The 72,089-nt window shown below is 38.0% G+C and overlaps 1 protein-coding gene across 1 annotated transcript; it reads left to right on the top strand.

Moving 5' to 3' along the window:
• Positions 1 to 40,119: 40,119 nt before the first annotated feature.
• Positions 40,120 to 65,484, top strand: LOC138378798 (zinc finger protein 682-like). The gene is made up of 5 exons (XM_069464144.1): positions 40,120 to 40,365; positions 44,182 to 44,241; positions 45,500 to 45,626; positions 63,944 to 65,164; positions 65,420 to 65,484. The coding sequence occupies exons 1-5, from the start codon at positions 40,120 to 40,122 to the stop codon at positions 65,482 to 65,484; spliced, it is 1,719 nt and encodes a 572-aa protein (XP_069320245.1).
• Positions 65,485 to 72,089: the final 6,605 nt, after the last annotated feature.

The raw sequence follows: 72,089 nt of genomic DNA, 5'->3' as shown, positions 1-72,089 counted from the left end.
GTTTCTTTTTCCCCTTCAGGTATCTCCAGGGCAGCTTATTAGAAAGGACAGCTCATGCTCAATGGTGTGTCTAGAAAAGAACATAGTCAACCAGCCTAACCGTAGAACAACAGTAAAATAGTGAGTACAACTAGGCTGCCAAGGGCAGAGTGACAGACCCCCTTATACTAAAAGGATCCCAGACATCCTCAGTCATTCCAGCCATTTGGTGCTGCTTTTTCAGGGATCAGTTTGAGAAATTGATATCAATTATATGTTAATTTTAAGGGCCTAAGTATGAATTTTCAATTTCTGTTTTAATCTTAGACTGTGTAGAGGAAGGGAAAGCCAGTTACCAAATAAGCAATTCCAGAAAAAAAGTGTAGCTCTTTATGTGTTGCATTTACCTTAAGATAATGTTGAGCATAATGAAAAGGAGAGGTGTTTTTTATTGCAAGTTTCTGAAGAAAAAAAATAGTTCTTTATGAGTTATAGGCCTGAAGTAATGCATACTACTTTGGAAACTATTCTTGGAAGAAGGGACAGCTTGTCTTATATTGGCAGCCAAATGTATCTGCATTGAAATATACCTAATCAAGCATGAGCACCTTTGAGGTGCACAATCACAGATATACTTTCAAAACACCCTAAGATGAACCATTCAAGTTTATTGAAAAGGCATTAACAACAAAAATAAGCCCCATTGGATTGTCCTTTGAACATTATTAACACGTTGGATTACAAGTGTTGATTTTCAGAACACAGTTTGGAAAATGCTACTTTAGAGTACCAATGTCCTTATCTCCAGTTTTACAGTTAAAAAATATAACTAGCTTATAAACTTAATTTTCTTTCTAATGTACTAGTTTTTTGCTAATTAAATTATCTGTAACTTCTACATTTAAATAAAAATTAGGCCGGGCGCGATGGCTCATGCCTGTAATCCTAGCACTCTGGGATCCCAAGGCGGGTGGATCGCTCGAGGTCAGGAGTTCGAGTCCAGCCTGAGCAAGAGCGAGACCCCGTCTCTACTAAAAATGGAAAGAAATGATCTGGCCAACTAAAAATATATATAGAAAAAATTAGATGGGCATGGTGGCACATGCCTGTAGTCCCAGCTCCTCGGGAGGCTGAGGCAGTAGGATTGCTTAAACCCAGGAGTTTGAGGTTGCTGTGAGCTAGGCTGAAGCTACAGCACTTACTCTAGCCCAGGCAACAGAGCAAGACTCTGTCTCAAAAAAAAAAAAAAAAAAAAAAGAGTTTCCTGAAGAGAGCAGATACTTGGCTTATATTTTTTTATCCATTGGGCCAGTCTATGTCTCTTGAGTGGGGAATTCAATCCATTCACATTTAATGAGAGAACTGATAAGTGAGAGAGATTGCTGTTCCTCATGTTGGGTTGAATTTCATTGATCTGTTTTCTCTCTTGAGCCATTATGTTAACTGGGTTTTTATCTTTATCTCTTGATTAGTTTTACATTCGTGGGTCCTTCTTGTGCTGGACCATGTGTAACTCTGTTTTGAGTACTTCTTGGAGAACTGGTCAAAAAAATTGCAAGTTTACACTCATAATAATGTCACTTTTCTCTTTCACTTATAACAATAGTCATGATCAAATTGTGTTTCAGATAAAACTGGACCCTGACTCTGCCCAAAGTCGTGGGTTCTGGTATCTTATTAAGTAATCACTAAATGCTTTTGTTCAGACAAGGCCCTAAATCTATAGGCAAAAAAACCACTGTACTTTGGCTAGAGTCCCAGCGTTTTTTGAATTCAGATGATTCTGATGTTTCCATATGTAATACAAAAGTAGTTTCAAAGATTAACCTTGCTCAAACAAGTACATTTTATGCTTTTTCCCCCCTAAATTAGTCTAATTTTTATGAGTCTCCCTTTGCATGTACAGTAAGTTTTAATTTGCTGTCATTAGGTTTTAGAAATGATCATATGACATATTCACTGTTGGTGAAAGAAAGGTTTCTTGAGAAAATTAGCAGGGAAAATTGGCTTTTAGGAAAGATTTTGAAAAACGTGTGAGGGGGTAGTATTGCTTGTTCTCAGCGGGAGAGGTGAGACATTAGAATCACTTATGCAACATTTTTCAAAATACATATCTGCAAATATGCATTTTCCCACCTGCACCTTCCCTCCATGTCTAGGCATTCACAAGCCCTTTAGAAAAATGGGGAAGAATGTGAGGCAGAATTACAGGAACAAAAGCATCCCAGGTGATTCTGATCCCAACCCTAAAGCAATCATTCCCAAGCTTTGCTGTACATTGGAATCACCTGGGAACTTTAAAATAATTCTGATGCCCAAGTCACATCCAATGCCAACTAAGTCAGAATGCCTCAAGTTGAAAGTCAGGCTGTTTTTAAAGTTCTTCAGATAATTTCTGTGTGCAGTAAAGGAGGGACAATGCTGCTTACTTTGCATGTAGGAGGATGCACTGTTTCTATCGGTGGGACTTTGGGCAGGTCAGTTTTAAGCCTTGGTTTCCTTACCTGTAAAATGAGTTGAGTTAAATGTCCTGTGAGGTTGGGTGGTCCTTTCCATCTTATAACTTCAGATTCTGTGATTTTGAAATCAATTTGGAGGCAAAACAGCTGGAAGCATTATATTAATAAAAGTGTTTATCTTATATGCTAATAATGTTACAGGCATTTTTAAAAATGCTAATAGTATATAGACCTACTTTTAAAAATCTGATTTGCCTTCCCTGAATTATTTTGAACCTCATTTTAGACATTGGGGACAAATGGAAACATATAACTTACCAAAGAGAACCCTTTGTTTTCTAACACACAACATCTGTGGATAACAGAAATTCAGTAACAGAGTGAGTTGTCTCTGTTCATTAATATTTCATTTAAAATATTTGGGAAATAGCTACCCTTAATATTATACTGTGCAGTATTATGCTGCACTGTTAACACTGCTTGTTTTGGGATAGCTGTATCTGTCATTGATTTTGCACTTATATTTTCGCACTTATATTTACTAACAAATTTTTCAATATTTATTGCAAAAGTGACATTAAATGATTTTATTTGGTATAAAGCTCTTTCATTATTTACCTTTAGAGCTAAAATGGAAAACAGGAAGGTAAGTGATAGTGAACTAAATCAACTGAAATTTAAAGCCTAACAGAGTAAACAAAATTGCTATATGACTTAAATTTAAGCATGTGTACAAATAGATATAACTTTCACAGGATGAAAGATTCTATGGGTAGAAGAGCAAATGACATGGAAAATAAGTAATAATTAATATATTACAATAATCAACAGAAACCTGTCTTCTAACAGCATATTGCCTAGCATGTTGGCTCTCCTATTTTTGCTAAAAGCCAAAGAATTAAAACAAAGGGGAAAGTGCCCACACAGTACTGTTCTAAAGTAGAGAAATGCAGAGCCCCTGGGAACATTCCCCCTGCCACCTTTTAAAAATTGTCTTCAGACATAACAAATGATAAAATCTGTTGTTAAAAATATTTTTTTCCTCCACAGTGTGACTTTAGTAATATATTACCACATAAATAACAGGTGAACTTTTTTAACCTGTCTTGTTTTTCCAGCTAATTACTTTGCATGATATCAAGTTTAGTAGTAGGTCATAACTATAGACATAGGCTGTCGTGTGCTTACTAGAGTACTGAAGCAAACCATTTGCAGCTTTTTTTGGTCCTTAAGATTCTTTTAGCACTTAAATTATTGAGGATCACAAAGAGTATTTTTTCATGTCAATTATATTGGCATTTACTGTATCAGAAATTAAAATTGAGAATTCAAAAAATATGCTTAGCTTAGTTTTCTCAACCTTGGGATCCTTGATATTTTGAGCTAGATAATTCTTTGTTGTGGAATGTGTCCTGTGCATTGTAGAATGTTTAGAGGCACCACTAGGGGCCAGCAGTAACTTCCCCCAAGTTGTGACAACAAAAAATGTCCCCTGGGTTACAAAATCACCCATGACTGACAACCACATTGTTAACATAAATAATATTTTTCACAAAAATAACTTTTCTTCAGCAACAAAAAAGTTAGTAAAAAGTGTGTTTTATTTACATTTTTGCAAATCTCTAGTGTCTGGCTTACTAGAAGACAGCTGGATTCTCATTCCTGTCTTTGCAATTTGTTTTGAAGAGACAATAAGATGATGACCTAGCCTCATGCAAATATATAGTTGGGAAAAAGGTGTATTTTTAAAGCTTTCAGATAATTGTGTGGTTCCTTAATACTACAACAAAACTCCACATGTCTTAGTTCCTTAGTTACAATGGAGTTTTACATATCAATGCATTTGTGACATTAATACTCATTAATCTATATTGCACAATAAATGAATATTTTCCTCTCACTTGGAGGAAAGATTTTCTTTTGTTATTATCAGCACCAATCTTATAAAAACATTAATGTTCTGACTCGGGGGGGGATCGGGGTGGGCGGAGGGTATGGGGTATAACTACATCATGAGTGCAAAGCGCACTGTCTGGGGAATGGACATGCTTGAAGCTCTGACTCAGGGGGATGGGCGGTACATGGGCAACATATATAACCTGAACTTTTGTACCCCCATAATAAGCTGAAATAAAAAAAAACAAAACATTAAGTATTAAAAAGTAGTCAGGTTCACAGTAGATGGTATAAGTTATCCTTCAACTGTAATCTTAGTACTATTTTTTGCTTAAAAGTTTGAGTTTTATCATTGGCAACAAATACTTGTTATTTTCCTTGAAGTGAAAGTCTCACCTTGTTTATTTCTGAGACTAAAATTTGGTTGTACTTTCAAATAAAAATGGTGTTTTGTGAAAAATGTGGCTTGTTCAACTCAGAATTTAATCACAAGCACTTTTGCTTAACACAGCCATGCTGCAGCATGCAGGAGTGCTTTAAATGAACATTTCACTTATTCCGAATATTAAAAAGGTCAAGATTTAATAACACCATTAACTTTTACTAATTCATAAAGGACATTCTTAAATAAAGCAGGCTTTTTGTTTTCCCCTGCAAGGGGGAGTGAAGAATAGAATGACTAGTGTAAGTTGGTACCACTGCCTTGATTCATGCTGAGAAACCAACAGTTTTACCCATGTATACTTTTATACAGTCATTGCAAATGTCAGTGAATAAACAGGCAATGTCCTGTCATTCTTATAAGAACAGTTTTGACCTTATGGTTAGAGATGTGAAAATATATTTGGTACCTACTCCTGTGGCATCCAGCAAGGGTTTAGGAGAGGAGGCTTCTGCTGTGCACTTGAATAGAAACACCAGTGGGCACTGGATCAGACACAGACCTTTCCATGAAGCTGCAAGCCATTTGGGAATACTTAGCACCTGCTGGAGAGAAGCATGCGTGCTGCTTCCACATGCGGAGAGATAAGCGATGCAGGAGGGAGAGCTGGGTTGGGAGACAGGGAAGTTCATTGGAAACAGGGGAAGCTTGATGTGCCTATGAGATAGCAGAGGGGTCCTGTGTAGTCATCATTTAGATATATGAGACTGGAGCAGGAATCTGAGCTAGCGGTAAGGAAGGAAGAGTAAGAGTAGCTGTTCACATGTAGAGAAAGTCTATAGAATAAAAGTGGACAGAGTGTAGATCTGTAAGGACTATCATAATTTAAGGGACAAGTCCCCAGAGGGGCAGGTAGAATGTGAGGAGGAAAACTAGGAGACATAAGATAAAAGGCGACAAGATAAGAGAGGCTATGGTCATAATGCTAATGCTGCCAAGAAGTTGCTAAGTAATGGGATAGAGGAGACCACAGGCGGAACAAACTTCTTGCCTTTATGAGCTGACGATCTAGTGAGGAAGACATTAAGTATTTTTTTTTTAGGTATATAAATATCCCAGGTGGTGGGAAATACCAAGAAGACAAAGCAGGGAATAAGATACAGTGATTGGAGGTGCTCACTATTTTAGGTAGAATCATCAGAAAGAGCCTTTCCCGAGAGGCCACATTTGAATAGTGACCTGACCAAAGCAAGGAAGGTAAGGAGCTCTGGCATTACACCCAGTGGAAAGAGTGCCAAGACTGTCAGACAGGAATGTGTTCCATGTGTGTTCAAGGAACAAACAGCAAGGTGGCCAGTGGGGTCAGAGTGAGGAATCAGGGAAAGAAGGAGGAGAGGAGGTCACATGGGCAATGCTGTAGCTCAGTGGTCCCCAGACTTTTTGGCACCAGGGACCATTTTCATGGAAGACTATTTTTCCATGGACTGTGGGGGTGGGGGCATGATGGTATTGGGATGATTCAAATGCATTACATTTATTGTGTACTTTATTTCTATTATTATTACATTGTAATATATAATGAAATAATTATACAATTCACTATAGGTTGGGAAGCCCTGCCGTAGCTCACAGGGCCTTGTCGCTTTCAGGGCATGGGAAGAAGTTTGGTTTTTAATCCAGTTTGATGGGTAAATTTTGGTAGATCTTGAGCAGGGGAGTGAAGGGCCTTAATTTAAGAGGTTATGCTGACTGCTCAGGGGAGAGTAGACCATAGTTGGGAGTCAGAATGTAGGCAGAGAAGAGGGTTAGGAAGAAACTCTGGTGATAAAACTGAGCAGTGACAAATGGTGGCTCAGAATGAAAAGCGGACAGACTCCTGATGGAGGAATTGCTCACAGGTTGGAACAGGGTAACTCATGTAGGTATTTGCCCCAGCAACTAGTCAATGGCAATGCCCTTTCCATTATTAGGGCAGACTTGGGGAGTTGTGTGTTTGGAAAAAGAGCTCTGCTTTAGAAGTGTGAAGACACGAGGGACCTTGGCAAGATTAGTCTCAGGACAGTGACAGTGACAGGGGACAGATGGAGGGGGTTAAAAAGAGACAGGAGATGAGAAGCTGGAACCAGAGCATGATTCTGTGAGCAAATGAGCGGAAACATCTCGGGAGTTGTGGGGAATGGGATGGGAACAAAGGAGACACATTCATCTTGGGGAAAATCTCTGGCGGAGAGGGGGAAAGTCTTCAAAGAGAGGTAATTGTTGGAACAGTGATCTGCAGAAGTGGGATGGGATTGACTTCACTGATAGGAGAGTTAGCTTCAGGGAAAAAAATACATCTCTGGGCTGTTTTCAACATGATCATGATGAATGACCTTTTTCGTGTGTTGAATTCAGTTTGCTAATATTTTGTTGAGAATAATGCAACTATGTTTATCAGAGATATTGGCCTGTCATTGTTGTGTCTTTGTCTAATTTTGGTATGAGGTAATACTGGCCTCATAGGATGAGTTTGAATGTATTCTTCTTCCTTGATTTTTTGAAATAGTTACAATAGGATTGTATTAATTTTTAAAAATCTTTTGTAGAATACAGCAGTGAAGCCATCAGGTTCTGGGCTTTTCCTTGATGGAAGATTTTTTATTACTACTTCTACAAGTATATTAAATACTTGTTAAATAGACATTAAAATATATTAAATATATTATCATAAATACATGTATACTTTAATATATTAAATACATTTAATCAATATAAAACATAAATATATATTATTTATATTTTTATTGCACCCTTGAACAATCCAATCTTTTTGAATGTACCTGGAAATTTTACCAAAATTGAGCATATGATGAATGGCAGAGTAAGCCATAAAAAATTCTAAATAATTTAAATTGATTACAGTGTACTTTCTTTACCTAAATATAATTTACCTAGAAAATCAGTAACAAAAGTACTAGAAATGCCAGATTTCTTTGAACTTAAGCTAATTGTTTTAAATCTGTTAATATATTACAGACAATATCATAATTTAAATAAGAAAATATGTACATCAAGTAGTTCAAGAAACTCCAAGAGAATAAACAAATATTCATACCAACGCACATGATCATCAAATTGTTGAAAGTCAGAATTTTGAAAGCAGCTAGACAGAAGAGAATCATCCTATACAGGGGGAGGGGGAAGATGGCGGAGTGGCGGTGACTGCTTGGATCTGCGCTCCAGCGAGGAACCGTGGATCCGGACCTGCCACAACGCTAGAGGACCGCTCCCACACAGGAACAGCGGTGTGAATCCACGGAGAATCAGCGTGGGACAAACAGAGCAAGTGAGGTCTGAGGTGAACAGAAATTAAGATCGCGGAACTCTGCGGAAGGCGCGGAACAGACAGTAGCCAGCGGAGCGCAGGCGGCTGCGCCCGCCCCCAGGTGGGGCGGGGGCAGTCTTTGGGAAAGGCGGCTTGCGCTCCTCGCTGACCTCCACCCCCAATTGCTTGGAGACCCCCTCGCAAGCCAGAGCAGAATCTCCGAGCGAGACGTAGGGCATTGCAGACAGGAGGCTTTTTCGGGAGAATAGCTTGGAACCTGGGAAGTCTCGGCTGAGACAGTCCTTGGCGAGAAGGGACGGACCTGTGCCAGGGGGAGGGGCACGAACAATCCCTGATCAGCGAATTGCGCTGTACTTCTGCGCTACTTTTGTCGGTGGTTCTTCAGCCGGTGGCCCCCGGCGGCTTTGCCCGCCAAACCCCCCGGCAGCGGCGGTCCCTGATCTCTGCCTGCCGGGGAGCCGGCCCCCCTCCGACCCCGGAGCGCTGCGGGCGCCATCTTGAAAGCAAAGGCGGAACCGCTCGGGAGCCATAAGGTGCCCAGCAGCTCTCTCTTCCCGGCGCCCCCCGCTGGTCTCTGGGCCCACGCCATCTCCGCCGGCCGCACTCGGCGTGAAGGGGCAGAGCTGCGCTAAGACGTAAAATAAACATTGAGTTGCCGCTCCGGAACCAACGGAGCGGGCGTGAAGGGGCGGAGCTGCGCTAAGACGTAAAATAAACATTGAGTTGCCGCTCCGGAACCAACGGAGCGGGCGTCAAGGGGCGGAGCTGCGCTAAGACGTAAAATAAACATTGAGTTGCCGCTCCGGAACCAGCGGAGCAGGCGTGAGGGGGCGGAGCTGCGCTGAGACGTAGAATAAGCGTTGGGTTGCCGCTCCGGAACCATCGGAGCGGGCGTGAAGGGGCGGAGCTGCGCTAAGATGTAAAATAAACATTGAGTTGCCGCTCCGGAACCAACGGAGCGGGCGTGAAGGGGCGGAGCTGCGCTAAGACGTAAAATAAACATTGAGTTGCCGCTCCGGAACCGACGGAGCGGGCGTGAAGGGGCGGAGCTGCACTAAGACGTAAAATAAACATTGAGTTGCCGCTCCGGAAGGAACGGAGCAGGCGTGAAGGGGCGGAGCTGCGCTAAGGCGCAAAAACACAATCATTGAGCCGCTGAACTGTATACTTCAGAATTGTGTATCCCTTCGTTTAGCGATGTGCTGTGGTGCTGTGTAGCTCTGTTTTTGTTCCTTTGTGTTTGTGTTTTCGCTGTTTCTGGGTTAGGACACTTTGTGTTATTTGTTAGTATGGTTTTTGTTTTTTCTTTGTTTTGTTTTGTTTTATTTTGCTTCTTTTGTTTTTTTTTTTTGTTTTGTTTTGTTGTTTTGTTTTTCCTTTTCTCTTTCGTTTTTTTTTCTTTCTTTTTTTCCTTTTTTCGTCTTCTCTCCTCCTTTTCTTTTCTCTTTCTTTTTCTTCTCCTTCTGTTCTTTCTTTTCACTTCCTTTTTTTTTCCTTTCTTTTTTTCTTTTCTTTTCTTTTTTCTTTTTCCTTATTTCTTCTCTCTTTTTGCCTTCTAACTGGGAACCCACGGTGAGCTTGGGAACGGGCCAGGCCCCTGGCTCTGGTACATACCGGAACCTGAGTAGTCACTCCCAACGCCGGCGATCTGCGGGCGCGCAATAGCCATCTTGGGGCCCACAGCCAAGTCACTGCGGAGCAATACGGTGCCAAGAGGCTCCCTGGACGGCCCCCTCCCCTGGTCCACAGACCTTATATAGGGTCCCCACCCACGTCGAAACATTGACTACTTCTCCAGAAGCGAGAGTGTGGAGCCTGGTCCCTGGGGACATTGGGCCAAGGCAGACTTTTGCCTGTGGGAGTTGCGGCAAATGGGGCGCTGAGCGAGCGAGGGAACCATCCACTCCCCACAGCTAGTATCTTTCCTGCAGATAGAGACAGAAACCACCCCTATAGAGGAAGAACCAAAGGGAAACAAACAAACAAAGAGAATTTTGGTCCACTACTAGTGTGGACCCTGCCTGCCCTCTGAAAGACTACAACACAGTGTCCTAACTCACCAAAGCAGTCTTGGATCACTCCAATCCTCTAGGATTGGACCCATCAGAAGCAGTCCCCCAACTGAAATAGAAAAATTTCTAAACAATTCACAACAGTCTTCCCCTCTTGCCAAAGGAAGCAACATACCTAGACTGTTTCACAGCCTAAGAATAGAGCAAAAAGAGTCCTTTTAACCAGACTAAATCTATAAGTAAAGATCCAACGATAAATCTAGATGGGAAGGGCCCAGTGAAAAAACATGGAGAGCACAAAGAATCAAATGGAAAGCTCATCCCCAAAGAGAAATACCAGCTCCCAACCATTTGACACAAACCAGACTCAAAACACCAACATGTCACAGGAAGAATTCCAATTATGGATTATAAACAAGCTGAATAATATACAAGAATCAATGGATAAACAACACAAGGAAAACACACACACAAAAAATACAGGATTTGGAGGAAAAATTCACTAAAGAAATTGAAATATTGAAGAAAAACCAAACTGAACTCCTAGAAGTGAAGAATTCACTCAGAGAGCTACAAAACACTGTGGAAAGTCTCAAGAGCAGGGTAGATCAAACAGAGGAAAGAATCTCAGAAATTGAAGATAACTCCTTCCAACTAAATAAGTCAGTCACAGAGATAGATCAAAAAAGTAAGAGAAATGATCTGAGTCTTCAAGAAATGTGGGATTATGTGAAGAAACCTAACTTGAGAGTTATTGGCATTCTTGAGGGTGAAGAAGATAATAAGCAAGGGTTGGACAAGCTATTTGAAGACATAATCGAGGAAAATTTTCCAGGCCTTGCCAATACTCTAGACATACAGATCCAAGAAGCTCAAAGGACCCCTGGGAGATTCATAGCAAATAGGAAAACACCACGCCACGTAGTTCTCAGGCTGACCAAAATATCCACTAAAGAGTCCCTTCTCCGAGCTGTAAGGAGAAAGAAACAGGTAACTTACAAAGGAAAACCCATCAGAATTACGCCAGATTTCTCAGCTGAAACCTTACAAGCAAGAAGAGGTTGGGGCCCCATTTTCACGCTTCTGAAACAGAATAATGCCCAGCCTAGAATCTTGTACCCAGCTAAGCTAAGTTTTCTATACGAAGGAGAAATCAAGACATTCTCAGATAAACAAAGGTTGAGGGAATTCACCAAGACAAGACCAGCCCTGCAAGAAGTACTCAAAAGAGAGTTACACACGGACCAGCACAAGAAAGATCCACGAATGTAAAACTACTCAAGAGCTAAAGATCAAATTCCAGATACCACAATGGCCCAGGAGAGAAAACATCGCAATGAAGTTCTACGCAACAAGCTGAACAAAAAACCGTCTCACTTATCAGTTTTCTCAATAAATGTGAATGGCTTGAATTCCCCGCTCAAGAGACATAGACTGTCCCAGTGGATAAAAAAGCACAAGCCAAGTATCTGCTGTCTCCAAGAAACCCACCTAACGAGCAAAGATGCATTTAGACTGAAAGTAAAAGGATGGAAATCGGTATTTCAAGCAAACGGTAATGAAAAGAAAGCTGGTGTGGCAATCTTAATTTCCAATCACTTAGCTTTCAAACCAACAAAAATAATAAAAGACAAAAATGGCTACTACATACTGGTCAAGGGCACAATTCAACAAGAAGCCATGACTATACTCAATATATATGCACCCAACCTAGGTGCACCTAGATTCATAAAGCAAACCCTACTAGATCTGAACCAAATGATAGATAACAATACTGTAATAGCTGGAGACTTTAACACCCCACTGACAGTACAGGACAGATCCTCTAAACAGAAAATAAACAAAGACATAATGGACCTCAATAGAATGCTAGAACAAATGGGCATGGCTGACATCTATAGGACATTCTACCCAAACTCCACAGAATATACATTCTTCTCATCAGCTCACAGGACATTCTCTAAGATTGACCATGTCCTAGGACATAAATCATGTCTTCAAAAATTCAAAAAAATAGAAATTATACCATGCATCTTCTCAGATCACAGTGAATAAAAGTAACAATGATCACAAACAGAAACCCTCACTCTTACTCAAAGTCATGGAAGCTAAATAACCTTCTCCTGAATAATTATTCTATAAAAGAAGAAATCAAGATGGAAATCAAAAATTTCTTTGAATTAAATGACAATGGAGATACAACTTATCAAAATCTATGGGATGCAGCTAAAGCAGTCCTGAGAGGAAAATTCATATCCATAAATGCCTATATCAAAAAGACAGAAAACATGCAAATAGACAACCTAACGAATAGACTCAAAGAGCTGGAGAAAGAAGAACAGAACGATCCCAAACCTAGCAGAAGGCGAGAAATTACTAAGATCAAATCAGAACTAAATGAAAAGGACAACAAAGAAACTATAAGGGAAATTAATAAAACAAAAAGTTGGTTCTTTGAAAAGATAAACAAAATAGACACACCTCTGGCTAGACTAACTAAGAGCACAAAAGTAAAATCTCTAATAACCTCCATTAGGAACATGAAAGGAGAAATCACAACCGATGCTACAGAGATACAAGATATCAAATATGAATTCTACAAAAATCTTTATGCACACAAACTGGAGAATGTGGAGGAAATGGACAAATTTTTAGAAACACATAGTCTTCCCAGGCTCAACCAGGAAGAAATAGAGTACCTGAACAGACCAATATCAAGAACTGAAATCGAAACAGCAATAAAAAATCTTTCCAAAAACAAAAGCCCTGGTCCAGATGGGTTCACACCTGAATTTTACCATACATACAAAGAAGAACTGGTGCCCATCCTACATAAACTATTCTCCAATATTGAGAAGGATGGAGTTCTCCCCAACACGTTCTACCAAGCCAATATAACATTAATACCAAAACCTGGAAAGGACACAACAAAAATAGAGAACTACAGACCAATTTCCCTCATGAATATAGATGCAAAAATTTTCAATAAAATACTAGCAAATCGAATCCAAGTACTTATCAAAAAAGTAATCCACCACGACCAAGTGGGCTTCATCCCCGAGATGCAGGGGTGGTTCAACATACGTAAATCTATAAATGTAATTCACCACATAAATAGAAGCAAAAACAAAAATCATATGATACTCTCATTAGATGCAGAAAAAGCATTTGACAAAATTCAACACCCTTTTATGATAAAAACGCTTAACAAAATAGGCATTGATGGAACCTACCTAAAAATGATACAAGCCATATATGACAAACCCACAGCCAACATCATACTGAATGGGGAAAAACTGAAAGCACTCCCACTTAGAACTGGAACCAGACAGGGCTGCCCATTGTCTCCATTACTTTTCAACATAGTATTGGAAGTCCTTGCGAGAGCTATCAGGCAAGAGAGCAGAATCAAGGGAGTCCAAATAGGGAAGGAAGAGATCAAACTCTCACTTTTTGCTGATGATATGATGTTATATCTGGAAAACCCCCAGGATTCAACCAAGAGACTCCTGGAATTAATTAACGAATACAGCAAAGTCTCAGGCTATAAAATTAATATACACAAATCAGAGGCATTTATATATGCCAATAACAGTCAATCGGAAAACCAAATTAAAGACTCAATACCCTTCAAAATAGCAACAAAGAAAATAAAATATCTAGGTATATATCTAACTAAAGAGGTAAAGGACCTCTATAAGGAAAACTATGAAACACTGAGAAAAGAAATAGCAGAACTTGCAAATAGATGGAAAAATATACCATGCTCGTGGATTGGAAGAATCAACATTGTTAAAATGTCTATACTACCCAAAGTGATCTACAAATTCAATGCAATCCCTATTAAATTACCAACATCATTCTTTACAGACATAGAGAAAATAATTATACACTTTGTATGGAATCAAAGAAGACCCCGTATAGCAAAAGCAATTTTAAGCAATAAAAACAAAATGGGAGGTATTAATTTGCCAGACCTCAAACTATACTACAAGGCCGTGGTTCTTAAAACAGCCTGGTATTGGCACAAGTGCAGGGACACAGACCAGTGGAACACAACAGAAAATCCAAATATAGAACCATCCTCATATAGTCACCTAATTTTTGACAAAGCAGGAAAGAGTATACTCTGGGGACAAGAATCCCTATTCAACAAATGGTGCTGGAAAAATTGGTTAGCCACTTGTAGAAGACTGAAACAGGACCCACAGCTTTCACCTCTCACAAAAATCAAATCACGGTGGATAACAGACTTAAACCTTAGGCGTGATACAATCAGAATTCTAGAAGAAAATGTAGGAAAGACTCTTATAGACATTGGCCTAGGCAAAGAATTTATGAAGAAGACCCCCAAGGCAATCACAGCAGCAACAAAAATAAATGAATGGGACATGATTAAATTAAAAAGCTTCTGCACAGCCAAAGAAACAGTCCAGAGAATAAACAGACCACCTACAGAATGGGAAAAAATTTTTGCATACTACACGTCAGATAAAGGACTGATAACAAGAATTTATTTAGAACTCAGGAAAATCAGCAAGAAAAAATCAAGCAACCCTATCAAAAAGTGGGCAAAGGACATGAATAGAAATTTTTCAAAAGAAGATATAAAAATGGCTAACAAACATATGAAAAAGTGTTCAACATCTCTAATCATCAGGGAAATGCAAATCAAAACCACAATGAGATATCACTTAACCCCAGTGAGAATGGCCTTTATCAAAAAAACCCCAAAACAACACATGTTGGCGTGGGTGTGGAGAGACAGGAACACTCATACACTGCTGGTGGGACTGCAAACTAGTGCAACCCCTGTGGAAAGCATTATGGAGGTATCTTAAACAGATTCAAGTAGACCTGCCATTTGACCCAGCAATCCCATTACTGGGCATATACCCAAAGGAAAAAAGGTCATTCTGTAAGAAAGGCACATGTACCCAAATGTTTATAGCAGCACAATTCACAATAGCAAAGATGTGGAAACAACCCAAATGCCCATCAATACATGATTGGATTAGTAAACTGTGGTATATGTATACCATGGAATATTACTCAGCTATAAGGAATGATGAAGATACGACATCTCTATGGTTCTCCTGGAGAGAGTTGGAACCCATTATATTAAGTGAAGTATCCCAAGAATGGAAAAACAAGCATCACATGTACTCACCAGAAAATTGGTTTCCCTGATCATCACCTAAATACAAATCTGGGAATGACACCAATTGGACATCAGACTGAGGTGGGGGGTGGGGGAGGGGATGGGGGTATGCCTACACAATGAGTGCATTGCGCACCGTTTGGGGAGTGGTTACAATTGAAGGTGCTGACTCGGGAAAGGGGGGGTGGGGAAAAAAATATGAAACTATTGTTTTTAACTTGCACTGTTCACTTAATAATTTATCATGAATATTTCCCATATTATTTCATATCATTGTACAAGAAATAATGTATACATTATGAGGACATACTGTATCTAACAAGATATACTGTTAGACTCTTTGATTCTGTAAAATTAAATTGAAAAAATAAAAAAAATAAAAATAAAATAAAATAAAATGTTGAAAATGGAAAATTTTAATTTATTTACTCATGTATTCATCAAAATATATCAGAGTCCTAGAAAAAAAAAAAAAAAAGAATCATCCTATACAAATTATTCTCAATGAGATTGACAGCATATTTTTCATCAGAAACAAGGTCTGAAGGGAGTGAATATCATTTGTAAAGTGCTGAAAGAAAAAAATATATATCAATATAGAATTTCATATCCAATAAAGCTTTCCTTTTTCATAAATGAAGAAAAGTTATTGAGATATTCAAAGATGGATAAAACTTAGGTGGTTCTTTGCTAGTAGACCTGCCCTACAAGGAATGCTGAAGGGAGTCCTCTGGCCAGAAATGAAAGGACACTAGACAGAAACTCAAAGTAATATGACGAACAGAGAAATAAACTACAAAAGTAAATATAATAGCCTATACTATTGAATTTTGGCTTATAACTAGTCTTTTTTTTTCATTTCCTATATTATTTAAAAGACAAACATGAATATTTATAAATTCATGTTAGTAGGCACACCGTGAATGACAATGTCACTTGTGCAACAATAACCTAAGGTGGATCTGTAAGAAGCAGAGCTTTTGCATGCTACCAATGCTAAGTTGGTGTCTAATCAACCTAGATTTTTTAAATCACATTTTGTCTTTAAGTTAATAATACACATTTCTAAAATTGCCTAAATTTACCATTGTGAGCCATTTCATTCCACCAGGAAGATATAGGTATTTTTTTCCTCTCTTTAAAAAAGTTAAATAGGGGGAGATCAAAGATGGCAGAGTGGTGGTGACGGCCTGAATCTGCGCTCCCGGGAAGGAAGGCATCGATCCGGACCTGCTACAACGCTAGAAGACCGCTCCCACACAGGAACAGTGGTGTGAATCCACAGAGAATCAGCGTGGGACAAACAGAGCGAGTGAGGTCTGAGGTGAACGAAAATTGGGAACGCGGGACAGACACTAGCCAGCAGAGCGCGGGTCGGATACACCCGCCCCCAGCCGGGGTGGGTGCAGCCTCTCGGGAAAGCGGCTAGCCCTCCGCTCCCAATTGAATAGAGCCCTGACCCAGGCCAGCGCAGAATCACTGAGGGATACGTGGTGCATTGCAGACAGGAGGCTTTTTTGCGAAATTACCTTAGAACCTGGGGGATCTCAGCTGAGACAGCGCTTGGCGAGGAGGGACGGATCTGCCCCAGGGCGGAAAAACACAAAAGACTCCCGGAGGGAAATACCGTCGTACCCCGTGCTGCCTTTTTCGGCAGTTCTCCAGCCGGTCGCCCCCGGTGCATGTCCTTGCTGGCCAGCCCCTGGGCAGTGGCGGTCTCTGCCTGCCAGGGAGCCGGTCCCCTCTGGCCCCGGAGCTCGGCAGGCGCCATCTTGAAAGCGAGGGCGAAACGGCTCGGGAGCCAAAAAGTGCCCAGCGGCTCTTTCTACCCGTGCTTCCTTTTTTGGCGGTTCTCCAGCCGGTCACCCCTGGTGTGTGTCCTTGCTCGCCAGACCCCGGGCAGTGGCGGTCTCTGCCTGCCAGGGAGCCGGTCCCCTCCAGCCCCGGAGCTCGGCAGGCGCCATCTTGAAAGCGAGGGCGAAACCGCTCGGGAGCCAAAAAGTGCAGAGCGGCTCTCTCTGCCCGGCGCCCTCCGCTGGTCTCTGAACCAACGCCAGGAGTGCGGGATATGCCGGGGCCGTGCTCAGGGTGAAGGGGCAGAGCTGCGCTAAGGGAAAAAAAAAAAACAAGCCCACGAACAAGAAGAATAGGCTCGCCGAACTGTATATTTTATTCTTGGTAAATTTCTTCTGGGTTTTGTTTGTTTGTGTTTGTGTTTGTTTTTGTTTTTTTTGGTTTTGGGGTTTTTTTTTTTTTCCTTTTCTTTTTTTTTCCGGTGGCTCACGAGCCGGACAGCCCTAGCGGGCACCTTTGCCCTCTGGGCCTCAGGCTGCCGCGCCTTTTTGAGCGCGGAGGTTGGACCCCGACCACCCTCGGAGCTGTGCGGGCGCACAGACGCCATCTTGAAATCCACTGCGAAACCGCCCGGGACCCAGCAGGACGGGCGTGAAGGGGCGGAGCTGCGCTAAGGTGTAAAAACAAAAACATCTAATGGCCGCTCCGGACCCAGCCAAGCGGAAGTGAAGGGGCAGAGCTGTGCTAAGGCGTAAAACAAACAAACAAACAAAAAAACATTGAGTCGCTGAATTATATACTTCAGATTTGTGTATCTTTCTGCCTTGCGGTGTGGTGAGGTGCTATGTAGTTTGTTTTTGTTCATTTTTGTTGGCGTTTTTGGTGTTTTTTGGTTTGGCTTTTTGCGTTTTTCTTTCTTTTTCTTTTTTTTTTCTCTTTTTCTTTCTTTTTCTTCTTTTTTTTTCTTTTCTCTTTCATTTTCTCCTCTTTCTTTTCTTTCTTTCCTTTTCTCTTTTCTTTTCTTTTTTTTTTTTCCCTTCTCTTTCTCCTCTCTTTTCGCCTTCTAACTGGGGACCCAGGGTGAGCTTCGGAACTGGCCAGGTCCCTGGCTCTGGTACATACCGGATCCTGAGCAGTCACCCCCAGGGCCGGAGATCTGCGAGCATGCAATCGCCATTCTAGGGCCCACAAACAAGTCAATGTGGAGCAATAGAGTACCAAGAGGCTCCCTGGACGGTCCTCTCCCCTGGTCCACGGACCTTATATAGGATCCCCGCGGAAGTGTAAACACTGAATATTTCTCCAGAAGCGAGAGTGTGGAACCTGATCCCTGGGGACATTGGACCAAGATAGACTTTTGCCCGTGGGAGCTACAGCAATTGGGGCGCTGAGCAAGCGAGGTCACCGTCCTCTCCCCATAGCTAGTATCTTGCCTGCAGATAGAGTCAGAAACCTCCCTTATAGAGGAAGAACCAAAGGGAAACAAACAAACAAAGAGAATTTCGGTCTACTATTAGTGTGGACCCTGCCTGCCTTCTGAAAGACCACAACACAGTGTTCTAACTCACCAAAGCGGTCTTGGATCACTCCAATCCCCTAGGATTGGACCCATCGGAAGCAGTCCCCCAACGGAAACAGAAAAATCTCTAAACAATACACAACAGTCTCCCCCTCTTGCCAAAAGAAGCAACATACCTAGACTGTTTCACAGCCTAAGAATAGAGCACAAAGAGTCCTGTTAACCAGACTAAATCTATAAGTAAAGATCCAACGATAAATCTAGATGGGAAGGGCCCAGTGAAAAAACACGGAGAGCACAAAGAATCAAATGGAAAGCTCATCCCCAAAGAGAAATACCAGCTCCCAACCATCTGACACAAACCAGACTCAAAACACCAACATGTCACAGGAAGAATTCCAATTATGGATCATAAACAAGCTGAATAATATACAAGAATCAATGGATAAACAACACAAGGAAAACACAAAAAAAATACAGGATTTGGAGGAAAAATTCACTAAAGAAATTGAAATATTGAAGAAAAACCAAACTGAACTCCTAGAAGTGAAGAATTCACTCAGAGAGCTACAAAACACTGTGGAAAGTCTCAAGAGCAGGGTAGATCAAACAGAGGAAAGAATCTCAGAAATTGAAGATAACTCCTTCCAACTAAATAAGTCAGTCACAGAGATAGATCGAAAAAGTAAGAGAAATGATCTGAGTCTTCAAGAAATGTGGGATTATGTGAAGACACCTAACTTGAGAGTTATTGGCATTCCTGAGGGTGAAGAAGATAATAAGCAAGGGTTGGACAAGCTATTTGAAGACATAATCGAGGAAAATTTTCCAGGCCTTGCCAATACTCTAGACATACAGATTCAAGAAGCTCAAAGGACCCCTGGGAGATTCATAGCAAATAGGAAAACACCACGCCACGTAGTCATCAGGCTGACCAAAATATCCACTAAAGAGTCACTTCTCCGAGCTCTACGGAGAAAGAAACAAGTAACTTACAAAGGAAAACCCATCAGAATTACGCCAGATTTCTCAGCTGAAACCTTACAAGCAAGAAGAGGTTGGGGCCCCATTTTCACGCTTCTGAAACAGAATAATGCCCAGCCTAGAATCTTGTACCCAGCTAAGCTAAGTTTTCTATACGAAGGAGAAATCAAGACATTCTCAGATAAACAAAGGTTGAGGGAATTCACCAAGACAAGACCAGCCCTCCAAGAAGTACTCCAAAGAGAATTACACACGGACCAGCACAAGAAAGATCCACGAATGTAAAACTACTCAAGAGCTAAAGATCAAATTCCAGATACCACAATGGCCCAGGAGAGAAAACATCACAATGAAGTTCTACCCAACAAGCTGAACAAAAAACTGTCTCACCTATCAGTTTTCTCAATAAATGTGAATGGCTTGAACTCCCCGCTCAAGAGACATAGACTGGCCCAATGGATAAAAAAATACAATCCAAGTATCTGCTGTCTTCAAGAAACTCACCTAACCTGCAAAGATGCATTTAGACTGAAAATAAAAGGATGAAAATCGATATTTCAAGCAAATGGTAACCAAAAGAAAGCTGGTGTGGCAATCTTAATTTCCAATAACTTAGCTTTCAAACCAACAAAAATAATAAAATACAAAGATGGCTACTACATACTGATTAAAGGCACAATTCATCAAGAAGCCATGACTATACTCAATATATATGCACCCAACCTAGGTGCACCTAGATTCATAAAGCAAACCCTACTAGATCTGAACCAAATGATAGATAACAATACTGTAATAGCTGGAGACTTTAACACCCCACTGACAGTACAGGACAGATCCTCTAAACAGAAAATAAACAAAGACATACTGGACCTCAATAGAATGCTAGAACAAATGGGCATGGCTGACATCTATAGGACATTCTACCCAAAGTCCACAGAATATATATTCTTCTCATCAGCTCACGGGACATTCTCTAAGATTGACCATGTCCTAGGACATAAATCATGTCTTCAAAAATTCAAAAAAATAGAAATTATACCATGCATCTTCTCAGATCACAGTGAATAAAAGTAACAATGATCACAAACAGAAACCCTCACTCTTACTCAAAGTCATGGAAGCTAAATAACCTTATCCTGAATAATCATTCTATAAAAGAAGAAATCAAGATGGAAATCAAAATTTCTTTGAATTAAATGACAATGGAGATACAACTTATCAAAATCTATGGGATGCAGCTAAAGCAGTCCTAAGAGGAAAATTCATATCCATAAATGCCTATATCAAAAGGACAGAAAATATGCAAATAGACAACCTAACGATTAGACTCAAAGAGCTGGAGAAAGAAGAACAGAACGATCCCAAACCCAGCAGAAGGCGAGAAATTACTAAGATCAAATCAGAACTAAATGAAAAGGACAACAAAGAAACTATAAGGGAAATTAATAAAACAAAAAGTTGGTTCTTTGAAAAGATAAACAAAATAGACACACCTCTGGCTAGACTAACCAAGAGCACAAAAGTAAAATCTCTAATAACCTCCATTAGGAACATGAAAGGAGAAATCACAACCGATGCTACAGAGATACAAGATATCATCTATGAATTCTACAAAAATCTTTATGCACACAAACTGGAGAACGTGGAGGAAATGGACAAATTTTTAGAAACACATAGTCTTCCCAGGCTCAACCAGGAAGAAATAGAGTACCTGAACAGACCAATATCAAGAACTGAAATCGAAACAGCAATAAAAAACCTTCCCAAAAAGAAAAGCCCTGGTCCAGATGGGTTTACACCTGAATTTTACCATAGATACAAAGAAGAACTGGTGCCCATCCTACATAAACTATTCTCCAATATTGAGAAGGATGGAGTTCTCCCCAACACGTTCTACCAAGCCAATATAACATTAATACCAAAACCTGGAAAGGACACAACAAAAATAGAGAACTACAGACCAATTTCCCTCATGAATATAGATGCAAAAATTTTCAATAAAATACTAGCAAATCGAATCCAAGTACTTATCAAAAAAGTAATCCACCACGACCAAGTGGGCTTCATCCCCGAGATGCAGGGGTGGTTCAACATACGTAAATCTATAAATGTAATTCACCACATAAATAGAAGCAAAAACAAAAATCATATGATACTCTCATTAGATGCAGAAAAAGCATTTGACAAAATTCAACACCCTTTTATGATAAAAACGCTTAACAAAATAGGCATTGATGGAACCTACCTAAAAATGATACAAGCCATATATGACAAACCCACAGCCAACATCATACTGAATGGGGAAAAACTGAAAGCACTCCCACTTAGAACTGGAACCAGACAGGGCTGCCCATTGTCTCCATTACTTTTCAACATAGTATTGGAAGTCCTTGCGAGAGCTATCAGGCAAGAGAGCAGAATCAAGGGAGTCCAAATAGGGAAGGAAGAGATCAAACTCTCACTTTTTGCTGATGATATGATGTTATATCTGGAAAACCCCCAGGATTCAACCAAGAGACTCCTGGAATTGATTAACGAATACAGCAAAGTCTCAGGCTATAAAATTAATATACACAAATCAGAGGCATTTATATATGCCAATAACAGTCAATCGGAAAACCAAATTAAAGACTCAATACCCTTCAAAATAGCAACAAAGAAAATAAAATATCTAGGTATATATCTAACTAAAGAGGTAAAGGACCTCTATAAGGAAAACTATGAAACACTGAGAAAAGAAATAGCAGAACTTGCAAATAGATGGAAAAATATACCATGCTCGTGGATTGGAAGAATCAACATTGTTAAAATGTCTATACTACCCAAAGTGATCTACAAATTCAATGCAATCCCTATTAAATTACCAACATCATTTTTACAGACATAGAGAAAATAATTATACACTTTGTATGGAATCAAAGAAGACCCCGTATAGCAAAAGCAATTTTAAGCAACAAAAACAAAATGGGAGGTATTAATTTGCCAGACCTCAAACAATACTACAAGGCCGTGGTTCTTAAAACAGCCTGGTATTGGCACAAGTGCAGGGACACAGACCAGTGGAACACAACAGAAAATCCAAATATAGAACCATCCTCATATAGTCACCTAATTTTCGACAAAGCGGGAAAGAATATACTCTGGGGACAAGAATCCCTATTCAACAAATGGTGCTGGGAGAATTGGTTAGCCACTTGTAGAAGACTGAAACAGGACCCACAGCTTTCACCTCTCACAAAAATCAAATCACGGTGGATAACAGACTTAAACATTAGGCGTGATACAATCAGAATTCTAGAAGAAAATGTAGGAAAGACTCTTACAGACATTGGCCTAGGCAAAGAATTTATGAAGAAGACCCCCAAGGCAATCACAGCAGCAACAAAAATAAATGAATGGGACATAATTAAATTAAAAAGCTTCTGCACAGCCAAAGAAACAGTCCAGAGAATAAACAGACCACCTACAGAATGGGAAAAAATTTTTGCATACTACACATCAGATAAAGGACTGATAACAAGAATCTACTTAGAACTCAGGAAAATCAGCAAGAAAAAATCAAGCAACCCTATCAAAAAGTGGGCAAAGGACATGAATAGAAATTTTTCAAAAGAAGATATAAAAATGGCTAACAAACATATGAAAAAGTGTTCAACATCTCTAATCATCAGGGAAATGCAAATCAAAACCACAATGAGATATCACTTAACCCCAGTGAGAATGGCCTTTATCAAAAAAACCCAAAACAACACATGTTGGCGTGGGTGTGGAGAGACAGGAACACTAATACACTGCTGGTGGGACTGCAAACTAGTGCAACCCCTGTGGAAAGCATTATGGAGGTATCTTAAACAGATTCAAGTAGACCTGCCATTTGACCCAGCAATCCCATTACTGGGCATATACCCAAAGGAAAAAAGGTCATTCTGTAACAAAGGCACGTGTACCCAAATGTTTATAGCAGCACAATTCACAATAGCAAAGATGTGGAAACAACCCAAATGCCCATCAATACATGATTGGATTAGTAAACTGTGGTATATGTATACCATGGAATACTACTCAGCTATAAGGAATGATGAAGATACGACATCTCTATCGTTCTCCTGGAGAGATTTGGAACCCATTATATTAAGTGAAGTATCCCAAGAATGGAAAAACAAGCATCACATGTACTTACCAGAAAATTTGTTTCCTTGATCATCACCTAAATACAAATCTGAAAACGACACCAATTGGACATCAGACTGAGGTGGGGGGTGGGGGAGGGGATGGGGGTATGCCTACACAATGAGTGCATTGCGCACCGTTTGGGGAGTGGTAACACTTGAAGGTGCTGACTCGGGAAAGGGGGGGTGGGGAAAAAAATATGAAACTATTGTTTTTAACTTGCACTGTTCACTTAATAATTTATCATGAATATTTCCCATATTATTTCATATCATTGTACAAGAAATAATGTATACATTATGAGGACATACTGTATCTAACAAGATATACTGTTAGACTCTTTGATTCTTTAAAATTAAATAAAAAAAAAAAGAAAATTATCTGATTAAAAGAAAAAAAAAAAGATCTCAAAGGGTAGATGAGGAGACCAAAATAAATTTAACTGTTTTGATGAAATAGTTTAAAGTGTGCCATTTTTGATAGTTTATATGTAGACCTTATGATCATCAATGTCATTATTATATAACTCATAAGAACAATTAACAAAAATCCATGCCTACACCCTCTTTTCTTTAATGTAATCTACTACATGACTTAGAAAAGCCAGTTTGTATTCTAATCGAAAGGCTCTGAGTTTTGAAGGTATATTTAAGGCAATTAAGACTCTTTTTTATAGAAGAGTGTTTTATAGAAGTATGAAGAAAAGAAACAGCAGTATGAAGTTTCTTTTTAAGATCCACCGTTACTCTATAGAGGAAAAAAGAAATGAGGGTATTGTATGTGTAATGTGTGATTAGGAGAAGGCCTTTTTCACACATTTTCAAGCCTCTTCTACAGTAAAAAAATCTATTGCCAGGAACACTATTTCACACATAGCTGTATTTCTCTTTACAGTAGAAATCCAATCCAGATGTTCAGACTTGAGTTAAGCAAGAGCATGTAAAATTTGCAGCAAGGCAGTGACATTTATATAACCTTTTCATTTTTTTTTAATGATACTTTTTGAATCTAAATCATTACTTGTAGAAATATATAAGCTCAAATATGAATAAAGAAGTAATGGAGAAAAAAAAAAATTAAAAAGCTTCTGCACAGCCAAAGAAACAGTCACGAGAATAAACAGACCACCTACAGAATGGGAAAAAATTTTTGCATACTACACATCAGATAAAGGACTGATAACAAGAATCTATTTAGAACTCAGGAAATTCAGCAAGAAAAAATCAAGCAACCCTATCAAAAAGTGGGCAAAGGACATGAATAGAAATTTTTCAAAAGAAGATATAAAAATGGCTAACAAACATATGAAAAAGTGTTCAACATCTCTAATCATCAGGGAAATGCAAATCAAAACCACAATGAGATATCACTTAACCCCAGTGAGAATGGCCTTTATCAAAAAAACCCAAAACAACACATGTTGGCGTGGGTGTGGAGAGACAGGAACACTCATACACTGCTGGTGGGACTGCAAACTAGTGCAACCCCTGTGGAAAGCATTATGGAGGTATCTTAAACAGATTCAAGTAGACCTGCCATTTGACCCAGCAATCCCATTACTGGGCATATACCCAAAGGAAAAATGGTCATTCTGTAACAAAGGCACATGTACCCAAATGTTTATAGCAGCACAATTCACAATAGCAAAGATGTGGAAACAACCCAAATGCCCATCAATACATGATTGGATTAGTAAACTGTGGTATATGTATACCATGGAATATTACTCAGCTATAAGGAATGATGAAGATACGACATCTCTATGGTTCTCCTGGAGAGAGTTGGAACCCATTCTATTAAGTGAAGTATCCCAAGAATGGAAAAACATGCATCACATGTACTCACCAGAAAATTGGTTTCCCTGATCATCACCTAAATACAAATCTGGGAACGACACCATTTGGACATCAGACTGAGGTGGGGGGTGGGGGAGGGGATGGGGGTATGCCTACACAATGAGTGCATTGCGCACCGTTTGGGGAGTGGTAACACTTGAAGGTGCTGACTCGGGAAAGGGGGGGTGGGGAAAAAATATGAAACTATTGCTTTTAACTTGCACTGTTCACTTAATAATTTATCATGAATAAAAAAAAAAAAGTTAAATACCAGAATAACTACATTTAAATAAATAACATTATGATAATGACACTAAAATTTCAAAATAAGGCTAACATCCTCTTTCTATTTGCACTGCTGCTCTGTCCTAACCCCTAGAACACTGTGGAAAGGAGACTGCTTTTTTCCTAAGGAGTCTGGGCTGAGGCTGGGGGTGAGGGGTAGGTTGGAACTTCTCATTCTCTCACTTGTTTCCTTTCCTCTCCTTTTCAATTTTGGTAGGAGATAAGTCAGCCTTAGTTTTGAATTCAGTTCTGAAAGGTTAGGGAAGTCTCTTACTGCAAATTAGAAAACAACCTAAATCTTTCCAGTGCTTAATCACAGCGTGCTTACTTAGACCCTAGAATTAACATTCAGCTCCCGCTCCATTGGCATGGCTGCTCCCGCCTGGAGTGGGGACAAGTGCAATATAACTGAGAAGACAGCTGGTCAGATGATGCCTTGAGCTGGCGACTAAACCTGCAATAACACACTATGGAGAAATCTGTGATCTTTGTTTGAAAATGCTTGTGATAAGAGACTGAGTCTTTTCCCCCAAATGTAGTGGTAATGGCTCTGTTGTTTTAAATACACAATACTTAGGGGACTGGCTTTACTTAGAATGGAAAATTTTGCCAGGGACAAAGTTAACACAAAGAAACAAACAACAAAAAACAGCAAGAAAGAGAACAGTTAAGTGCAGCTCGGATGAGACCGGGCAGTTCTTTCCCAGCATCAGCTTGTCCCTGAATTATCACGGTCACATGCAGCCTCAGCATTTTTCTTCTGTCCTACGCACTGAAATGGAGGTGGATTAAAATCACCAAGCAACTGCTCTAACGTGGAAAATCTGCAAGTGTCATAAACTAGCTCCACCTGAACAAGATAAAGAATTCATTCCAGGCCGGGCGTCGTGGCTCACGCCTGTAATCCTAGCACTCTGGGAGGCCGAGGTGGGCGGATCGTTTGAGCTCAGGAGTTCGAGACCAGCCTGAGCAAGAGCGAGACCCCATCTCTACTAAAAATAGAAAGAAATTATATGGACAGCTAAAAATATATATAGAAAAAATTAGCCGGGCATGGTGGCGCATGCCTGTAGTCCCAGCTACTCGGGAGGCTGAGGCAGGAGGATCCCTTGAGTTCAGGAGTTTGAGGTTGCTGTGAGCTAGGCTGATGCCACGGCACTCACTCTAGCCTGGGCAACAGAGTGAGACTCTGTCTCAAAAAAAAAAAAAAAAAAAGAATTCATTCCATAGGCTGAAAACAACAAAAACACAAAACTACTTTGTTTCTTTTCCCCAAATGAAATCCACATGAAAGGTCCTGTATGATTTACAAAATTTCCAGAGTAGAAATGCAGTGATGTGAAATGTCACAGACCTCATTATTGTGTAAAGAAAACGCACTTCCGAAATATTCTAATTGCACATGTGAACAACAAAATACCGTCTTGCCTGCCAGTACCAGCGGTGAGTACTGCGAGGGCCGTGGTGGGGGGCGGATGGGAGGGTGATCCTGCCTGGTCTCTGCAGGAGGCCGAGTCCCTGGAGGTCCGCTGGCACCTGCCCCTGACCGCTGACCACACTGTACCGTCCTCACAGGGAGATGCCTGGTCCTCCAGGAAGGGCCATGGTTTTTCACTGGTAGTTAAAAGCTTCACTCAAAGGCAGCAGCCCAGGGAGTGCTCAGCAGGAGAGACACTGTCTCAAGTACCAGGTTTTGTTGTGTGTGGTTTTTGTTCAAGTGTGACTTCTGTCTGTAAATTAAAGCGTTTGCAGGCCACCTGGGTGTTGTATTTTCAGTACTGAGAGCTGAAGTCCAAACGCAGGGCCCTTTACCCACTGAGAGAGAGCGCACTCCTACTAGTGGTGAGAGGCAATATCCCCTTTTGGCAACACAACATTGATATTTTAAAATAAGAAAAACTTTCCCAGTCACTAGTTTTAGACACCATTTTCCTCACAGCTGCCCGTGACGTGTCCACACTCAGGGTGATGACGATGCTCTGGCTGTTTTCTGTTTTGATTCGCTTCAGCCCTGGCTGCCCAGGCTGGTTGCTGTCCCGGCAGATGCTGATGCGGGGGTCTCCAGCACGTGTAAAGGACTCCTCGTGGCATTGTTCACCTGGCAGTGGACCGCAGTGGGGATTGGTACCACAAGAGTCCTGTTTTGCGTTACACTTTTTACTGGTAGCTGGTGTTGACCTAGAGGTGTCTGTTGTACTGATAACGAAGATCCTCATCAATCTAACACTAACCTATTACCTTGCTTCTGTAATCACGCTTACCTATTGCATCAGCCTCCTGAGACCCCACCCCTCGGACCACCCCGACCTAATAAGAGTGGAAAAAACCCAGTAGACGGGCTCAGAACTTGATGGTAAGTCTGCTCTGAGCCCGCCAGCAAATAAACCTTGATTCTCTGACTTCCTGTGTGCCGCTTGGTTTGTCCTTGGAACCACACACTGTAACATTTGCTATAACACTACTACAGTGACCATCTGGACAGAGGTGGTCTGTGACATCTGAATGATCTGGCTGGCAGCACCTAATGTGCCGTGGCTAATTGCAGCAACAGGTTCTACTTTTACTTCCCTGTGATTTCTATTCTCTTGCAGCTGGGCCCTAGCAGAGGCCAACACAGCTGCCTGAGTGACTACAGCTTGTCCCGAGACAGTGTAGGTGTTTGCTGGGGCCAGTCCAGCCACGCTGCTGACTGACACTGCTGGTATCTGGTGGAGGTCGTGAACTGTCTGCACGAAGGGTGGCTGGAAGGTCGCTAGGTCACCACCTTGCTGTGGTCACTAGGGTGGCAGCAGTGTAGGCAGCAGTCTTAGCCACCTGTAGTAGCTGCTACTGAATGGTGATCAAGACCAGCTTGCTGGACAGAGGTGACTCTGGTGAGCTTTGGACAACCCAGGCTTCTTGCATGATGGCAAGTCTGGGGTGTGAGTTGCCAGGCTCAGGCTTCTGATGGGCCGGCAAGGCTTCCCTCCACAGGCTCTCAGGGCTCTGGGGCCACTGCAGTGAGCAGACACTACTCCAGCGTGACTGGGAGAGGCTCCTAGAAGAGAGTGGTCACAGAGAGGTTCTAAAGCAAGGTACACTCCTAGGCTGCCTTTTCCTCAAAGCCTGCTCTGTTAATTTGCTTTCAGAGGCAGGATCTCTACCTTCCAGAATGAGCCTTTGCCTGGTTCTTCCTGGGAATGTGGTACTTGGATGAAATAACAATTCAGACAGAGATTGTCGGGAACTGAATTCTGCCACTCCTTGTTAGTCTTGTAGTATGGACAATTTTTAGTGATGTGCATATAAATTCCATTTAGGATGAGGTGTTTACCAGGAGCCATTGTAATTTCTTGTGCTATTGTGTATAGGAATAAGGTGGCTTTGAATCATCCTTTGGGCTTCCTCCACCGGAAGCTTCCTTTTCATTTTCTGGGTGCGAGTTTTCAGCCACTAAATTGAGGTGAGATGGCATCAGTGGGCCCATTTTGAAACCTGAAGTCCCCACTTCCTGGGGGCTGGATGGGCAGGAGTTGGCAGCACTGATAGTTCCCGCTGGGGAGGGCAGGGGGATGATGAGGTGGGCCATGGTGTTTGGAATGTTGATGGTCAGAGGCGAGAGGTGCGGCTGCACAGCCTTTGCTGGGGACTCAGGCGCCACTTGCTTCTTCCTCTTCTGGCCGGATAGGGAAGTGAAAGTTAGTTTGAAGTCCGTGCTTGGAAACCTGGTGCATGAAGCTTGGCAGCTGCAGCAGTGGCATCCGGTGCCTCTGGAACACCTGTACACAAACAGGCTTCTGGCCAAGGCAATGCAACTGGAAATCGCCACTTTAGGCCTGGGCTGTGCAGGCGGTGGGTCCGGGCTGTCCAGTCATGGCCAGCGCTGTCGCTCAGGGTCGTCAAGATCTCAAGGTGGCACTGGGAGATGAAGCCCAAGTGGCCCATGCTCACATCCACTGAGTCCTGCAACCAGATGCACATGATGGTCACCGAGTGCTTGGTATTAGGTACTCAAACTGGCAGCCCTCCAGCTGTGCCACTTCCCTGAAGCCTGGCCGGGACCACCACCCCTGGCCCCGCCGCCCATTATGGGGGCTGCTGAAGCCACAGCCATCGGCCTGAGTGAGAGTCCAGCGCCACTCACTGGGAGCTAGGAGCCAGAGCAGAGGCCTCCGGTTTGCCAGGGAGCAAGCCAATTAGCAGCGGCTAGTGGCCACAATCTCAATTTAATAAATTTATAATGTTAAATTCAAGCACATATAAACCACTGAGAAGTTTCAACAGAATACAAATAAAAGCCAATGAGAAGGAAATCAAAATAGTACCCTACAAAACTTTATTGAATGCAAAGAAGGAATTGATGGAGGGAATAAAGAAAAAAAGTAAGAGGTACACAGGAAACAAATAGTAAAATAGCATAGATAAGTTCCTCCTTATCAGTAATTAATTAAGTGTAAACATATGGAACTCTACAATGAAAAGGAAGAAACTGGAGGAATATATTTTAAACAACAAACAACAAAATGATCCAAGTATGTGTTATCTACAAAAGCTATATTTTATATTCAAAGATATAAAATATGTATTCAAACATATTTATATATGTTGAACATATGTATATATGTTCATTCATATATACATATGTTCATTCAAACATATGTATATATGTTGAAAGTGAAAGAATAGAAAAACATATTCCATTAAACATTAGGTGTCTATGTTATTATCAGACAAAATAAACTCTATTCCAAAACATTTTATAAAAGATACAGGCCATTATTTATTGAAAAAACAATTGATTCATCAAAAAGATACAATTACAAACATTTATTCACCAAGCAACAGAACGCCAAAATATATCGGACAAGTATTGACAAAATGGAGAGGAGAAATCATTCTACAATACAGGTTGGAAACTTTAATACCCCATTTTCTTTAATGGATAGATGGTCTGGACAGAAGATCAGTAAGGAAAGGAAGATTTGAAAAGTGCTATAAACCAGCCAAATAGAGCAGACATAAAGAAATTCCTCCACAGAGCATAAGGCACATTTCTATCAAGCCCAGATGGAAATTCTCCAGGTTAGACCACATAGTAGAGCAGAAAATAAGTGACAAGAAATGTAAAAAGACAGAAGTTATAACAAGTATCTTCTCTGACCACAATAGAATGAAGCCAGGCATCAAAAACAAAAGGAAAAATGCAAACTTCATAAATAGGAAATTAAACAGCACAGTCATAAGCAATCAATGAAACAAAGAAGATAATACAAAAGAAATTGGAAAATACTGAGAGGGAAATACAAATGAAAACACAATATAACAGAACATAGATTCAGTGACTGCAGTGCTTAGAGGGATGGTTAAAGCAGTGAATGCCTATATGAAACAAGAAGACATGTCTTGAATAACCCTATATTACAATAGAAGGACTTAGAAAAATAAAGGCAAAGGAAACCCAAGCCTAATAGAACAAAGGACTAACAAATATTACAGTGAAGACAAATAAAATTGAGAGGAGAAAAACATTAGAGAAAATGAACAAAACTAAAAGTTAGTTCTCCGATAGGATTAACAAAATTGATAAATATGTAGGTACACTGACCAAGAATATAGAAGAGAAGATATGAATATTTACAATCATAAATGAAAGTGGAGACACTAATAAATACCTTACAGAAATAAAATGGATTATAGAAGAATGTTATCAGCAGTTGCACAAAGAGATAACCTGAATGAAATGAACAAACTTCTATAAACACATACATTACTGAAAGTGACTGATGAGGAAACAGATAATAGGAACAAACCTATAAAATATAAAGAGGCTGAATCAGAAAAAAAAATCAATCAAACATATTAAAGCAACTCCCAACAAAGAAAAACAGTACCAGATGGCTTTCCTGGTTAAGTCTACCAAATATTTCAGAATTTTTAAAAATCCTCCTCAGACTCTTACAAAAAATAGAAGAAGTAAGGTCACTTCCAAATATATTCTGTGGAGCCAGAATTGCCCTGATCTGAAATACAGATAAAGACACCAAAAGAAAATTAGAGATCAATATTCCTTATGGTCATAGATGCAAAAGAGCCTGAACAAAATACTAGCTAATTGAATCAAACAATATATTTAAAGGATAATACACAAAAAGCAAGTGGAATTATTTCAGGAATGCAAGATTAATTCAATATAAGAAAATCAATTAATTTAATAACACAATAATAGAATTGAGGAAGAAAACACACACAGCAAATCAGGAAATGCAGAAAACGCATTTAAATAACAACAAAATCTCTTAGCAAGTATGGTTGCACATACCTGTAGTCCCTGCTACTCAGGTGGCTGAGGCAGGAGGATTACTTGGGTCTAAGTGAGTTGAAGGCTGCTGTGCTCTCTACGTTGTGCCTGTGAAGCCACTGCACTTTAGCCGGGGCAACATAGTGAGAACTTCTCTCTAAAAATTAAAAAACAAAACAAAACAAACAAAAAAAACAACTTTTTTTTTCTATTGACATCTGGCAAATCTACTTTGAATCCATTCTGTTATATGAAGAGGTGTACGTATATGTGTGTGTATATATACACATTTATTATTATTATTATTATTTCAGCATATTGTGGGGGTAGAAAAGTTTAGGTTACGTATATTGCCCTTGCCTCCCCACCCCACCCCGAGTCAGAGCTTCAAACGTGTCCATCCCCTAGACAGTGTGCATCGCACTCAGTATGTATGTATACACCCATCCCCTCCCCTACCCACATCTGTTTGACACCCGTTCAATGTTATTCCTGAATGTGCTCTTAGATGATGATCAATGAAACCAATATGATGGTGAGTACATGTGGTGTTTATTTTTCCATTCTTGGGATACTTCACCTAGTAGAATGGGTTCCAACTCTATCCAGGAAAATACAAGAGGTGCTATATCACCATTGTTTCTTATCACTGAGTAGTACTCCATGGTATACAAAAAAGCCATTTTTGATGAAAGAAGTCAACAAACTAGAAATTGGAAAAAGAGCATTTATTAAAAAAAAAATTAACAAGTCAGTGGGTAAAGCCTAAAATTTCTCCACACCACCTAAGATTGGGAACAAGAGAAGGACGCTCACTTTTCCCCACTTTATTCAACATTGCACTAGAAGACATAATCAGGGAAATTAGGCAGGAAAAATAATAAAACCCATTCAAATTGAGAAAGAAAAAGTAAAATTCTTGCTATTTACATATGGCATGATACTGCCTTTAGAAAAACTCAAATAATCCATAAAAATTTATCAGAGCTAATGAACAATTCAGTAGAATTGGAGGACACAAAATTAACACACAAAGTTCCATGATGTTTCTATATACCAGCAAAAATCAACCTGAAGCAAAAATTAAGAAAACAATTCCACAGAATAGAAAATGCTCTTTAACTATGGAATAATTTTAGTCAAGGAGGTGAAATAATTAAATGCTGAAAAGTACAAAATATTTCTAAGAGTTAAAGAACAGCCTAACAAATGAAAATGTACCCAGTGTTCATGGATTAAAAAAATTCAAATTGTTAAGATGGCAATACTCCAGAAAGTGATCTATATAGTCAATGTATTCCCTATTTTAAAAAGTGCCTGCCTTTTCAGAAGTGGGAAAGTATATTCTCAAATACATAGGAAATTGTCCACCTAATAGCCAAAAAAAAAAAAAAAAAACTGAAAAATAGAAGAAAGTAGGAGAGCTCACACTTTCCAGTTTTAAAATATATTACAAAACTGCAGAATGAAAACTGTGGTAATGGCAAATGGGTAGAAAAATAAATATATGGAATACAACTGAGAGTCCACAAATAAACCCATATAATTATTGTCAATTGTTTTTTTTATAGTCACACTTGCATTTGATTAAAAAAATACAAAAAATACTCACACACGGTTCCTGTATGAATTCTAATTAAGAAACATTACCTTCAGAATAATAATACTCGATGATAATTTTCAGAAGACTCTAAGAGCTTCTTTACCATTTAAGGGGTACATAGGGTGCAGGTGTTTACGTGAATGTATTCTTAAATAAGAGACTACACCACTCTAATTTGCCTAGCTGTAGCTCTGTTCCAGGTTACTGACTGCTAGTTCATGTTCCAGAGTTTCTTTGCCAACAGGTTATTTACAAAAGAGGCACCTCCAAAGTCTTAGAGTGAATTGGGAAAGGGCTGGTTAAATGAGGAAACAGGCTATCATTCCCTTGTAAAAGTTCATCGTTTCCTTTCCCAATGTATCATTTTATTGAGAACTTCTATTTTTTATCCTGTGTTCCTCCTCTGCCATCTCACACTCTGGCTCTACCTGCTGTATTTTGGCCACCTGCACCTCATTCATTTGTATCAGTTGTAAGATGGAAATTGGTTGATGGGGTTCTTCCTCATGCATCTTTTTCCTGAGAGATTTTGCTCCTGTATTTTTTATTGGAAGTTATTCTGACAGCTGAATAACAGCTGGAGCAGTCCCCTCACATACTGGGAAGCAACAAACTCTTTCTTGTCGTTGCACAGTTCTCTATAAGCAGCAGCAAATGATTCTGGGCTGCAGTGTGGAGTGGTATTTGGCCTCTTCCTCCCCCCATCCCTGACTCTGCAGGAAGTAGAGCTCCTCAAGGGCATCCTGTTGGCAATCTTCTCCTTCCCCAGGATGAGCATACTCAGAAGTGGGCTGACACTGGGCTTCACTTTCTCTTTCCTTTCACAGCTTGTAATTGTTTTGGTGCCAGGCTTGAAGTTCTCCAGCACTTCAGCTGTGTGGAAAACCGCCGTGGTATGCTCCTTGCATTCAGCTAAGAGTTGCATGGTTAGCAAGCGATGGCCAGGTGCCTTACTTGAGGGCAGTATTTCCTATATCGCATCACTTTTCTTTCCTTCCAGCACATATTCGGAATTTTCTACTAAAGCAAGCAAGAGGCTCTTTTCCAATTCGAAGAGGTATTTGGCAGGTTTTATAATTTTGTTCTTTTGTATTTTTCATTATATTCCATCTGGACACTAGCTATGTGAGTCCCACTGCAGCGCAAAGAGGCAGCAGCAACATCTGGCCACCAGAGCAAGGGTCACAGCGGGTCCGCTAGGGAGCCTGAGCTAACAATTGATTGTGAACAAGGGTGTAGATGCATTTCAGTGGGAGAGGGGAAGAGTTGTTAACAAATAGTGCTAGAAAAACTGGATATCAACCATGCAGAAAGAATGAAGCTGGACTCCTAGCAAAAACCTGTACAAAATTGACTCAAAATGAATCATTTACGCTCATGCAAAGGTAAATGTATTTCTGTGTGTTCAACCCCACTTGTGTTTTAATTGGGTCCCCTATCACCTGTACTCTGACAAACATTTTTCTGTCTGAAATGATCTTTGGGCATATTCCTGTCACTGGATGTTCAAGGCTTTGTTCCCAGAGGCTTTGCAGGTGATGGCATGGACATGCCACATTTTATATAAAGCACAACATAATTGACCTTTTAAGACAAGATAAGAATGGTACGTTTTTCATCTGAAGACATTCTTAAAAATGGCTATGTAGAAAATTTGTTTAAACCATTTTTCAGACCTTAATTTGGAGAAGCTGTGAAGAGAAACTTTGTTCTCTTCCCCAGGTTAAGAACATACATTACTCACCAGTAAATACTTTGTGGTTAGAGTCTCAATGCAATGTCACAGACTTATTTTATTCTGTGACACAATTAAAAAATTTCCTTAAGGGAGTAGGTCAAACTAGTAAGGAAATAGTTAATTCTTTGAAGCAAGTAGGCAGAATTCTTATCATATTTTTATAGTTGTATAAAAATAAAGCATGGCTGATGATTGTTTTATGCTGCCTCTACTAATTAACAATTCTTATTTTTTAAAGAAAACTTTACTTAACATCAACTTGAAAAACACATAGAACTATGCATGTAGAAGTTCCAGAAAGACAAGAACACCAATATTAAAGCAAAAAAAAAAATTGAAAAACAGTTTGTAGGTAGATACAGATATAATAAATAAAAATATTTTTATATTTTATAAAAATTTATTGAAATGTAATGAATCAATTTCACTTTTTAGTTTTGATCACTATCCTTTTGCCTTTTCCAATAATTTTAATATTTTTATACTAAAAGTGTATTATGTGGGTGTGTGGGCATGAAAGTGTGTACAATTTATAAGTATTTGAGAATAATAATGTACAACTTTTTGACGCACATTTTGAATGTGAGTATGTAATGAAGTGTACCTAAATATTTCTCAAAGATTTATGGATAAGACTAGTTAATATTTTTAACATGGCAAATCTAATTTATAAAATTGTTACAATCTTTAATCTCACAACTAAAATCATTTTTAATTTTTGTAAGGAATATTAAATATTTTCTTATTTACAAATACCAATAACAACAAAAGGAAAAGTGTATATCCTCTATTCTTACCAATTACAGAGGAAAACATTTTTAAAAATCCCTTTGAATATTTGTGGCATTCAGGAATATGCTATCCTCTCCTTATTGCTATCTTTCTTTCATTTCTATTTAATCTTTGTTTTATTTGTAACTCCTCCTTACTGCTTGTACTAGGAAATTTTCAATAAATATCTGTCATGCCTTACACCTAAGATGGTTTTAGTTCCATAAGTCTCTCTAAATATCATAGTCAAAATTTTCAAAAGTCAGTATATTTTTATTTAAAAATATGCATGTTCATAAAGTAGTTATATTTTTATTTGTCAAAATTATTGGAGGTCCTATGTAAGAATTGGATGCTAATTTGAAAACTGGTTGTTTTTTTTTTTTGTTTGTTTTTTTTTTTTTTTTGTTGAGACAGAGTCTCACTTTGTTGCCCAGGCTAGAGTGAGTGCCGTGGCGTCAGCTTAGCTCACAGCAACCTCAGACTCCTCGGCTTAAGCGATCCTACTGCCTCAGCCTCCCGAGTAGCTGGGACTACAGGCATGCGCCACTATGCCCGGCTAATTTTTTTTTTTTCTATATAGATTTTTAGTTGTCCATATAATGTCTTTCTATTTTTTTAGTAGAGACGGGGTCTCGCTCAGGCTGGTCTCGAACTCCTGACCTTGAGCAATCCACCCGCCTCGGCCTCCCAGAGTGCTAGGATTACAGGCGTGAGCCACCGCGCCCGGCCTGAAAACTGGTTTTTACATATGACTTCAGTGTGTTGCTTTGTAATCTAGAGTTTCCCTGTAAGAATGATACATGGCAAACAAAGTCAAATAAATAAAAAAAGCAATTCCAAGTAGTAACTTGATCATATAAACAAAAAAATACATCAATTATGTTTAATTCAAACTAGCTAGTAGACAATTTACTAAGTTCTGTTAGTGAAACAAAAAAGTTGTAGATAGTTCAGTGTAAAAAAATAAAATGTCTCCATAGCTCTATGCTACCATCCAGGTTTAAAAGACATATCTGACCTTTCTAAGTAATATTTTTGATAGAGTGAAAAGGCTTGCAGGGTTTTAAAAATATTTGCTTTTCTTGTCATCCATTACTAACCAAAATTTTCACATTTATTTGTATTCTTATATATTGTAGTATTTTCCCCCTCACAGAAAACAAGCAATTAAAAATAGTAATAATTTCCTTCTTCCACTAAAACCTCACTGTCAGAACAGCTTTTAGATGGTTATGTGTAATCAGTAAATATCTTTTGAAATATTAAGACTTTAGCCTGTACTTCTCACAAAGGATATGAGTTTTATTATTTCAAACCTACATTCAATATATTGATTTACGGAGACTGGGAAAGAACATACCTTATTTTGGACCTAGTCATTTGTAAATAAGTAGGATAAGGAAGAATTTTAGTGGCCAGTTGCATTAAAATGCATTTCTTTATTAACTGTCACATGTGTAGACATGTACTTGGAACTAAAAGTTAAAAATATATATATACAGTCAAAAATTCAGAGAATTTACACAAATGTGTGGGTGATAAACACATACAAAATTCCTGTAATTCAATACAAAATTTAAATTTTAAACAAAATGTAGGTAGAAGAATAAATCTGAAATTATTAGGAAGGTTCAAAGCAAAAGTAGTATTTCAGTTGGATTTAAAGACTAGATAGGTAGTAAGGGAAGAGCGTGATATTACAGGTAAAGAAGGAAAGTGGCACAGTCAGAGACCAGTTTAGGTTTATTTTGAGAATGAGGAGTGTACTCAGGTGAGGACTTCAGGTTTGTATAGAGAAGAATCAGAATTAGGGACAGAAAAATGTATTGCATGTAGATTTTGCAAGACAAAAAAATATTCTACTCTCATGAAATGTAACTTATAAACAACTTGGGCTGTCTACTCACACATACAGCCTTGTGGAACACATGCATTTTCAGAGATGATCTGAAAGCTGATAAGAAAAGTGACTTTCCTGAGGGAGATGGTGGTTAATGTGAGAAGATGCTGAAGAGGAAAATGGTTGGATAAGGTGGGGGATATAACCATTTATGTCACTCATGGGATTTAACTGGTAAGAGCTCTTTCAAAAGTGGTATGATCAGTAGTGCCAAAAATCTATTATATTAATATTATTATGATATATAGATGATACCTTTAGGAAAAAGAAAATGTAATGAAAAGTATGGTCAGGACTAAGAAAAATCATTTTATGGACAGAGGAATCTTAAACTTTATGCAGGTTAAAGCATGAAGTAAGAAACATTATGACAAGCAGAGCTTTAGGAAAAAACAAAACAAAACAAAAAAATAGAATCGATTCATGCTGGAGGCTTTTAAGGATTTTGTAATCTGCTGGAAAAGGTAAATAAATAAGTAAATGGAGTCTGGGCATGTGGCTCACACCTGTAATCCTAGCCTCTGGGAGGGCAAGGTGGGAGGAGTCCTTGAGATCAGGAGTTCGAGGCCAGCCTGAGCAAGAGTGAGAGACCCTGTCTCTACTAAAATTAGAAAAAATTAGCCAGGCAACTAAAAATAGAAACAAAAACATTAGCTGGGTGTGTTGGCTCTCACCTGTAGTCCCTGCTACTGGGGAGGCTGAGGCAGGAGGATTGCTTGAGCTCAGGAGTTTGAGGTTGCTGTGAGCTAGGCTGATGCCACAGCACTGATTCTAGCCTGGGCAATAAAGCAAGAATCTGTCTCAAAAAAATAAAAATAAATAAATAAATAAATAAGTAATTGGAGATGACCTGGGCAGTGATGGACAGGGCAAGCATCATAAAATGTTAGTATTGAGAAGGATCCCAGTGGAATCATGGGAGGCAAATGTGGAATTATGGAAAATGTTTTAAGCTGTAAATAAGTCAGATTCAAGTGGAGCCCAAACTCTTAAACTTATACAGTTTTAAAATATAAAAGCTTATTTTTGAGACTGGTTCTTCATTAGTAAATTGTTCATGTTTGTGGAGATACTTAACTATTATAATGGTAAAAGTTATTTCCTGTATAACAAACATAGTAAATAGATGATAATGTGGATGACTAGCATTGGATATAATGATGTAGTTATGGTGACAACTGTGGTAGTCAGGGTACAGGAGAGAGGTTATGAAAATGCAGGGCTTTAAAGAATAGATAGTAAGAAGATAATTTCTTATGGAGAAGTGGAGGTGAAAAATTTAGGAGTTTCATTTTGCATGTGAAATTTACAGATTATTATACTGTATGTAAAAGGTAAATCTGCTTGTGGGATCAGTGTCAAAATTAGTAGTACCTTCAGATGTCAAAGCAATCATATAGGAAAATGAATACAATTTGAAATAATAGATAACAAGGATGGGAAAATGTCCCCAGTCATTTTATTATAACCAGACGAGATTCAACTACATTAATTCTTGGTTACTTAGGAGTGTACACAAAATACGTACAAATGTTTCATAGTCAAATTCTGTATTCACTTCCCCTTATGATCACAAGGGTAACTTCTCTACCAATATGGCTTTTTGACCACTGACAATTAAATTACCTATAGTGAAGGCCAGTTTTAACTTTCCTCCAAACTTTTCCTGAGTCCTTATTTTCAAAGATAACAGATAACTATAAAATGACATTTTAAAATGACATGCAGAATATATGTGCATAGAGCACCCTTGACGTAAGTGACTCCATCTTATTAAAGGTTGGTGCAAAAGTAATTGTGGTTTTAGCATTGTTGAAACTTTCTGTTTGATATTGGAATACATTCTTAAGTAAAGGTGGATACGTTATACATCATTTTAATGTGCATTTCTCACTTTTTGTGTTTTTGCTAATGACTTATTACTCGTTGTTTATTTGATATTTACTTTATTTTTAGGTATTTATTTTTTCATATTTATTTTATGTTATGGAAATGATGTTAGACAAAAAGCAAATTTGAGTTCAATATGGGTCGTAAAACAGCAGAGACAATTGACAACATCAACAACTCATTTGTCCCAGAAACTGGTAATGAACCTACAGTGCAGTGGTGGTTCAAGAAATTTTGCAAAGGAGCTGAGAGACCTGAAGATAAAGAGCGCAGTGTCTGGCCATCGGAAGTTGACAACAATCAATTGAGAGCAATCATCGAAGGTGATCCTCTTACAACTACAGAAGAAGTTGCCAAAGACCTCAACGTGGACCATTCTATGGTAGTTTTTGGCATTTGAAGCAAATTGGAAATGTGAAAAAGCTCAATAAGTGGGTGCTTCATGAGCTGACTGAAAATAAAAAATTGTCATTGTGAAGTGTCGTCTTCTCTTGTTGTATGTAATAACAGCAAACCATTTCTCGATCAGATTGTGATGTGAGATGAAAAGTGGATTTGATACAACAACTGGCTACAAACAGCTCAGTGGTTGGATTGAGAAGAAGCTCCAAAGCCCTTCCCAAAGCCAAACTTGCACCAAAACATGGTCATGGTCACTGTTTGGTGGTCTGCTGCCAGTCTGACCCACTGTAGCTCTCTGAATCCCAGTGAAACCATTACATCTGAGAAGTATGCTCAGCAAATTGATGAGAGGCACCAAAAACTGCAATGTCTGCAGCCAGCCCTGGTCAACAGAAAGGGCCTAATTCTTCTCCATGACAACACCCCACCACACATCGCACAAGCAACATTACAAAAGTTGAATGAATTGGGCTACGAAGTTTTGTCTCATCTGCCATATTCACCTAACTTATTGCCAATCGACTACCACCTCTTCAAGCATCTCAACAACTTTTTGCAGGGAAAATGCTCCCACAACCAGCAGGATGCAGAAAATACATTCCAAGAGTTTGTGGAATCCCAAAGCACAGCTTTTTACACTACAGGAAAAAACAAACTTATTCCTCATTGGCAAAATGTGTTGATTATAATGGTTACTATTTTGATTAATAAAGATGTGTTATAATGACTAAATTTCATGGTCCAAAACTGCAATTATTTTTGCACCAATCTAAGAAAAAGACTCGATCTAGTATATCAAAGGGCATGATGTCAACAAGGACCAGATGTTCAGAGACTATGCCCAACCAGATAAGGATGTAACCCTTTACTACCAGTCCTCCCCAGAGGACTGAAGGGCCATAAAAAGAGCAGGGCTTCACCAGCTAGGTGAGGCCATCTCTATAGACACCATCTTGCTGTCACTCGTGGCCAGCACCTGGCATTTTCTGCCAAAGGCATGCCTAAGTCAAGGACTCTGCCTTGAAAGATGTTGATGATCATGCAGATCAGCCCAAGATACTCTTCTTGTCCATGTTGCTCTCCTTGGACTGGTTCATTAACTCCTTTTCATGTTCTCTTTCTCTTGATATTAAATGCTACTTTCTTGGATATGAAAATTTTAATATATAACATTTATATATTGATTAAGTATACTACTATGTATGGTTTGCAATATCGACAGACTTGTAAATTCGCTTGTATCTGTGTACCAATGGCTCTGACTACTGAGAGAGCCAGTTGTACTAAAGAGAATTTTCTGTTTGGAAACTCCATGTAGCTCACGGCGTTCATGATTAAAATAGCATCAGTAAAAGTCTGGACCTGTGGAAAGACACAAACATACATGGAGCTGGTTATGTCTGAACTTGTGCCACTCAAGACAATATGCTTTACCAATCTCATGCTTGGATGGTATGCCATTGTCAAGTGTCATAAAGGTGTAGAAACTATTAATCTCAATATCTGCACATATCCTAAGAAGAGAAATGTTAAGACATGACTGTTGCTGATAACAACAGACCACCCAATGAAGGCAACCGTTAGATCTCTGCTACATATCAATATCCAGGCTGCATGTGTTGTCCACCTCCTAATAATATTTAACTACTACTGAAATTTACTCCCTTACAGGCATTTTATACATATCGAGTAATTCAGTCTTCATGAAAACAATAAATATCATAGGCTGAAAATGATAGAAGTCAGTGAATTACACTTCTGTAGGTCTTGCTCAGATAACTAATTGAAATACTTTATCCTTAGAAGTTTGATATATTATCAACTCAGGTGTGGTTATGCAAATCAAAAGACAAATAGTACACCTATACACAGAAACCAATTGTGTAAGACAGAAAAAAAAAAAAACTTTCAAACTTTCACTTTCAATATATGAAGTGGATTTTATCATTTTGTGTTTCCTACTTTTTATCTCTCTGCCTTCCCAGTCAACCAGAATTTCTAGTAAATGGTCAATTCCACCATTATTTCTCAGTTACTCTTCATAGGCTTTGCTAAAGGCTGGAAACTGAGGTTCTTGCACTCCATGCTATTCCTATGATGTACTTGGCAACCTATTTGGGAATCTTTTCATCATCATTGTCACCCCTGTCAACCAAAACCTTCACAGGCCCATGTATTCCTGAGGAATTTGTGCATTATGAATATGTGCTATATTTCTATCACTGCCTCCAATGCCTGTGTTAACCCTATCACTGAAAACAGGGCCCTCTCAGTGGATGGGTGTACAACTCAGATCTTCTTGGACATTTGTTATGTGTATGTAGTTTCTTTTCCTCACCATCATGGCCCACAACCACTGTGTGGCCATCTGGCAGGCCCTCCATTCCCCAGTCCTCATATACCACCACTTTTGTGTCTGAATAACACTGGCTTCCATACTCAGTGGTCTCTTCTATGCAGGCATGCACACTGTCAGCACCTTCCAGTGGCCCTTCTGTGGTTCATCAATTCTCCTGTGATGTCCCTCCTCTGTTGAGGCTCTCTTGCTATGACCCCTTCAGCAATGTGCTCTAACTTCTTGCCTCTGCCATAGGAGTTTGTGGTGCTGCTATATCTTAATACCCATGTTATATATTTGCACATTTTCGAATGTGCTCAAATTTCCAACCAGACAGTGAAGAAAGGCCTTTTCTCACCCATGCCTCTTATATACTCACAGTGTCTGTCTTCCTCAGTTCTCACATGTGTATGTACCTACAGGCTTGGGTAACTTCTGAAACAATTCAGGATATAATTCTGTCTGTATTTTATACTATATAGCTTCTATTCTTGAATCTTATTATAGTTGTGTGAGAAGAAGAATAGAAAGGCTGGCACTACATCTAAATTTTTCTGTACTCACCTTTTTAGTACTCACCTTTTCTGGTATTATAAGGATTTAGTCACACAATGTAAAAGCTTCTTCCCAGTGCAGCATACCATTCTTATGAGCACAGAGTACATGCTCAGTAGACATTGCATTATGCTGGTCTTCACTTTGGAAACTAAGTATCTGTGTTGTGATGTGTGTTGGGCATAAGTCACTCTGTATGCTGTGCTTGCTGTCTCTAGCTGAGTGCTACTAATAATGGATCCAAGTTGAGCAACTTCAGCACTAAAACCGGACTTGACCCAGAAGCCAATTAATGTACCCCTTCCACACCAGCAGATCACATTTCTTAGAGTGAGGCCCACAATACCACATGATTTCTATTCACATTGATGGTTCAGAGACAATTTTTAAGTAATTGCCTCTCATGCCAACCTTTCAATTAGGATCACCTGCCTAGCTTGAAAGAAATACCATCACCTGTCTATTGGGCTGGGTGGGAACATCCATGTGGTTTTAATTGTGCCCCAAATAATTCTAATTTGATGCCAGGGTCAAGCTTTAGAAATCCTGAATACATTCATGAGATTGAGTTTAGACCTTGTTCCAGAGAGAAATCACAGGGCCTGCTGTTTTGGGTTTGGTAGGGGCAGATCAGTGTGTTTCATGTTCCCACTGCTATAGCAGAAATTCCTGGCACATGTGGCAGGGGAAGGTCACCAAGGGAAAGACAGGAGAATCTCACATTTTAGTCTCCATGAGCAGACATCATACCTGACTGTTTCCTGTGACTAAGAACAAGTGAATGTTGCCTTTTCTGCATTTTGTCATCCTCCTGCTTGTGGATTCTGTGTAAACAGGTGAAGAAATTGTGCTGAATCCTTTCAGGGAATAGTCTCAAGATGTAATTCTAATTGTTCTACACAGTCTCACCTGAAAAGAAATTTCACAGTAGGAGAAGGAGAAGGAGAAATGGCTGGTTTTCAGGTAAGTGTGTCCCAGGTTAGGGACTGTGTCGACTGTTCCTCCTGGAATGTCATGCATAACTTCAATTTTTAGAACTTGTAAACCTTTACTTCTTTACTTCTGATGTTTATGCCTAATGAGTTTTTTTCCACTACATTTTTTTTTCATTTCTTCTTATGATAGTCCAGGAACACTGGAAAATCCTTCCTCCCTAAAAACAAAAGGTTTTATCTGGATGATTTCATCAGCTCTATGTGAAATAGTATTTGGAAAATGCAGAAAGAGGATAGCATTGATTGCCTAGGATAACAAGAAAATTCTGGAAAAATAAAAAAATAGAAGACTTGCTCTGTAAAATGCAAAAGTATTTACATACATTATTAAAGATTAAAAAACATGGGAAATATCTATAACTTGAACCTTGCATAAAACTGATGATTCTTCATGGTTACATATTGTTGGGCACTACCATCCCAGCAGTGATTTTTTTTATCCTCTGTGCAATGGTGCCTAATGCCAATTTGTCCCACTACAGTTGATGTTAATTTCATTCACTTGGTTAAGGTGCTCTCTGACAGATTCATCCAATGTAAAGTTAATTGTTTTTTCTTTATTCATAAGTGTCTTTTGGAGATTTACTGACTGATGTGCATGAACCATCACATTTACACTGGAAGCTCCCCTTTCTTTTTATAGCTTGCTTTGAAAAATGAAGGCTCTTATCTTTGTCTTCTGGTCAGATGAAGTGAGATAAATTGAAAGTCTACCACTTACTGAGTGTTGACAAAATACTTTCCTTAGGCCAGAAGCACTGGTTTCACTGGTTATATTATGTGAAATGCAGAGACTCAGACCCCACCCCAGATCTCCTGAATTAGAATCTGTATTTTAACAAGATCTCCAGTTCATTACTATACACGTGAAAATTGGGTGATACCTTCTAACTCACTGTTTCTCTATGTGAGAAATATGCACAACTTATTTCATATGATGTAAATATAACACAAATTTATATTGCTGTGTTGAGGCCTTTAATTTTATATTAAATAGTTTATCATGCAAAACAGTATCATATGCACACTAGTTTCATACGTGTTAAACGATCTTCATTCCTGAGAATTAGAGGATATATTCAAGAATATCACTGTGCTTAAAAATATCTTATTGGATAATTCCAGTCACTCATATGTCAGAAACAGTTCTCATAACTTTGATTTTCCTTGTAGTCAAATTAAGAATTCTCTCCTTGGCAACTTGGGAAATATGTGTCTTTTTTCAGGAACTGGTGACATTCAGGGATGTGGCTATAGAATTCTCTCCAGAGGAGTGGGCATGCCTTGACAACGCTCAGCGCAATTTGTATAGGGATGTGATGTTAGAGAACTATGGAAACCTGGTCTCCCTTGGTGAGGATCACTTCAATACACAATTCCTATTCCACACTAAGGGCATTATTTTATTTTTGTAGATTTTTTCTTGGAAGTTTGTACTTTACATGAATTAATTTTATATCCCTGCTTTTAAGGAAAATTTGAAGGATTTTGGTGTAAAAAATAAAATCACTAGTTGTTTCATCTTATCATGTACTTTTCCTTTCTTGAGCTGATTTGTATACTTCAGTCTAGATTAGTGGTTCCTCTAGAAATCAGGGTATATAATTGTTGCCTGCACCTTAGAATACAATTTCCACCACTCACTTTTTATTTGGTGCTAGTGGGAATTGGTGCTCTGGAGCCATAAATTTGAAATAATTTCTTATCGTTCTACAGGGTCTGTGAGAAAACAATATTTTAGAAAAAAATTTTCTAGAATCTTCTATAATATTCTGTCTACAAGTATAGTGCTTATAAGATTAGTAATTGGAGAGTCTTCAGCAAGAGTCATGTGAATTCCTTCTAATAAAACAGGTCTTGCTGTCTCAAAGCCAGAGCTGATCACATGTCTAGAGCAAAGGATAGAGCCCTGGATTATGAAGAAAAAGGAAACAACAGCTAAATATACAGGTAGGTGAGATTCAGTAAAGCAGATAACAAATGTTAAAAATCCAAAGCTCAAGGAGAAAGGCAGATATTAAAAAGTGGTTTGGAATGCTTGCTGTATTGGAAATGTTTTTTGAGAAGCCTGTGGATGTTTCTCTTTCTCTTACACAAGGACATCTTCTGTCCCATGCTCTTAAACTCTCTAAGAACTGTACATCTGTAGTGACCTTCCTTAGAATTCAGTGAGAGCCAAACTTCTTGTCATGGCTTATAAGGGACTACATTATCTGTAAACACTTGTATTGTTTGGGGAGATATGGGAATATCTGTACATATTTTGAGGACCTCTACATTAAAGCATCTTTTGACAGTATTTTGCTCTGCTGTTCCATCTGGAGTACAGTGGTTGATCATAGCTCTTTGCAAACTGAAACTTCTGGGCCCCAGGGATCCTACTACCTCAATTTTCCAAGTACCTAGGACCATGGGCATGAGCCACCATGTCCAGCAGATTTATTCCTATCATTATTATTATTATTTGTTAAAATGAAGTCTCATTATGTTGCCGGGGCTGGTTTCAAGATCCTGACCTCAACTGATCCTCTTTCCTTGTCCTCCCAAAGTGCTGGGATTATAGTTGTGATCCACCATGCCCAGCTCCATTTTTGAAGTTCCTTTTGTTGCCTCATTTTTGAAATGTGTAAAACGGAATAGTGGAGATATTGTGATTTGCTTCAGTAATGCTAGAAACACTAGGGACAGATGTTTCATATTTTGTGCATCATGATTTCCAATTCTAAGGTTTCAGAGGCAATCCTATAGAAATTCATACTCACTAATTTTATACAAATGCATGCCTCTTCCTAAACCTAAGAACATCTAATGTTATTTCACTTTGAAATATTGTTTTTCTTTTATTATGTATATTCTTTATTCTAGTATAAAATAAGTGTAAAATTTCAACTTTATTGTACCCAGATTCCCAAACTGTAATATAGTTTATTTTCCCTACTCACCTCATAGAATTCTTAAATATACTGTCTCTTCGAGTGCTTCAAATTGCTGAATATATTTATACTCCCAATTGTTATGTTATATTTTGATACTTGTATTCCATAATTTTCCCCTATTTAGTACTATCACGAAATTGTCATTCACATATATGTGTGTATGTGTGTATATATATTTGTGTGTGTGTTTAACTGGTAAATTTTTCCACAAATAAGAATTGCATAACTGTATATATTTATTGTTCACATTGTAAGTATTGCTGCAGTATACATGGGGGTGCAGAATGTTCTTGAGATACTCATTTTACATCTTTGGTTATACTCAGAAGTAGAATTGATGAATGATAAGGCAGTTCTATTATTTACATTTTTAAACAAATCTCTATGATGACACTACCAGTTTACAATCAATAACAGTGTACAGGGATTGCTTTTCTGCACACTTTGCCCGCACATATCATGTCTCTTCTTTTGGACATTAGCCATTTTAACAGTTGTGAGGTGATACCTTATGATAATTTTGATTTGTGTTTGCTTGATGTTTTGGTGATGCTGAGTTATTCTTCATGTTACCTTCATAAAAGAATTTTACGTCTCCCATTTAAACCTTTATTTCACGTGGAGTTAGTTTTTGAATATCATGTAAGACAAAATAACCTACTTTTATTCATTTCTTTGTGGGTATCCAATTTTACTACACCAAGCATTGAAGAGACCATACTTTCTGTACTGTGATTTGCTAGAGCCTTAGATAAAGTTTAGTTGACCTTATAAACTTCGGTTTATTTCTGAGCTCTCCATTCTGTTCCATTGTTTTTTGTGATGATTTTATTTGCATATTTTGTTTTTATTACTATCTCCTCGAAATATAGTTTGAAATCAGAAAGTGTGATGCCAGAACCTTTTCTTTTCTTTCTCAATATTATTCTGGCTCATCAAAGGTACATGAGATATCATACAAATGTTAGGATTTGTTTGTTAATACTGTGAGTAATGCCCCTGGAATTTTGATAGGGAGTGCATTGAATGTATACATTGTTTTGGATAATATCTTTCTATTTACTCATGTCATCTTCAATTTATTTTACTAATATCTTATAGTACTCAGTGTAAATGTTTTTTTTTTTTTTTTTTACCACTTTGGTTAAATTTATTTCTTAGCAATCTATTTTCTTGATGTTATTGTAAATGAGAGTGTTTTCCTTTTTTTATTGGATAGTTTATTAGTGTGTAGAAAAACAACTGATGTTTGAATGTAAATTTTATATCCTGCGACTTAACTGAGTGGTTTTATTACTTTATAAGTGTTTTCTTCCTGTCTTCTTTATGGTTTTTGATATATACGATAATGCCATTTGCAAACAGTGTTATTTTTACTTTTTCCTGTCAAATTTGAGTGGATTCTTGTCATGTTCTTGCCTAGTTTTTCTGCTTAGGTCTTGTAGTAATATCATAAAATAGAAGCATTAAGAGTGGTTGCACATTTTCCTTATATTGGTATCTGTGCATGTGAAGGATTAAATACCTTTTCCAGTTTTTATAAAGTGATTTTGGAAGGTAAAGATGTTTCCTTTGTTTACTTGGTCTAAAGGTATGTCCACTGGGTTTTCAAAGAAGATTGCTGTGGCTAGGTCACAAGGCTGCCCCTTGCTCTGCAGTGGAGTCTGCATTTGGTGGGCCAGTTCTGAAGGGCTTGGATGGTTTTCAATTCTCTGTTGTTTCTGGGTAAGCTGGTTGTCTTTAGGATTTTGATCTCTATGACACATACTAGGGTATGTTTGTGCAGTTGAGTCTGCATATGGTGGGGCTGATACCAGATGTGTGGATGGGTGTGGCTCCCAATGAGTACCTTGGAAGTTTCCCTTCAGGTCACTGTGTGGATCTATGCACTGAAAGAACTGGCTATGGACAGTAGTTGAGACACCTGTAGTGGAGTCACAGGTCTGCTTTTCAGATGACAGTAAGACCAAATTATTCAGATCTGCCTCCATGGCTACAGATAGGTGTGTCTCTCCCAAAGTCTCTGGATGAGCAGCACCACTGCAACTTTGTCACAGGGAAGAGTTAGAGACTGTGTGTATCCAAGTTGGTTGACCCATGATGTAGTCTGTAGTCAGGACAACGGGTCCTTAATTTTGGCACCTGAATGAGAGCCTGAATATTCAAAATGACCCTCCACGATATGTGATTCCACTAGGGTTTAATGACCTTCTATTTAAGTCCCCAAATTCAGACAAATGTAATTTTCCATGGATGGCCACCAAAGTTTTATTGTTGTTTGGAAAACACAAGTGGATCCTTCCCCTCCCACCATATTGCTGAGTTTAGTCTCCTTATATATTTTTAATTTCTGATCTGTTCTATTTCATTTTTTTATAATTTTAGAATCAAAGTTTCCAAATAACATGATAGCATTTCAATTTCTCTACATTCTCACCATATGTATGTATGTATGTATTTGTATATGTATTTATGTATTTAAAAATTCTCAATGTAATGGATGTGAGGTGATATCTCATTGTGACTTTGCTTTGCATTTTTCAAAAGATTAACAATTTTCAGGATCCTTTCAAATTCTGTTTGTCCATTTGTATTTCTTTGCAGAAATGCCACATCAATCCACTGTCCATTTTTCAATCAAGCTATCCACTTTTTGCTGTTGAATTTTAGTCATTGTTTATGTATTGATGATATTAACTCCTATCCAATATATGATTTGCATCTATTTTTACGCATTTTGTGGGAGGCATTTTTACTCCACTGATTCTTTTCTTTGTGTAGAAATTTTGAAGTTTGATTCAATCCCATTTTTCTTTTCTTAATTTTTATTGCTTATGCATTTGATGTTACATCTACTAAAACACTGCCAGGACCAATATCATGATCTTTCCGTTTTATTTTCTTCTAAGAGTTTTATACATGTATTTCTTTTTTTTTTATTTCAGCTTATTATGGGAGTACAAAATTTTAGGTTATGTATATTACCCATGCTCCCCCTCCCCCCCCGAGTCAGAGCTTCAAACGTGTCCATTCCCTAGACAGTGCGCATCGCACTCATTATGTGTGTAACAACCATCCCCTCCCCCACCCACATCTGCCCGACACCCGATCAATGTTATTCCCGAATGTGCTCTTAGGTGATGATCAGTGAAATCAATTTAATGGTGAGTACATTTGGTACTTATTTTTCCATTCTTGGGATACTTCACTTAGTAGAATGGTTTCCAACTCAAGTGCCCATCAATACATGAGTGGATTAATAAAATGTGATATATATATATATATATACCATGAAATACTACTCAGCTATAGTAAACAATGGTGATATAGCATGTTGTTTTTATTCCTGAAGATTTGTTTTCAAATCAAGAAGTTAAATGTCTCTCTTTTTCTTTTATTTCATCTTATTATTATGGGGGATACAGAATTGCAGGTTACATACATTGCCCATGTATCGCCTTTCCCCCCAAGTCAAAGTCTGGCTATTTATTGTTCCAGTACATTTTAGAATTTATTTTATTTTTTTTTAATTTTTTTTTCAGCTTATTATGGGGGTACAAAAGTTTAGGTTATATATATTGCCCATGCCCCTACCCCACCCCGAGTCAGAGATTCAAGCATGTCCATTCCCCAGATAATGCCCATCACACTCATTATGTAGGTATACAACATCCCCTCCCCCCACCCCCCACATCTGCATGACATCCAATCAATGTTATTCACGAATGTGCTCTTAGGTGATGATAAGTGAAACCAATTTGATGGTGAGTACATTTGGTGCTTATTTTTCCATTCTTGGGATATTTCACTTAGTAGAATGGGTTCCAACTCTTTTATATATCTCCAGATCAAGTATCATTGGGATGTTATAAACATTGCATTAAATTTGTGTATCACTGTGGGTACTACTGACATCTGAAAAATTTTAAATCATCTGACCATTGAGCATGAATACATTTAAGAGTGTGCTTAATTTTGACATATTTTTGTATTAGCCAGTTTATCTTTTGCTTTTGATTTCTAGGTCCAATTCATTTTTGCCAAAAAATATATATTGTATATTTTTAGGCTTCTTCCAGTTGATAAAACTTAAGTGTCCTAACAGCATTTGCCATGTGTGATTGAAACTATTGCGTATTCAGCTACTTTTCACTGAAGACCTCTGTAAATGTCAGTCACATCTAACTGGTCTATAATGTTTTTCCCATTATCTGTTTCTTATCGATCATCTATCAAATTTTTGTGTTCATTATTGAAAGTGAGGTCTTGCAGTCTCCTATAATTAGTGTGTTGCTAGGTGTTTCTTGCAACACTTCTGTCCACACTTTTGTTCCTATTTGCTTAATATATTTAGAAGCCCTGATGTATATAACATATATTTAAAAAAATATATGATAAAATATGTGCATTGCATGTATATCATCTATGTGTATTCTGTGCTATAGATTTCTGTTAAATGACCCATTTTATCATTATATTATAACAGTCTTTGTCTCTTCTGATGGTTTTTGACTTAAGGAGTATTTCCTTTAATTATGGCCACAATATTATCCTCTAATTATTTACATACATTTATTTTTACAATTACTTTCAACCAACTTGACTTTTCAGAGCTAAAGGAAGGCTTTCGTAGGTGGCATATTGTAGGGTGCTGTTTGTTTTTTTATCCATAAAGTCATCTTATTTTTCATTAGAGAGTTTAAACCACTTATATTTAAAGTAACTTCTAAAGAACATGAAGTTACCATTGAAAATTTTTAATTCTTTCCCCTGTGCCCTGTAGATACATTGTTCCTCATTGCCTGTCTTATTCTCTTTATTTTTGTTTCCTGGATTTTGAAGTGACATGCTTTGATTGCTTTCCCATTTGCTTTTGCATACCTTCTACAGGCATTCTGTTTGTGACCACATTAGTAATTGGAGACTACCTAAAAAAATCTCTATGTTATAACAGTATATCTTAATCTCATAACAGCTTCACTTCAAGTGAATAAAAAACCTACACATCTTAAAGTGCCACATGTTCTTATTAACGTCAAAAATTATACCTTTTATATTGTATATGTGAGAACAGATATTTGCACATTTATGCTATCAGTTTTTTTTAATTCTATAGAATTATTATGAGGGCTTTTGAACCATCATGATCATATAGAATTCTATATCTGTTTATAGATTTATCTTTAACACAGAGCTTTATGTTTTTAAGTGTTTATAATGCTACTCAACATCATTTTATTTTTCATCACAGTGGACTCCCTTTACCTTTCTTGTGGCCTATTCCTGTGGTGATGAACACCATCGACTTTTGCTTAATTTGGAAAACCTTTAATTTTTCTCTTGTTTTTGAAACAATATTTCCCAGAGGAAGCCTTCTTAGTTGGTAGTATTTTTTTTATCACTCTGGAATTTAGAAAATTCTCAGCTGCCTTATTCTCCAAATAATCCTTCTGCCATTTTACCACTATGTTCTTCTTCTAGGAATCTTTTTTAAATATATTGGTCCACCTGATTGTGTCCAATAAGTCCCATACTCCACCTTCAGTTGTGTCCCTTTTAAAATTTTGCTTCCATGACTCAATATTTATAAATGAAATGTCTTCAACTTTCTGATTCTTCTGCTTCATTAAGTGTGCTTCTGTGCTTCTCTAGTGAATTTTTCAACTCAGTTATTGTATTTTTCAGCTCTGCAATTTGTGTTGGCTTCTTGTTATAGTTTTTAGGTCTGTTAATATCTCAGTTTCTTCAGGCATTATTTTGCAGATTTTGTTGTCTGTGTTTTGTTTTTGCTTGTAGGGGATGTTTCAGATGATTATTCTTATTGTTTTTCAGATACTGCAAATATCTCCATTTCTTAAGCATTGATTCCTGGAGATTATGGTTTTTGTTGCTGTGGGACAGGTTTTGTGAATCCTCTGCGTTCCCTGAAATCTTGTGATAAGTTCAGTTAGTTAATTTTATCTTTGTTTTTACTTATACATTGTAGTTTTGTGTGACAATATTCAACTCTGCTCATTTTAACACAGTATGATTTACTATTCAAATAGGAATTAGTGATTTATCCATTGCTAAAATAATTCTCCATGTGTCTGCTTGCCTGTATGAGTAAAAATTATGTCTAGTTTGTTTCAAACTTACTTATTTGTTTTCTTGGTTTGTGGCCTATAATTTTTGTAACTTGACTGGGTAAGTAGTCATAAAAATTGTAATTTCAGCAGCTCTTTATTGGTGAATGTATATTATATTTGTGTGAGAGAAATAATCATGTAAGGAGACATCAAGATGTCTAATGAGAATCAAGACTTGTCAGATCTTTCAAGTAGAACAGTTGAGAATTCAACAGAAAGGAGTGCAGGATGATTCCTGGTCAGCAGTGGACCATAGGGTCTGAAACAAGTGGAGTCTGGGACACTAACAGCAGGTACTGAGCAGCTGAGAAGAGAGGAGGATAGAAGGTAGGAACTGGCCCAAACAAAATCACAGGACTTCTGGAGCCCAGGGAAAAAGTAAGAGATTTTGACCTCCCCCACCCAGGTGCCTCAGGCATGCAATAGGATGCATGTCTCTCATCCAATGGGAGTGTGCTATGAGCAACAAGAGAGCCAGAATTATTGCACCTGGACACCCCCTCCTCTGCACCTGATACACTCCAAGTATCCCAGGAAGCAATTTTGGCTTAAGGATCTCATAGATGTATGACCACACTCACCCCATAGCAACTGCCAAAGCACCTTGTACTGAGAGATTAAGCCTGCCTTGGTCAACGGGTAGCACACTTCCAGCCAAAGCTGCACTGAGTGACTGAGCATGCCTTCAGCAATGGGGTGCAAACTACCAGCCAAGCCTGCCTTGGAAAGTGTATCTGGTGCTGCAACTCAGAGAGGAGGAGGTTGGTCTGGCACTCAAGCTTCCTGAGAGTGCTACAGGAAAACCATGGCCCATTCTCACCATCATAGCTGATGCTGGAATTCTCTGTGCTGAGATGGCCAGCTCTCAGTCCTACAGGTGCATTTTCACCTAGGTCCAGCAGCGTGGCCTCAGCTTGTGATCTTCCCATTAACAGGCACTTGGTGCATGTGCCTGCTGACAGCATAGTCAACAGGATGAGAAGCATTGGGGAAGGGTCCCAGTTTCAAAATCAGTGAATGAATCACCGTGTCCATTCGGAGGGTGTGGAGGAGATAAGGAAAACACTGGTCTGTCAATGTTCCCCCTCCAAATCTCCCCTGGAAAACTGCCATATTGAATTTTGCTGAACCATGGAGAATTAATTTGCATAAGTACTGGTTCCCATGGTAACTAAATACATCTGGAGCCTCTGTCTGAATTAGAGCAGCTTCCCACAATACCACTCAATTTAATAGAGAGATCAGCTTGATCCAAAAGTTCCTTGAGGTACCAGTATTCCCCAATGGGAAGTGTCTGCCTGGTAGAGTTTCTTGAGTGTAGAGAGAAGACACTATAGTTGAATGTGGTCACTTCAGCCCCTTCTGGACCCAGAGGCATGGAATGGACCTTTAACCCATACATATCTGTGACCAGGATTTGTGGATCTGGAGGACAGCATAATCCAACCTAACCTCACCCAGCCTAATTCCCCACCTGCCTCTTCTATGGTAGTAAATAAATGACTTACATGGAGGTTTCAGGGCCCCCACCCACCACCTGGGGCATTTTAGGGCTTTTCCTGAGGAACTAGAGCTGGACTCAGGATCCAAAAACAATAGTTTACCTTCTTCCTTCCTGCAAACACCACCTACTGACCAGGAGATAAACTCACATGCCTGTTACAACATTTACTCTATCATGGAGGGTGTAGTTGATTCTCACTCGCAAGCACCAACTGACTCAGAAAATAAACTGTGCATATCATTATCAAAACAAAAGAAAATCCAAAATAAAGAAGCAAAATCTGCATTTCACTAATGATTAGAGATGTTGAACATTTTTTCATATGTGTGTTAGCCATTCTTATATCTTCTTTCGAAAAATTTCTATTCATGTCCTTTGTCCACTTTTTGATAGGGTTGTTTGATTTTTTCTTACTGCTTTTCCTGAGTTCTAAATAGATTCTTGTTATCAGTCCTTTATCTGATGTGCACTTTGTGAAAATTTTTCCCCATTCTGTAGGTTGTCTGTTTACTCTCGTGACTGTTTCTTTGGCTATGCAGAAATTTTTAATTTAATCAGGTCCCATTTATTTATTTTTGTTGTTGCTGTGATTGCCTTAGGGTGTCTTCCTCATAAATTCTTTGCCTAGGACAATGTCTGTAAGAGTCTTTCCTACATTTTCTTCTAGAATTCTAATAGTTTCACACCTAAGGTTTAAGTCCGTTATCCATCGTGATTTGATTTTTGTAAGAATGGCTAGCAAACATATGAAAAAATGCTCAACATCTCTAATAATCAGGGAAATGCAAATCAAAACCACAACGAGATATCACTTAACTCCAGTGAGAATGGCCTTTATCAAAAAGTCCCAAAACAATACATGTTGGTGTGAATGTGGAGACACAGGAACACTCATACACTGCTGGTGGGACTGCAAACTAGTGCAACCCCTGTGGAAAGCAATATGGAGATACCTTAAACAGATTCAAGTAGACCTACCATTCAATCCAGGGATCCCATTATTCGGCATCTACCCAAAAGAACAAAAGTCATTCTATAAAAAAGACACCTGCACCCGAATATTTATAGCAGCATAATTCACAACTGCAAAGATGTGAAAACAACCCAAAGGCCCACCAATTCATGAATGGATTAGTAAAATGTGGTATATGTATACCATGGAGTATTACTCAGCTATAAGAAATAATGGTAATACAGAATCTCTTTTGTTCTCCTGGAGAGAGTTGGAACCCATTCTATTAAGTGAAGTATCCCAAGAATGGAAAAATAAGCTCCACATGTACTCACCAGCAAATTGGTTTCCCTGATCATCATCTAAGTGTACATTTGGGAATAACACCAATTGGGTATCGGACAGAGGTGGGGGGTGGGGGGAGGGGATGGGTGTATACCTACATGATTAGTGCGATGTGCACTCTCTGGGGAATCACACACTTGAAGCTCAAACTCAGGGGGCTGGGGAGGGCATGGGCAATATATATAACCTGAACTTTTGTACCTCCATAATAAATTGAAATAAAATAAAAAAAAGAAGCAAAGTCTGCTCCAGATGGGAAGGAACCAGTGAATAGATTCTGGACGTATGAAGAATCAGAGTGAAGCATCACCCCCAAATGGGAACACCAGCTCCCTCGCAATGGGTACCAACCAAAAACAGAATATTGAAAGGACATATGAAGTATGTCAGACATTGATAGGAAGGAAGCTTCATGAAATTCAAGATAAAATGGAAACCCAACACAAAGAAACCAAAAAACTAGGCAAAAAAAGAGTGAAAAATTTACAAAAGAAATCGAATTGGTAAAGAAAAATCAAACAGAGTTTCTGGAAAGGAAAAATTCATTCAAGGAACTACCGATCACAGTGGAATGCCTTAAGAACAGGTTATATCAGGCAGAACAAAGAAACTCAGAACTTGAAGACAACACCTTTCAATTAAACAAGTCAATCACAGATATAGAGCAGAGAAATAAGAGGAATGAGCAAAGCCTATAAGATACATTGGATCATGTAAAGAGGCCTAAGATAGGAATCTTAGGGACTCCTGAGGGTGAAGAAGAAAATAAACAAGGGTTGGATAAATTGGGGAGGGGGAAATTGAGGAAAATTTTCCTGTCCTTGCTACAACTCTACATATGCAGGTACAAGAAGCTCACAGCACCCTTGGGAGATTCATCAAGAGACAAAAATATCACAGCACATTGTCATCAGACTGGCCAAAATAAACATGAAAGAGATACTCCTAAGAGCCATAAGGTGAAAGGAACAGGTAACTTACAAAGGAAACCCCATTAGACTAACTGCAGATCTCTCAACTGGGACCTATAAGTCAAAAGGGATTGGGGCTCTATTGGGTCTTCACAAACAGAATAATGCCCATCCTGGATGTTTGTGTTTTTGAAAATTAAGTTTCACTTGATGTGAAAATAAAGTCTTTCTCAAACATGCAAACACTGAGGGAATTCGTCAAGAAAAGACCTTCCCTGAAGGGAGTACTCAGAACTTCATTATTCATAGATTAGCATGATAAACACTTAACAACATGAAATCACCCAAAAGCTAAGGTAGAAGTCCAGTGGCTTAAGTGATAAAACAAACCAACAACATTCAACTCAACAGGCTGAACAGAAATCCAGCACATTAATCAAACCTTTCAATAAATGTGAATGGTTTTAACTACCTAGTGAAGAGACATATGCTAGCTGAATACATAAATATACAGAAGGCAAGCATCTGCTATCTTCAGGAAACACATCTAACCCACAAGGACTCATCCAGACTGAAGCTCAAAGGACAACTTTCTGTGCTAATGGAAACACAAAGAAAGCTGGAGTAACAGTTCTCATATCAGATAACGTCATCTTCAAATCAACAAAAGTAACGAAAGAGAAAAATGGCCATTATATAGTGATAAAAGGAATAATTCTCCAAGAAGGTATAACAATCTAAGATATTTATTATGCACCAAATACAGGAGCACACAGATTCATACCCCAAAATCTACTTGACCTAAACAAGACCATAGATAATACAACCATAATGCCAGGGTCTTCAACACCCTGATGACAGAACTATACAGCTCCTCCAAGCAGAAAATAAACAAAAAGACAAGGGACTTAAATAAAACTCCAGAACATATGGGCCTACCAGACAGTTACAGAACATTCTATCCAAAAAATACTTTCATCTCATCAGCTCAGAGGACATTCTCTAAGATTGATCATGTCTTAAGCCATAAAAAATATCCCCCCAAATTTAAAGAATACAAATTATACCATACATTTTATCAGACCACACTAGAATAAAATTAGAAATCAACAACAATAGAAACACTTATCTCTACACAAAGTCATGAAGACTAAACAACCTACTGCTGAATGATTGGCAGGTCAAGGAGGAAATTAAGATGCAGAAGAAAATATTCTTTCAACTAAATAATAATGGGACACAAGGTATCAAAATCTGTGAAAACAGCTACAGCACCCTGAGAGGAAAATTCATAGTCATAAATCCCTACATCCAAAAGACAGAAAGGTAACAAATCAACAATCTAATGAATCAACTGAAAAAGGATGAGCAAACCAATCCCAAACTCAGCAGGAGAAAGAATATAGCCAAGATCACAACAGAACTAAATGAAATTGATAACCAAGGAACTATACAGAAGATTAATGAAGCAGAAAGTTGGTTTTTGAATAGATAAACAAAATTGACCTTCCTTTTAAGAGATTAACCAGAAGCAGAAAAGTTAGGACTCTAATAAGCTCAATTTGGAATGAAAAAGAGAAATTAAAACTGATTCAACAGAAATACAAAATATCACCTTTGAATATTCTAAAATTCTCTATGCACATAAACTTGAAAACGTGGAGAAAATGGACAAATTCTTAGAAACACCCAGCCTCCCTAGGCTCATTCAGGATGATATACAATTCCTGAACAGACCAATATCAAGACCGGTATTGGAGCAGTAATAAATAACCTTTCTTAACAATAAAGTCCTGAACCACATTGTTTCCCACCTGAATTCTATCATACTTAAAAATAAGCACTGGAACCTATCCTGCAGAAATTATTATACAATATTGAGAAGGAAGAAATCCTCCCCAACACGTTTTACAAAGCCAACATTGCCTTGATACCAAAGCCAGAAAAGGACCGAACAAAAAGATAAAAATTACAGACAAATATTCTTTATGAATATGGATATAAAATTTCTCAATAAATTCCTAGAAAATGGAATTCACCTGATCTTCAAAAAATAATCCATTATGATCAAGTGGGCTTCTTTCAAGAGATGCAGGCATGGTTGAACATATGCAAATCTATTAATCTAATTACATACATGAAAGGGAAATAAAAACAAAGACCATATGATACTCTTAAGATTCATAGAAAAAGCATTTGACAAAATTCAGCCCTCTTTTGTGTAAGAATGCTTAAGAAAATAGGCATTGAGGCAACTTACCTCAAAATGATAAAGCCCATATATGACAAACCCCCAGCCAATCTCATAGTGAACAGGGAAAAATTGAAAGCATTCCTGCTTAGAACCAGAAAATATTTCCCTCTCTTATAAGTTTTATTCAACATAGTACTGAAAGTCTTAGCCAGAGCAATCAGGCAAGAGAAGGAAATAAAGGGCATCACAATCGGTGCAGAAGAGGTCAAACTATTGCTCTTTACAGATTACATGATCTTAGAAAATCCCAAAGATTCTGACAAGAAACTACTGGAGTTGAATAAGTTCAGCAGAGTCTCAGGTTACAAAATCAATAGGCTTCACATGGGCCAACAATTGTTTAACTGAGAACCCAATCAAAGACTCACACCTTTCATAATAGCAACAGAGTAAATGAAATACTTAGGAATATATCTAACTAAGGAGGTGAAGGACTTCTATAGGGAGAATTACAAAACACAGAGGAAGGAATCAGAAGAGGATACAAACATATGGAAAAGCACATCATGCTCATAGATAGGCAGTATCAACATGGTTAAAATGTCTATACTACCAAAAATAATCTATAGATTCAATACAATCCCTGTTAAAATATTGATATCATTTTTATAGCTTGAGAAAAAGTAATTCTATGCTTCATATGGAACAGGATAAGACCCCATATACTAAAAGCAACCTTAAGGAAAATGAACAAATTGGGAGGCATCCATTTACCAGACTTTAAGCTATAGTGCAAGGATATAGTAACCAAAACAACATGGTACTATCACAAGAACAGGACACAGATCAATGGAAGAGATCTGAGAACCCAGACAGAAGACCATTTTCATATAGCCATGTGATAGCAGACAAGAACATACACTGGGGAAGGAATCCCTATTCAATAAATGGTCCAGTGAAAATTGGATAGCCACATGTAGAAGACTGAAACAGGATCTGCACCTCTCCTCTCTCACAAAAATCAACTCACAGTGGATAAAAGACTTAAACCTATGTCGTGAAACTGTAATAATCCTAACAAAAAATGTTGAAAATACTCTTACAGACTTCAGCCTAGGCAAAGAATTTATGAGGAAGACCCCCAAAACTATGACAGAAACAACAAAAATAAGTAAATGGGACCTGATCAGACTAGAAAGCTTCTGCACAGCCAATGAAAGTATAACTAGAGCAAATAGACAACCTAGAGAATGGAAGAAAATATTTGCATGCTATATATCCAATAAATTGCTAATAACTAGAATTTATATATAACTCAGGAAAATCAGTAAGAAAAAAAATAAAACAACCCCATTAAAGGTGTGCAAAGGACATGCACAGAAAGTTTTTAAAAGAAGATGTACTAATGGGCAACAAACATATGAAAAAAATGTGCCCATGTCTAATCATCAGAGAAGTGCAAATGAAAACCACAGTGAGATATCACTTTACCCCAGTGAGAATGGCTTTTATCAATAAGTCCAAAACAAGTGTAAGTGTGGATGTAGAGAGATAGGAACTGTTATATGTACTACTGGTGGGACTACAAACTGGTATAATCTATATGGAAAGTTATATGAAAACACATCAAAGTACTAAAAGTAGAACTACCATTTGATCCAGCAATTGCACTACTTGGTATCTACCCCATGAAAAAACGTCATCCTATAATAAAGACATCTGCATTTGAATGTTTATAACATCACAATTTACAATTGCAAAGATGTTGAAACAACCTTGGTAATTATAAATACATGCATATAAATATATGTATTAATACATATAAAATGTGGTATATGTATACCATAGAGTAGCACTAAGCCTCAAAAATCAGTGGTTAAATAACAAAACTTGTATTATCCTGGATTGTGTTGGAGCCCATTCTTTGAAGTATCACAAGAATGGAAAAACATGCACCACACATACTCACTATCAAATTGTTACCAATTGATCCACACATATGTGACCAAATGGAAATAAAAATCAGCAGGTATTGGACAGTTGGAAGGGAATGAAGGGGTTGGGAAAATTCACACCTAATGACTGTGGTGCACACAATCTGTGGATGCGCACACTTGTAGGTTTGATCAGTCGGTGCAAAAGCAATACATATAGTCTAAATGATTTACTCCCATAATATTTTGAAATTAAAAAAAAGAATCAGTTTTTAATATGTAGGAAAGTTTTGAAAAGCCTAATAACTGTGTATCTCTTTACGATATTGTTATTTTAATTATTGTAAAGTCACTAAAATTACAATCTTCATTACTTTTAATTATTCACACCAGTCATATTAACTACATCGTCATGCAAAATATGTCTAGAATATATGTATTTTGTAAAACTAAAATTCAGTACAAATGAGAAAACTACCCATTTTCCCCATTGCCTAACTGCTGACAAACAACATCATGTTTTCTGTTTCTAGGAGTGTTACTGGTTTAGAAATATCATACAAGTATAATCTTGAGATATCTGTCTCAGTGTGCCTGACATTTCATTAAGCATAATGTCGTCAAGGTTTATCTCTACTGTGGCTGTTATTAGATTATATGTTTTTTTTTTTAGCTGATAAATAATCCATTATTTCTAAATTTCAAATTGTATTTATCCTTTCATTTGGTAAGGGCAGTTTGGGTTTCTTTCATCTACTGGCCTTTGTGAATAATGATGAAATAAATATGAGTGTGAAGATACCTTTTTATTTTGCAATATATGCAAGAGTTTATATTTGTGTTCCTTTCTGATTCATTCATCCAGTTTTCTGTCTTTTTGCCAGTAGAAAACTTCATTGACTATTATAGCTTTTTTAATGTTTTAAAATGGGGAAGTATGGTACCAATAGCATTGTTTCTCTTTTTGATGATTTTTCAGATCTTTGTGGTCTCTTGAGATTCCATATTATTTTTGGGTTTGCTGTTTCTATTTTAGAAAAAAATTAAATTGAGAATTTGAAAGGAATTGCACTGAATCTGAAGACCACTATCGACATCTTCACAGCATTAAATCTTCTTCTCTTGAACAAGAACATGTTCAAAAGTGTGTTATCTTCATATATTTGTGAATTTTTCTGTGTTTCTTCTGTTATTTATTTACAGTTTCATTCCATTCTGGTCAGAAATTAAAGTGTGTAAAATTTCAGTTTTCTAAAATTGGTTAAGACTTGTTTTGTGGCCAAACAGGTAGTTTCTTAGGAAGAATGTTTTATGAGCTATCAAGAAGATTTTATGTTCTATTATTCTGTAGAGTGTTCTCAATATATCTGTTAGGTCTAATTGCTCTATGGTGTTTTCAAATGTTCTGTTTTCTTATTATTAATTTGACTGGATTTATTATTATTGAAAGTGGAATATCAAAGTATCCTATTATATTGCTGTCCCTTTCTTGCTTCAATTCTGTGAATGTTTTCTCTATGTATTTGTGAATCTTGATGTGAGATAAAGATAGATATCATATATATGTATTATTTTCATGGATTCTCAGTGAATGACCTCTTTTTGTATTAAATGTCCTTGTCTCTTGTGACAGTTTTGGCTTAAAGTATATTTTATAAACTATAACATTTTTCACTTCAAATTTAATGTGCCTAATGTAATTTTGAACTCCACTGCTCTTATATGCTTAAGGTTTTCATGGTATATCTTGTTATATCCTTCCAGTTGTAGTCTATTGTTTTCATAATATAGGAGGTAAAGTCTCTTTAGAGAGAATATAGTTGGATTTTTTAATCCCTTTATTTAACTGTGTCTTCTGACTTGAAATACTAGTACATAAATATTTACATAATTTTCTCAAAGGGAAGGACTTATAATTTCCCTAATAGTAACTGTTTTATATAACTTTTGTCACTATTTTTTCTTTCTTTACTCTCCTTTTCTCCTGCATTGTATGCTACTGATATTCCTTTGTGTATCTCTATAAACATTGTCCTGATGTTCACTGTGAGAATTTCCTAAAATCCTTTGAAGTTGCTGCATATATTGAACTGATAACTACTAAACTTCAGTTGCATACATAAATTCTTAATCTTTATGTCTGCCCCCAACCTTATGATACTGATGTCAATAATTATGTCTTTTTATATTGTATATCAATTAACATATGGTAATGCTCTTTTTTAATTTTGTCTTTCAAATTTCATAGCATAATTAAATGTTTTTGTACCATCATTATAATACTGCAGAATTTTATTTTTGATATGTACACACCATTTCCAGAGAGTTATGTAGTTGTCATAGAAGACAGGAACCAGCTTTTGGAAAGGCCATAAAAAACCAGATTATGGACATATGTGCCAATAGTTTCATTCTCTTTTGAAAGGAAGTCCAGGAGATGGGATTTTACTACTAATGTGATTCCTGTACATCAGCGCAGAGGAAGGGCTTTGGTAGGTAAATGTAACAAACTTTCCTTCCAGTTCCATTTGGTTCTTTGTGTCATTCTCATCTGGGATGCTATGAACTATTAGCAGTTATGATTTCTCAAAACATCATGTTTGTAAGTATACTTTTAAGGTCATACATCTGTGATGGAAGTAAGACCATGGTATTCTATTGTGCTTTCTTGCTAATGTGCTTGGTATAGTTTTATATATTCAAATTGTGAAGTATATTCACCTGAGTATAGTTAGTGAGATACTTTGTTATTTTCATTTATTTCAGAATTGTCTTCCCATTGCACCGGAGACCTTTCACCAGAGCAGGGCATACAAGACTCATTCCAGAAATCAATAATGAGACTATATGGAAGCTGTGGCCTTGAAAATGTACACTTAAGAGAAGACTGGGAGTGTGTGGGTGAGAGTAAGAGGCAGAAAGTATATTATGATGGTCTTACTCAATGTTTGTCAACTACCCATAGGAAAATCTTCAAACATAATAAATGTATAAAAGTCTTTACCAAATCTTCAAACCTAAATACACATAAGAAAAGACATACAGGAGAGGGAAGTTTCAAGCATAATAAATGTGGCAAAACTTTTAACCACATCTCAAAACTTTCTGCACCTAGGAAAATTCATACAGAAGAGAAACCCTACAAGTGTGAAGAATGTGGAAAAGCCTTTACCCAGTCCTCAATCCTTACTCTACATCAAAGAATTCATACTGGTGAGAAACCATACAAATGTGAAGAATGTGGCAAAGCCTTTAACCGGAGCTCAAGTCTTAATAAACATAAAAGAATTCATACAGGAGAGAAACCTTACAAATGTGAAGAATGTGGCAAAGCCTTTAGCTGGTGCACAGACCTCACTAAACATAAAAGAATTCATACAGGAGAGAAACCCTACAAGTGTGAAGAATGTGGCAAAGTCTTTAGACGGTGCACACACCTCACTCTACATCAAAGAATTCATACAGGAGAGAAACCATACAAATGTGAAGAATGTGGCAAAGCCTTTACCCAGTCCTCATTCCTTACTCTACATCAAAGAATTCATACAGGAGAGAAACCATACAAATGTGAAGAATGTGGCAAAGCCTTTAGCCGGTGCACAGACCTCATTCAACATAAAAGAATTCATACAGGAGAGAAACCCTACAAGTGTGAAGAATGTGGCAAAGCCTTTAGCCGGTGCTCAAACCTTACTCTACATAAAAGAATTCATACAGGAGAGAAACCCTACAAATGTGAAGAATGTAGCAAAGCCTTTACCAGGTGCTCACATCTTACTGAACATAAAAGAATTCATACAGGAGAGAAACCATACAAATGTGAAGAATGTAGCAAAGCCTTTAGCCGGTGCACAGACCTCATTCAACATAAAAGAATTCATACAGGAAAGAAACCATACAAATGTGAAGTATGTGGCAAAGCCTTTACCCAGTGCACAGATATCATTCTACATAAAAAAATTCATGCAGGAGGGAAACCATGCAAATGTAAAGAACGTGATAAAGCCTTTACCCAGTCCTCAATCCATACTCTGCATTAAAGAAGTCGTAATGAAGAGAAACCATACAAATGTGAAGACTGTGGCAAAGCCTTTACCCAGTGCTCACACCTTAAGGTACATAAAAAAAGTCATACTGGAGAGAAATCCTACAGATAAGAATGTGGCAAAACCTTTACCTGGAACACATACCTTACTCTATGTAAAAGAATTCATACTGGAGAGAAAACCTAAAAATGTGAAGACTGTGGCAAAGCCTTTAATAACTGCTCACATCTTACTCAACATCAAAGAAATCATACTAGATAAAAGTGAGATAAATGTAATGACTATAGAAGTGCTTTCCCAAAGCATTAGCCTTAAAATGCACAAAAGTACTTATGCTAAAAGTAAACAATAATAATGTAGAGCACTGAACATACCTTTATTCTATCACAGTTCTTATTGGACATGGGAGAACTTACACTGAAGAAACCCTCCAATATCTTCTCAAGCATTGCTCAACATCGGAAAATTTTTAATAGATAGAAACCTTACAAATTTAATGAATGTGAAAAAAGATTTATGGAAAAGGTATACCTTAGAGAACAACACAGAATTGATACTTAAAACTACCTTACAGATATAATAAATTTCAGAACACATTTAATAAAAAATCAAGTCTAAATAGATATCAGAGGATTCACAGTATACAATGCACTAAGGCACTAACACATTCACCCATTTCTTTAAACCAGGTTGTTGATTATAGAGAATAATCCAGTTAAAATAGTTAGATAATTTATTTGCATGCAAGTTTTAAAAAAGAGAGAGATTATTTCAGAGTTATAATTACATGTAAAATATACTTTCTGGTCAGGGTGGGGTGAAAATGTAACAAAGTATAATTTTTTGCATTTTTTGACAAGCAAATATTGATGTGATTCAACTCTCAAAGCAGGAGATGCTATGCTTTCATTCCTAGTGTGTATGTGCATGTGTGTGGTTAATGGTAGCTGCATCACAGTTATTAGAAGTCTTTCTGTATTAAGTAGGCATCATTCATGTACTTTCCCATGGAAAATTGAAATCACTGAAATGTAACATGTATGAAATGGAGAGGTGCTTTGTGGTTGACTTTTAACAAACAGTGTTTCAAGTGATGTGTAATGTAGGTATACAGACTAATATTCTTCTCATTATAATCAGAATGAAACAATTATTAGAAATAAATTGTTTTACTAATTGCAAATTAGGATGATGAAATAGAGTGGATTTTGAAATATATTTAGATTACATGTAAACTTAATTTGTTTTATTAAACTAAAAAAGGTTTTTAATGTGTTAAACATGTACATTGAATGAAGTGTTATTTTGCCACTAACATTAACCTATCTGATGTTACTCAGATTTGGAGGTAATGGATTGTAAAAATGTACAATTGAATGACACACTAAAATGACATCATTTGTGATCCTTTTTTCAGTGGCTTTAAATTTCTAATACTTCGAGGAATAATGTTCCCAAAATTTTTAGTTTTTATTATTTTTGCAATTAAATTGTTACTGTAATGCTTATAATAAAAATTGTCCACTTAATGAAAAGCCATACATTTCTGAACACTGAATGACTACTTGTTCCATTTTATTCTACATTTTTCTTTCAGCATGCAACCTCTCTAGCCAGTGAAGCACAAATAAACACATTTTTTATTTACATAGAATCAAACATACAAATACATCATGGTAAGATGGATGGACTTTAGTTGTAATAGACTTACAGAGTAAGTAATTGTCTTTGTGTGAATGTGGATGTATACCTATTTGGAAATATAAAGAAGAAATATTGGAAAAAACAGGTCATTTCAAAAGTGTTGAGAATTTACTAGCAAACTAGAAATTTCAAAGATTCTGAAAGCAATTTTTTTTTCTTCATGTTGAATTAATTTATTTAAAACCCTAAAGCTTCTGGTTCAGAACCTGCCCACACCAATGCTCTGTTCTTACATGCTTATTACTCATACTAGGCCTAATGTATAATTTTATTATTTCAAAGGTCATTAAGTAATCTTTACATGACATGCTCTCAATTATAAGAATGATTTTTATAAAATTTAATGGTTCTCATAAAATAATCTGAAGGTATGAGTAATTCCACAGTGTATTAATTTCATTTTATTTACTTAGTATATTCTATATTTTCCTTCTAATTTGGGGAGCGTATTGAAAGCACTTTTGGTTACTGTTTCTTTTACTTTTGGTCATTGACCTAATTGATTTATTGACTGTGTCAGGCTAATTTGTTCAGGTAAACACTAAGAAGGATTTATAAATTATGAGGGTTTTTTGATATTTAAATAGAAGGAACAAGTACAGTACAGTGTTATGTATGTAATAGATGCTTAATAATTAGCAGTAAATATTTCTGTGGGAGTGAGTTTGTGGCTCTAAGTAAGAGATTGAAAATGTCCAGGGTGAAAAAATGGCACTGACTTTGCATGTGGAGATAGGAGACCTACAGAACAATCAATGCTTGGAATTTATAAGTGGAAACTCTGCTGCTCTGATTTCATAATTATTTCCAGTTTTTTTGCTATCTTTTTATCTTCATTCCCTTCTAGAAATGTATCTAAACCTTCTTCTTTCTGTCTGTACTTGGTCTACAACTTTCTCACTGTTGTAGTCACCTTCTGCCAGTTCACACAGTACTTTAAAAGTTCTGATGAGAAGTGCAGAATTTTTTAATTTAGTGAAAGAAAAATTTAGAGAGTTTGACGCCGTTTATAGGTTATACATGCAGCATTCTGATTACTTAAGATTAGAGAGATTCAGTGTCCTAAGCTAAAAGTAAGAGCCTTAAAGTACAAAGAAAGATACATAATTCTCAATGCCAGAGGATTAAATCAAGAACTCAGTATTGTTTGCTTGTAAAGGCAAGATGTTATTAGATCCTAACATATAATGTCATAAATATGAAAATAATTAAAATAAGTAAAGCATTAATAAGTGTGTGATGCATATGGTAAGCACTATACAAAGATACATCAGTTTAGGAAGATGGCAGAGTGGAGGTGACCTCCTGGATTTGCGCTCCCAGAGAGGAAGGCATGGATCTCAGTCTGCCACAATGCTAGAGGATTGCTCCCCCACAAGAACAGTGGTGTGAATCCACGGAGAATCAGCGTGGGACACAGAAAGTAAGAAAAGACTGAGGTGAACAGGAAATAAGATCGCCAAAATCTGGAGAGTGCGGGACGGACAATAGACAGTGGAGTGTGGGGCGACAATAGAAAGCAGAATGCGGGACAGCTGTACCCGCCTCACCAGCGAGTGAGGTGGTTTCAGCCACACTGCAGAGTGGCTTGTTTCCCGATTGACCTCCACACCCACTCATTTAGTGATTTGCCTGAAGTCGGTGCAGAATCACCACGGGAGATGTGGGGCTCTGTGGAGAGGAGACATTAGCAGGAGGCATTTTGGACCCCCGGAGCTCTGTGCGTGGATTGCGCCTGGCGTGGGAGGGTTTGCTCTAGGCTGCAGCAAAAGGCAGCTAGGAGATGCCAAACTGTCTCATTTACTTGATGAGTTTCTGGCCTGGAGACAGCGGGTGGCTGGGCTCCCTCAATCCCTGGCTCCTCCGGCCCCTGCTGGACCCTGAACATTCACCCCCAGCACCAGTGATCTGTGGACGGGCAGCCACCATTATTGGGGTCCACAGCCTAGCCACTGCGGGGCATTTGGGGACTGGGAGGTTCCCTGGGCAGCTCCCTTCCCTAGTCTGTGGACCCTCACTAGAAGCTCTGCCTTTGCGTGAACACTGAATGCTTCCCCAGTCGTGAGGCAGTGGAGCGTGGACCTTGCAGTCACTGGGGTGGGGCAGACCATTGCCCATGGGAGCTGCAGCAGCTGGGGCACTGGGCTAATGAGGACATCGCCCCCCCCCCCGGCAGCCACAGTTTTTTGTGTGGAGAGAGGCAGAAACCACCTCTGGAGAGGAAGAGACAAGAAAAAGACGCTTTTCATCTGCATCCAGCACAGCCCAGTGACTTAACTCCTCAAACCAGTTTTAGGTAAAATTAATTCTCTGAGGCTGGACCCAACAGGAGCCGCCCCCCAGCTGAGGGAGGAAAATCTGAAACAACACATAACAGGCTCCCCCTGGTGACAAAGGAAGCAAATCACCTAGGCTGCTACAGAGCCCAAGAACAGCATGCAAGGCGTGCCTCTATCCAGACTAATGCTGAGAGAAGAAATCTAACGATTGATCCAGATGGGAAGGGCTCAGTGAAAGAACTCTGGGAGTATAAAGAATCAACCTGAAATCTTGCCCCCAAAGAGGAATACCAGCTCTCTACCAATTGACACAAACCAGATTCAAATAGCAACATGTCACAGGAAGAATTTCAAACATGGGTCATAAAAAAGCTGAATGTTATGCAAGAAAAAATAGATAACCAACACAAAGAAACCACACACACAAAAAAAAAAAAACAGGACTTGGAAGAAAAATTCACTAAAGAAATTCAATTATTCAAAAAAAATCAAACTGTACTCCTGGAAATGAAGAATTTATTAGGGAGCTACAAAACACAGTGGAAAGTCTCAAGAGCAGGGAAGATCAAACAGAAGAAAGAATCTCAGAGATCGAAGATAACACTTTCCAATTAAATAATTCAGTCACAGAGATAGAGCAAAGAAATAAGAGAAAAGACCAGAGTCTACAAGAAACGTGGGATTATGTGAAGAAGCCTAACGTGAGAGTTATCAGCATTCCTGAGGGTGAAGAAGACAATAAACAAGGGTTGGATAAGCTATTTGAAGATATAATTGAGGAAAATTTCCCAGGCCTTGCCAAAACTCTAGATATACAGGTTCAAGAAGCTCAAAGAACCCCTGGGAGATTCATAACAAATAGGAAGACACCACATCATGCAGTCATCAGACTCGCCAAAATATCCACTAAAGAGGCCCTTCTTCGGCCTATAAGGAGAAAGAAACAAGTAACATACAAAGGAAAGCCCATCCAAATTACGCCAGATTTCTCAACTGAAACCTTACAAGCAGGAAGAGATTGGGGCCCCATTCTCACTCTTCTGAAACAGAAGAATGCCCAGCCTAGAATCTTGTACCCAGCTAAGCTAAGTTTTATATATGAAGTAGAAATTAAGACATTCTCAGATAAACAAAAACTCAGAGAATTCACCAAGACAAGACTAGCTCTCCAAGAAGTACTCAAAATAGAGTTACACACAGAATAGCACAAGAAAGACCCATGAATGTAAAACTACTTAAGAGATAAAGATCAAAACCCAGTTATCACAATGGCTCAAGAGAGAAAATATAACAATGAAGTTCCACCCACAAGATGAACAAAAATCTGTCTCACTTATCAGTTCTCTCATTAAATGTGAATGGCTTGAATTCCCCACTCAAGAGACATACACTGGCCGAATGGATAAAAAATTACAAGCCAAGTATCTGCTGTCTTCAGAAAACTCATCTAACCTGCAAGGGTGCATTTAGACTGAAAATAAAAGGGTAGAAATCGATATTTCAAGCAAATGGAAGCCAAAAATAAGCAGATGTGGCGGTTGTAATCTCTGATAACTTAGTTTTTAAATCAACAAAAGTAATGAAAGACAAAGATGGTTACTATGTACTGGTGAAGAGTACAATTCAACAAGAAGACATAACTGTACTTAATATATATGTACCCAACTTAGGTGCACCCAGATTCATAAAGCAAACCCTACTTGATCTGAACCAAATGATAGATAACAATACTATAATAACCAGAAACTTTAACATGCTGCTGACAGTACAGGACAGATCCTCCAAACAGAAAATAAACAAAGAAATAATGGACTTAAATAGAATGCTAAAACAAATGTGCCTGACTGACATCTACAGGACATTCTACCCAAAATCCACTGAATATACTTTCTTCTCATCAGCTCATGGAACATTCTCCAAGACTGACAATATCCTAGGATATAAATCATGTTTTAAAAAATTTAAAAAAATAGGAATTATACCACGCATCTTCTCAGATCACAGCAGAATAAAAGTAACAATGAACCCTAACAGAAATTCTCATTCCTACTCAAAGTCATGGAAGCTAAACAACCTTCTCCTGAACATTTATTTTATAAATGAAGAATTCAAGATGGAAACCAAAAGATTCTTTGAATTAAATGACAAAGGAGACACAGCTTATCAAAATCTGTGGGACACAACTAAAGCTGTCCTGAGGTGAAAATTTATTTCCATAAATGCCTATATCAAAAAGAAAGAAAACTTGCAAATAGACAACCTAATGAATAGACTCAAAGAGCTGGAGAAAGAATAACAGACTGACCCCAAACCCAGCAGAAGGCAGGAAATTATTAAGATCAAATAAGAACTAAATGAAAAGGGCAACAAAAAAATCATAAGGGAGATTAATAAAACAAAAAGTTGGTTCTTTGAAAAGATAAAACAAAATAGACACACCTCTGGCTAGACTAACCAAGAGCAGAAAAGAAAAATCTCTAATAATGTCCATCAGGAACATGAAAGGAGAAATCACGACCGATGCCACAGAGATACATGATATCATCTATGAATTCTACAAAAATCTTTATGCACACAAATTGTAAAATGTGGGGGAAATAGACAAATTTTTAGAGACACACAGCTTTCCCAGGCTCAACCAGAAAGAAATAGAATTCCTGAATAGACCAATATCTAGATCTGAAATCGAAACAGCAATAAAAAACCTTCCCAAAAAGAAAGCCCTGGACCAGATGGGTTCACATCCGAATTTTACCATACCTACAAAGAAGAACTGGTGCCCATCCTACATAAACTATTCTCCAACATTGAAAAGGATGGAATTCTCCCCAGTACATTTTACCAAGCCAATATAATTTTGATACCAAAACCAGGAAAGGGTGC

The sequence above is a fragment of the Eulemur rufifrons genome, chromosome 30 (assembly GCF_041146395.1).
Source record: "Eulemur rufifrons isolate Redbay chromosome 30, OSU_ERuf_1, whole genome shotgun sequence".
Classification (NCBI taxonomy): domain Eukaryota; kingdom Metazoa; phylum Chordata; class Mammalia; order Primates; family Lemuridae; genus Eulemur; species Eulemur rufifrons.
Note: the sequence above shows the minus strand (reverse complement) of the source record. Positions and strands in the feature narration are given on the sequence as shown.

Coding starts and splice junctions, on each gene's coding strand:
- LOC138378798 (XM_069464144.1), top strand. CDS start 40,120: ATGGGTCGTAAAACAGCAGAGACAATTGACAACATCAACAACTCATTT. Junction 44,242..45,499: donor GAGAAATGGCTGGTTTTCAG/GTAAGTGTGTCC, acceptor GTCTTTTTTCAG/GAACTGGTGACATTCAGGGA. Junction 65,165..65,419: donor AGGAGGGAAACCATGCAAAT/GTAAAGAACGTG, acceptor AAAAATGTGAAG/ACTGTGGCAAAGCCTTTAAT.